Source organism: Mercenaria mercenaria, chromosome 18, assembly GCF_021730395.1.
Source record: "Mercenaria mercenaria strain notata chromosome 18, MADL_Memer_1, whole genome shotgun sequence".
In the NCBI taxonomy this organism is placed as follows: Eukaryota; Metazoa; Mollusca; class Bivalvia; order Venerida; family Veneridae; genus Mercenaria; species Mercenaria mercenaria.
In genome coordinates, this window is record NC_069378.1 from 45,224,775 (window position 1) to 45,275,971 (window position 51,197).

Consider the following 51,197-nt stretch of genomic DNA (forward strand, 5'->3'; position numbering starts at 1 on the left):
GATTTGAATTGAATCTGGACCTTAAGCAAGATTTGTAATTGGAGTTTAATAGGAAAAACGCATTCTATGGCACTACATTGCAGATTTTATTAAAAATTCTCCACAAGTTTTTGGGAAGACATTATTAAGGGGTGGGGGCTGGAAACATTGCGTAACAATGAATTTCATTGAAAAAAGATGGACATTGCCATTTAGTAAATACCTAAACTCATAGGTAGCTATAACTAAGTTTCAAAACAATGAGATACTTCATTACTTTCGGTTTATAAAATTGCGAAGAACTAAGAAATGAAAAACTATGCTTAAAATTGTTCATTTATCATATACAAGATGTAATATAAATTTCCAGTCAAACAACACAACTATAAGGGATGATGATGACCCTATAAGATACGACTCAGACCGTTCTGTACAAACTTCTGGCCAAATGACCCCCCATACACCAGTTTCGAACTGCCTAGAAAATAATCAAGAAAACATTCTACCAAAGTTCATGAAATTAAGGTCAAACAACACTGGCCCTAGGAGTGTTAAACAAGCTTTTCATTTGATTTGAGGGCATCGTGACCTAGTTTTTTGACCATACAAGGCTCATTGTCACACTTGGTCTAGAATCACAATATAAACCTTCTTAACATATTTACGATGAAAAAGGGTCATACTAAGAATTGGCCTCAGAGACAAGCATTCCCTTATGTGATTTTGACTGATGGCTAGTGTTTGACGCCCAGTATGATCCAGATTTATAAACTTTGGATCCACGAATGAAGCATAAGCCATTCTGACCAGTAAGACATGGACTTAGATGAGGCCTTTAGCTTTGATCAGGTCAGTTTTTCAAAGGAACCGCGAGATATTATGCACATACAAACGTGTGTGCAAGTTTGATTAAAGTTATATTAGCAAAAGGGTGGTCCCTATCGGTATACACAGAGGCGCAAAATACCATAGTATATGGACTTTAAGGGGCAATACCCCTTGCACCCATGATGGATCTGACGCAAAGATCCGAAAGGGGGAATCGAGATAATCATGCCAATGGCCACAATTAGTTGATGCAAATTAGATTAAATTGAATGCAAAGTGCGCGGTCTCGATGGTTTCACAAAGTAATTGTTGACAACGAACGAACGCAAGATGATCACAACAAAGCTCATCCCACAGATGAGCTAAAAACAAAATGCCTCTTTGCAGAGCTTACGATTGATTAGCAATGGATGTGATATCAGGCCAATGGTACACCAGTTCTGTGTACATGCTAACAAACTAAAACGATAAAAAAAAAAACAATGTAATGAATTATATACATCTTACAAATTTCTTCGTTCATCATTCATTCTGTTTCATCTTTGTTTTCGAAAGGGCCACGAAGAAGAATAACCTTTTTTAAATAAAACAGAGAAGAGTAAAACAATTAATCCTAAAATACTTAATTAACAGGTGATTTACCACATTAAAAGTAATCCACATAAAATATCCAAAAATATGCAGGCTTTTACCATCTTGCTTAGGACATTCGATCCACTCATGATAATAGACATAGCAACATCAACTTTGAAATTGCAAAAGTTTTTTTAACTTTCTTATAGTTCATATCATGAACATATATGGGTCCAAATATTAAATAATAACAAAAGCAGAACAGAATAGAATTAATTAAAGACCTGTCATGGTAGACTCGACATGCATAAATAAACCACATCTGTCCAATCCTGAAAATGGTTGCAATGACCAACGGCGGAAACCGTTATTTGAAGAGCAACATACCCGGAAGACAAACACAATCAATGAAAATGCAAATCATACATACATGAAATACGACTTTTTTCAGTTTTTCGCTAATTTGTAAAATTGGCCAGCTTCGGTAGTACCAAATATCATAGCGTAAAAAGAATCAATGAATTACAATAATATTTCAATTAATATTCAGACAGGACAAAAAGCCCTCAAACTGCCTAAAGACAGAGCCAAAACTGAAAATATAAAAAAGCGCGATTCGACTCGCCATAAAAACCAGAGAAAAAAAAATTTATACAAAAACTTTGAACCTGTTCCGTTGTGTCAATGTTCGTATCGCTATAAAAGTTGGAACCACATATATTCACGAATAAGAATAGGACCTATTGGAACGATTCTTCGAAATCAAAATATCGGATTGTATTACACACAAATCAAAACAATATTTATAAACAAATGACATTGTCAAACCAAAACGTCATCGCGTTTTTTATTTGTGGGGATGGGGTAAGGGAAAGCCGACTTTAGAGACTTTAATTATTTGTTTGCTATGGTCACACTTTAAACCTAAACAACACAATAAAAAATACGTGAAAAACATGCACACAAACCACACAAACTTAACGACATGAAACCGCATAACGTGCATTGTTATTCCCCGGCCAAATGTCATACAGATAAGCATTTAGCAATGACGTCATTTAAGTGCACAGATTACAGCTCAGAAAAGAAGATATTCAAACACAAATAAATGAAAAAAGAAATGAAAAAGTTTAATTAACTCAAGTTCTTTCAAAGCCTTAATCTTGCCGTTTGCGTCCTCCAAATGTTGACTTTTTCAATTATTATAACATAACCGTATATGACTACATTCGACGAACAATACTGAATTTACAGAAACGAAGTTTAGAAAATTAAAACATTCAGTAATACTTATAATAACAGTGCAGTTAAAATAAACATATCTGAACCGACGACCTAAAAACAGATTTCAAAAACATCTCCAACTAATGCAAATGCACTAGCAGGAAAACATTAGCTGAAACCTACATCTTGTTACAGTCAACGATGACATATCCAAGTAAAAGAAAGGTCCCCATTATATAAAGAATAACAGAAATTAAAAGACATAACTTCTTTCCGTTATGGATACTTGGCTATACTACAATCGTCTGAAATAGCAAGAAAGGAGGGGGGGGGGTTACGAAAAGATAATAACCCGTTAAGCAACTGTACCGTTCAGACATCTGACATTGACCTGCTGCTGATCTTAATCCTTTCACTCATAAAAAGATCATTTCTACTGTAAATATAGGCTAATTTAGGAACGTCGAGTACCCAGTATTCATACTAAAGAACAAAACAATTGAAAATAAACATCAAGTCACTGTTTGTAACCAGGCGACAAAAATTAGACAAACACGATTTCCTATGAAAATAAGTTTAACAATATAGATCTAAAGATAGGTATGTTCAGTTAAAAATCTTTTTTATAGATGAATATAACTTTCTACTGACCCATCTATGACACCAGTTTACGGACAATGAGAAGAGATTACGGGACATGATACATTTAGTATTATCACAATCACAGAAAAGTATTCAATTGTTTCTACTATACTGTCAGCAAAACGGTTCGAAAGTTAATGAAAACCTATCATAACAACTTATCTTGATTATAAAAAGTACGAAATTAAATGATCGAAGTAGATGCTTGAAAAACCAATACAACGTAAATTGATATATATAACAACCTTATTTGGACTAAATTTATTCCATTTCAATATAACATGACTTTTTATAGGTGATATCAGGAAATATCACTCCGGAAATGAGTTATTCCCTGCACACCGGACTGGCGATTTCCGGTGATTTACCCATCCGTCCGGCAAAACACCATCTGGCATCATACACCCAATGCAGATGACTCTCGTGCAGATACTGACAACAAAATGGTTCATGTCACTGTTAATATATTGTTATATGTAAACGAACAAATGCCGTGAACCAGTCATAGTATTTATCCTCCGTTCCTTATAGTAATTTCACGATTCAAAATACGTAGTATACCATAACAGTACCATAACGTTACGAGCTACAAAATGATAAAAACTAAGTAGAACTTTGTTATTAAGAGCGAAACGCAAACAACATCATGACGTCACTATCGCTTACCGCCGATAATTTCCCAGCGCTTTGTGTACAGATTCTCTACTATAAGAAATGTTCAACGTTAAGTATAACTTACCTTAAACTAGTAAAATAGTAATTCAAGAAAAAATAATCTTTGCCAGAATAAAATGCTAAACTAGTATCGATAATGCTAGAAAAAAATACACTCATGTGTATACGATCGGACTAGAAAATAAATCCTGTCCTCGGCCACTAACGCAAGGCGGCGGATAAATCGGCAAAGCCACCATATACCGCACCAATGCGCAGGTGCCCTCGTGACGATATTTGCTATCCGATTCGTAATCACATGACAAGATAATAATTAATCATTAACTCTTTCGAGTTGATAAAATCCGGATATCAACCTATGAAAAAGTCGATATTGAATAAAGTCTTGACCTTATAACAGTGCCAGAACTGTTTCAACCAGGCCATCAATAGCTGGCGTTGAGTTAGGTTACGTATATTAGCGACACAGTACTAATATAATCGCGCGTAAAACCACGTTTTAGATTCGAAAAATTCATATTCCTATAAGGATTGAACGTTCATTCGACATAAAAATGCAATGCTTTTGAAGGATTTTTACGAGCAGGGATTTCAACAGATTATAGAACGTGGTTTTAACAAAGGAGATTGTTGCGCGCACGTGCTGTTAAAACACCCATTTTAAATATGCGTGCCCCGTCACAAAGCGTGAACATAATACGGCCTCAACGATAACTTCAAAAGAAAATGACGTCCGAAGCTGAAAAATACGGACCCAAAAAACGATATTCTCAATACAAATGATCGACGACAATAAAACAACTCCCAGCGCATTTCATGAAAGAATTTAATGACTTTTAGAGATAATGAACGACATCTTTCCGATTATTTTTTTGCACAAGAAACATGAAGCGCGCAAACGTGTTATAAAAACATCTGAAAGAAGGATATGATTTAAGTAACCTCGCTGAAACGGGCCCGGTAACTCAAAATCACCTGTAGATTCTGCAGAATGTTATAACACTGAAGAAACAAATGTTATAACAATCAAGACACAATCCATGGTTATTACGTACAGCTAGATTATATGTTGTTTTGTTGTTGTTGTATTGACTGGGTCTTTAACGTCGAACCAGACAAAATACCGGTCATATGCTACTTTCCAGGACAGATTTTGATATGTGAAGGAAGAGCCCAGCTGCTTTTCAAAACGAAAGATTTCATTACTGTTGGGCACGTGAAGAACCGTCCGTCCTTACGTAAGATCACTGGATGGCTTCCACACATGCAGAATTCAATCGGCCCGAATAAGGCTCAGAACACAACATCGATGAGGGCAAAAAAATTGTGAAGTCAAACCGGAGCCCTCCAACAATATAATTAACTATTGTAATAAGTTAAAAATATCACTAATCTACCTATAAAAATAAGTTTTTAATAGACGTCCTTACAGCACGTCAGTCAAACCCATGGGAGTGGAGCGAAGGTAAAACAACACTAAACGCCAGTCCGGCGTACATAGATATTATACAATTTGTATAAAGGTTCTTCCAAATCTCTATTCAATCTGATTTGCAGATGTTGACAGGTCCTTTCATCAAATGAAATACCAATGCAGGACACATATCTTAGACACACTTCATCGTACTACCAGATCGCATTTGTAACACGATATCCTACGCCGAACAGCGATCGCATTCGTAACAGGTAAAAATGTGATTACGAATAGTGTTTGTTTCATGCATAGGGGGTTGTAGACATGAGAAGCACAAATAGTTCGTCATGTAGGTTTCAATACTGCAAATGTTTAATCCGCCCAGATTGTCATCGCAACATTAACAACTAAATTGCCAAAAAAACGCACCATCACAAGGTTAGCGTCGTCCGTCAATCGCGACGACACAAAAACAATATGAGCCGCATTCATGATAAAATGGGCCTTCGGAATCTTTGAGGCACTGTTGCGGCCAGTGGATCGGCCCAGAACATCCTACGCTAACCGCGCAGTTTGATCAGGGCCCAAACCGTTCGCTGTAAATTAAAGACGACAATTCTACCTGATTATGAATTATTCATGACCAAATACAGAAATGCAAAATGCACATTCAGCTTATATACACTTTCCGGAAATTCACATCCCGAAAATGTCCGAAAGCCAATTTTCCCATGAAGTATGACGAAACTTAAAATAATCAAATCTGCATCCGACTGCAACAACCACTATAAAACGGACTACAACATCACCACTTCTACTGTTACCTCGACAAGCGCAAATTTCGGAACGCCACATGTTCATGTTAGCAAGGTTTCGAACCCGTGGACGACATACATTTGTAGCTAAAACCTGAATTGAGAGTTTGTGGCTATACGAGCAGATAAATATAAGTTCTTGTCCTTGGTATAAACTTGCCCAAAACAAGTTCAAAGGACATATTTCATATTGATGCATCCGATGTTGACATATATGATAATATTGAAGTATATTAAAGCCATGCGAATAAGATCAACGATATAACAAAACGCAAACGAACATATCGGACCGCCGACGACAACCAGACCAGATTAGTAGCCATAAGCAGACATTCGAGTAGTCAAGCTAGCCACTATATAAAAAAACGAAAACAGTACATACATGTAAAAATCCCCGGTGTTCTATGAAACAAGCATTTATAAGACCCTTGTAGTTGAGACTGTCACTTGATGACTTGAATTAAGCTCTATATTAGTTGTTGAAGCGAACGATACAATCAAGTCATTTAGACTCGATACAGAAAATTTACCAGGGCAATGCGTGTGGTCGTGGCATCTTCCCCTTAAAACAGACAATACATAATAATACATGAATATAGAAAAAATGAAATCTACAAACCAAAACCGATAAGGAAATTACTATATAATAGACATGTACAAGAAGAACAATGCAATATTGAACCAGACCTGGCGAGATAACTTTATTATTGCCAAAATTAAGCGTAGAGCCATTATAACTCAAACTAATACCAAGATATTTTACCACCAGACCGAAATCTCCCCTCTAATCAACAAGAAGGGTCGTCCTGGCCCAAACAATCGCCAGTAAGACTAAAATTTACACTATAAGTCAATGATATCTACGGTTCCTTTCGAAAAACCACCATAACAACATATACGACTAGAAGTATGCGCCCAGAGTAGGCATAAAAACTGATATGTCCTTATTAAACGCGATAGAGACAATACTTTTGTTTATTTCTTGACTATACATGAACACAACTATATATCAATAAAACCCGGTCCTTTGAAAAAAAAAAAACGTATTTGCAACCATTGTCACTGGAGGGTTACGCCCCTAACAGTAACAACAGTCTGATTTATTCCTTGTCAAACACAATGGAGACTACATTAATAATTTGATATTTTTTTAGTATAACTAATATAGGAACTCAGCTTCTTTTTAAAAACCATATCTCGCCATGGGGGGAGGAGGACACTGAAATGGTCAAAATTAGCTATGTTAGTCATGTGAACACCATCATATCTCTCATTTAAATATGACAAAACTTGTATGGAAGTTATATATCTAAGACATCTTTGTTCCTTACAAAAAAAACCTTAACAACATCATTATACATCACTATTGTCCTTATTTATGCCTCTAAATGACCAATTAGTAGGCTGAAGTTAACATAATATGATGTAAGAAGTTTACGTGACGTAGAAACCCCTATTCAGCGTTGCGTAGATTGCAAAACCGACCACAGCATCAAAAGAAATTTAAATGAAATTATGCAAATGAAATTAACTGAGAAATCGGCGCAATACCATAACTCTAAATCTCCACTTCCCCATCTACCAGTGCTTATCAAATTGGTCAATCCAGCTTGGATAAAATCACATAAATCTCCATAGGCTAGCGTGGGTGCTGAAACCGACATCAAAATCATCACGGCTCAATAAATGCCATGTTAGCGACCTATTTGAATTACATTTTTTTTATGCGTATTTACCAAATCAAACGGAAACAGGATCCAGAACTTTATAAGAATTCTTAATTATGAAATGTTTATTTTTCTATTTTTAATATTATTTCCAGAATGCAAAAAAAATAAATTTGTTAAATATCTAAATGTGCATAAATATATATAAATTATGTATATATCAATTAAATTCTTAGTAACAAAATAGTATCGTGCTAAAACAATTGGTCAGATAATCAGTTATATTCGAGAAGGTATTTTAATTTTAAATTATTTCACACTAACACTCAGAAAATAAGTTTAAATTCTCTACCCGTTTCACCATAGGGTTTTATAGTCCTATCTTTTATACGAAACGGTACTTCTGTGTTACAGGAGCGCATACATAAGGTAAATTCAATTTATTCCCATGGATATCTTATTATGTGACTAAAACTTACGTTATCTGGCTTAAATGTCCGTCTAATAGGTTTAAGTTGTTTTAATAAGTGTACAAAAAAAAGATAAAGCAATGCAAGAACTTGTTTGATGAATCTTTCTATATTTTAGTATAATTAGAAAAAAACAACAACATCAGGTGAAAATGATGCAATTGAGTCTGGGGGCCCAGAAGGCATGAGAATGTAAGAAACTATATATCCCGAAATGACACTAAAAAGTATATGGTAAGGATATACAACTTGTATACAGATAGAAGGCCCGTAATTTAATTTTTGGCAATTTAGATGTGCTTTGTCGTGAGAAAAACTTTAATAAAACGACACTGGTAATAAATAGAAAACGGCATTCTTATGGAGATCAACGAAGAACTTTGTTAACAGATTGGTCACACGAACGGTCAAATTAAAATATTTCTGTGCAAAAATTATGAAATTTTTGAAAAGGTCATACGACAGAAAGTATTAATGCGTATGTAAAAAGCATAGGGGATTATTTAGAAGATAGTGACTATATCACCAATACATGCCTGAGTAGAACCATTTATATCCTACCCAAAAGGGACAGTGTTGAATGAACACCAAGCGTAGCAATTTTTTTTATCAAAACAATTTCGAAAGGGTTAGGAAACCAGCAGCCTAACATATTAACAATTTTAGACAGTAAGAATCATATCCCATGTCCCTATCCCGTTCAAATAGATTCGTGGTTACGAATACAATAATATCCGGTAATATCCATACACATTTTTATAGGTTTATGACGTCAAAATAGTGCCGAGAACTGGTTTGACGTCACCAAAGTGCAACACGCTGTTTTAGACAACATACGATATTAAAATCCCTATGGAAAGACAGAATAGTCATCCTGGCGCATGCTCAACAAATCTATACTTTCCCCTTTATGTAGGCAAGGAACACCACTATCGCAGAAAAAACTAAAGTAAAAAAAGCTTCCCGTGCGTCATAATCGCGTCATTAATGTTTTGGTTAAAGTTTGCGGAAAAGGCAGAGCTCGCATACTGCTGCAATGGTAATAACAACAGTGTGGAAAGTTCTACACAAGTCATATATGATCATAATGTTATGTCACTGCAAAGTTCTCAATAACTGTTACCTGTATAGAGTAATCAGAATAATGTTCTTATTTATACTTTGAAATTACATCAGTTAAAGATATGCGTGTGAGTACATATCTCTGTAAACTAATAACCGATATTAATTGAAACTTCACACATGATATTTACATCCATTAGATTTAAGTAAGGCCAACTGACTATGATTTTATAACACTGACCAAAGCATATTAGAGCAGATTTTGCCCTTTTATGTACTAAGGATAAATTCATGGAGAAAGTTTTTGATTGCAAGTACATATCTCAGTAACTACAAAGATACTTATAGTATCGCGATATTAACATACTGAAAGAAGAAAGTTCACAAAATCCACCAATTTTTGACAAGATTATTCTAAAGCAGCTTACAAAAGCAAAAACTTGAAAAGCAAATAATATCATCACCTCGGCTTTCTAACTTAGTGCCTAATCAAAATATATTGTAATGAACGCATACAAATGCAACGTAAGACAACAAGCTGTAGATATCTACTAAAACTATATACATCTTATCTTCATCCACTTTCCTTACAACATGCTATATGGTAGATCACAACTACAAAATAAACGGGAAAAGAACCTACCGATCCACTACGGTAACATGTGAAGTACAAGACTGAATATAAGCTTACTAAATCTAATTAAATAAATGTGTACATCCGCGCGAGCACAAAGCGTCAGACTCAGGACTTTTTTTGGAAGAAACGCCTTTTTCTAAGTGCCGAATAAGTGTCGCGCAAACTAGTACAAGAACCGTCAATTTCTTGCTCAATAATACAAATCAAGAGGGCAGTGTATTATATGTAAATTCCCAAAGATAGAGTAACACAATTTGGCGAACCCATACGTACAATCTAGGTAACAAAGCGGAAATCACCGAAGGAGACATTGACTATCGACTTGTACCAACGGTCCTTGCCATCTAGTCCAGGCTACAACTAGATAATCTTTGTGTTGGTATAGTATAAAAAACTCTGTAATAAGTTCTGGACTCAATACGTTCATCAGATCCAGGCTCTGATTAATTAAAGTCAGAATAATGTATTTGAGACGCCAAAAGGCGGACATCAAAAAACAGAAACATGAATAGTCACCAGATTTCTTCTCCTATGAACAAAACATTAGATCTGACACACAGACTACTTGCCAACATCAGACAGTTTCTTTCAAAAGTTACGGGGTGAGTAGCACGTCCAGATCGAATCCCGATAGAGGCGAGTGCTTAGTTCTCATATAATCGTACAATGGTAGTTTCTTATTTTAAAAGGACCAGTAACACAAATTGATAAACTTAACAAAAGATATAAAAATTATTATATGTTGCTTAATGAGACATATTAGTTTAATAAACTACTTTAAACTCTAAAACATTTACAATATTTTTTTGTGACATTAAGAGTTGTTCTATCACGAAAAAAAACAGTTAATGAAAGACATAACACTCTTTTTTTCTTTGCAATATCAATGAACAAAAATACAGATAATATTATCAGTTGTATAAATTACAACTTAAAAGCAACACTAGCAATTATTTTCTCGGCATATCGACGGAAAGATTAAACATTCTAGTTAAGAAAAAATGCTACTTGTGATTATATACATCCCCTCGAATTGCTACTGTTACTTTAAACAACTCTTAAGCAAATATACGACCAAAATAGACTGCCTAACTGTGTAGATTCACATGCTATACATAAAAATTCAAAGTTGTGTTTAAATTACTCTTAGCATATACATTCAAATACAATTTAAGTAATACATCAATTGTATCTTTTTCCCTAGGGCAATCTGTAATATCTCGTAGCAAAGAAACTTGACCTAATGTTCATTGACTCAATGTCAACAGCGACCAAGGAGAAGGGTTGTCTGGTAAAATGATAGGGCTAGTATCAGCCAATGCACGATGCCATCTGGATACTACTCTGGAAATTCCTTTCATGTTGTTATAAAAATCGCGCTCAGATCATAGAGATCTGTGAAAATTGAAAGGCATTCAGCAACATTTTATACGAGTAGTAGCCTGGCTCCCTGGCTGCATGTTATATTTATATATAAATACTGGGGTCAGACAGAAATAAGAAAATCTTAAAGCCTCTAAAAAAATAGCGCAATAGAATCATGAGGCAGAACCAAACCTACGTTTGAAGTCAGGGCAATAAAAAAGTCAATGTAGAAAACAACCTTCTGGGATCACTTCAACAAATTTATGTAAATAAGAACATACATAGAGGACGGGACCAGCTATAGAGTAGCTACATTTTAGAGCCGTCCTGGGAATAAAGTGAGCCTCTCACAACACGGTCATAAATCATGTCAATAACAAGTATTTAATGTAACACAACCTGGAAAAGACTGCAAGGTTGACTATAGCGTTGCTTTCTTTGGACAATATCGTGAAATATACAGGCTGGCATCCGGCGATGAGATAGTAACGAAAGTAACACACTAATAGAATACAAGATTAATGGAACATAAGTAACGCGCACTCAAACTTCAACGTAATAGTGTGAAATGAGAAATAATTTGGAATACAAGTTGAAGGATGAGGGGGGGGGCATAAAAATGTTAAAAAATACAGTAATTTTTCTAAATATTTGAGTTTGAAATGCTATTGTAATTAACAAACTAAAATCGTTTTAATTTTGTGTCGTGCAACAGTTATTAACGTCAATCAAATCATGGTTAGATTAAAAAAGTCAAATCAACAATAATTAAGTTGAACAGGTAATACGGGACATATTATTATATTCAGTAGTCAAGAATTTTCCCAGTAATGTAAGTCCATTGTATCACACTTATAATTAATACATGATTTTTGTAGAGACTTTGACGATACAGTATATTAAGAATGTCAAGGATAACAAATCAGGAAACGAAGCAAGAAGAAACTTTCTGAGGCTGAAGTTTTTTGGAGTTCAGTTGTGATTGTACATTCCTCAAGGATATGCTAAATGGATTGATGGAGAAGTATATTGAGATTCAGTTTCATGTAAAAACGCATTATTGTTTAAGAAAAGTTACCAATATTATCATTTTCTACAGATTTATATGACATGTATTTTGACGAGTAATTTTAGTAGTTCTGAACTTACATTCATTCCCACTTGGCTTGACATTTTTTCTTTATTTCTGGATTTTGAACATTATTATAACTTCTGAAGCGCTTACTTTAACTAAATTACACAAATTATAATAACTTATCAAAAAAAGACGCTCATTGGCGTTCCCATTTTACACTTGAGTTGAAAATTATATAATATTAACATGGCGTCATTTATTTTTTTCTGGGAAAAAATATTTTTTAAAATATTTTATTTAGCATCTGCAATGTAAATATGTTTGATATTTTTTATTACTTTGCCGTTTCTACATATGTCATAAAAGAAGAACTTCACATACATGTATAGTGAGTTTAATTTCATTTTTAAACTTTCCTAGATCAAGTCTTCAATTTGAAAAAAAAAATACTAGAAAGAAAAATTATGAAGCAAGACTATCGAAATCATTTACCCTCCCGCCACTTTTGGAGACATTGTTAAGTTATTCATATGGCTGCATTTTGTTCAAACATAGAAATTTGCGCAATGTCTGTTTTCCTCGTTTATTTTTTAAAAGGTTGCGCGTTTTGTTTTTCAGAACGTCGGATACAGATACAGAAATTTCAATGGCAGACATGTACTCATTTAAAGGCAAGTGAAAACCAAGAAAGTACGTAAAAATAAGTCTATAAATCTTTATATATCTTTATTTATGGAATATCTTTTAAAAATAGATTGACAAAAGGTAATATAAAAAACATAAACATTTGAACCTTGGCGTGTATAAACAATATTGCAATAAATGTACAAAAAATTCAAGATAAATCAATTATGTCTTAAAGACAACATCTGAACACTAACAGCTCTATCAAACCTTTTTTTTTATTTTTTTTTTCCTTTTTTTTATTATTTTGTTATTTGGGTGGGGGGGGGGTTGGAGGGGGGGTTTTGTGTAATTGTTGTTGCGTTTTGGTTGTATGTTTTGCTGATACAAAATGTATTTATCCGTCAATAATAGACGACTTAAACACTGTTAGAATGTATTTTCTATTATCAAGTTTGATATTTACATTTCTTTGTAGAGTATTAAATTAGTAGAAGTGCAGCCATATGATCATAAACGCTTTTTTTGATAATTCAGCAAAATATAGGCACAACTGACATACTTAATGATTTGTTTAAGAGGCAATAGACAACGTAAATTTAAAAAACGAAAACGTCAGTAGTTAAAATACGTATGTTTTAAATATGCACATCCTGCAGAATAGCTGATTCAATACTTTTGTATTTTGATATTGTTTTTTAGATACGACAACGAACAAAACCAAGAATAGGATACCAACATGGAAATTGACGTCAGTGAAACAAAATTAGTGTACTATTGAGATCGCAGGAATATTAATGACAAGTTAAAAGGTAATAGGTATAGAACGATAGAAGATTCTGTTCAATTATTACAACATTGTTACTACATAGGTTTTTCATAACATGAAACCCATGGGGGGGGGGGGGGGGGGGGGGGGGGGGGGGGGGGGGGGGGGGGGGGGGGGGGGGTTAAATTTTAACCCTATTCATAATGATATTGTATGAAGATATGATTAGATTGTCTATATACGAGAGAAAATGAAAGCAGTTTAAAAGATAAAAACAAGTTTAAATAAGTAGAGGTAAATTTTATGATTAGAAATTAAAAAAAAAAAAAGAAAAAAAAAAAAAGAAAAAAGAATGACTGAGAATGTTTAATTAAAATCTACAGATCTCACTCGCATGCGAACTTATTGCAACTTTAAGCGAAATCAAATGCCGTAAACTATTTAATATACATTTTTCTTTTAAATAAGATATTCTTCTTATCCATTAATTCACAACTGGAAATAATAGTTAATTTGTTTTTTCAATGTAATAGATAACAGGATTAGGTAACGCTTATTGGAAATGGACATTAAGATTGGTTGGCATTCCTTGTTGTATCCAGGTTATTAATATGAGAGTTATAAAGGCAAAAAAATAAGAGGTGATCAAAATAATAAACAATAATTAACATTAATTAGTGAAATGTAATATGTTAAACTGCATCGCAAGACACAACCCCAGTCCATCTTAAGACTTGAATCTAAATGTTTGCTGTTAGCTGGCTCTTATCAGTGGTAGAGCGCAGCGAAACAGGATAACAGGGTATTAAGACACGATACGAATCCCAAGGTGAGAGGTGAATATGTACAATAAAGCGGATAATTTGAAAAAAGACAGAAGGTTGGTAAAGTGAAATCTGTCTACCTGCAGCTCTATATAGAACGGGTACACTAAATCTTATAGTTGTACAAAAGAAACTTTAGAAACAAATGTTACATAAATGTATTTACAGACATTCAGTGATAGGGATTAATGGAGGCTTATCGATAAACAAAGAGTCCCCACAGTTCAGGAAATGGTAGGAGGATGGAATTAAGGGGGGGGTGGGGGGGGGGGAGGGGGCAGCGCTGAGAGTATTTTGAAAGTTAAGAAAGGTTGTAATTGTTATTGCATTCAATTCATTTCTTATTGCTTGAATTCTGTTAAATATCCGCATTTTAGCGTCAGCACTGTCACGAAGTGACAAAGGTGATCTATTTGTGGGTCGCCATGCGTCCGGGCTCAGTCATCCAGTCCGACCGAGCGTAAACTTTTGCTGTGACCACTACTAGAGGTTACATTTTTCAATGGATCTTCATTAAATCGATATATCAAATTTCCACTTAGGTGATATCAATGGTCAAGTGCTGAACTGGGTCACTGGTGTAAAAAACTAGGTCAGTAGGTCTAAAACAGGAAAGCGTTGTGACCTACTCTAGAGGCCAACTTTAAATGGATCACTCTCCATTAAAGTTAGTCAAAATGTTCTCCTTATAATACAAGGTCATGGGTTTGGAAACTGGAAACGGCCATCAATAAACTAGGTCAGTAGGTCAAATAATAGAAAAACCAAGTGACGCTTTCTAGAGGCAACAGTTTTCACGGGATCTGTAGGAAATAAAATTTGAATGAATGTAACATATTATGATAACTACGGTCAAGTTTGAAACAGGGTCTAACTGCGGACCAGAAGCTAGGGTCTCATAAGGTCTAAAAAAATAGAAAAACATTGTGACCCTCATCTTTTCAATGGATCTTTCATAAAAGTAAGTCCTGAATATTCATCTAAGATATCAAGGTCAAGTTCGAAACAGGGACAATCTCGGTCAAAACACGAAGTCAGACGTCTAATAGTAGAAAAAACCTTTGACCACTATAATGTCATATTTTTCATGGATCCTGTATAGAAAGAAATTTGGTTTGAATGTTCAACTAATGATATCTAAGACAAGTTATAGAAACATGGGTCAACAGCGGTCAAAAACTAGGTCAGTAGTCTACAAGAAGAAAAACTTTGACGCTACACACACTCATAGAGGCCAGCACAAAACAGATGGAAGCAATCAAGAAAATTGGTCAGAATGTATACCTAGCTGGATATCTAGGACAGCTTGAAACTACGGTTACAGCCTTCAAAAACTAGGTCATAAGGACAATAAAAAAAACAGAAACCAGTGAGCCTCACAGGGGGGAGGCCAAATTATATCATGGGAACTTATGAAAGTTGATCAAAAAGTGGTCATCGTAATAATCCTCTAAGTCAAATTAGAAACTGGGTCAGACTCCGGTCAAAAACTAGGTCCAAGGACTAAACTAGTAGAAAAACCTTTTGACCACTCCAAGTAGGCCATGAATTACAATGATCTACCTAAAAAATAGTCTGAATGATCACCTGAGGATATCCGGAAAAGTGTGAAAACTGGGGAGCACGTGTAGTCAAAACTAGGTCAGTAGGTATAAAAGTAGAAAAATATGAGACCTCGCTAGAGGCCAAACTTTCATGAGATCTTCACTGCAAGTAGGTGAGAATGTTCTCACTTGATAAAATCTAGGTCAGGTTCTCAAACTGGTTCATGTGCCTTCAAAAACTAGGTCAATAGGTTCAATAACTAAGAAAATCCTTGTTTAGAATAAAAATGCTGTGATAAATCCAGGATGACAGAAATGTGAAGTCTGCCTCGGTGTCGGCGAACCTGAGCGTATGGGGGGGGGGGGGGGGGGGGGGCGCCTGACACAGAACTCTCTTTAACCTGACTAAGTCCGTACATCGACCCGCCGCCCCCCATCCCCCCGCACCCCAGAAGAAATTGAAAATTCGTCCTCCGAATTCCATATGAAAAAAAAAAAAAAAAATTGCAAAAACATAGCTAAGACCTGTACAAGCAAACAAGATAAAGACCCACTTTCTAGGCAAATTGTCAAAAAGTATGACAATCATATAGGGACTCGAAAAAAAACTTTGGTGATTGGAGCCCTACCGACTGGGCTAACTGGCTACTTAAACACATATATCTCACTAAACGAAACGTAACGTAAGTAAATCCGTACCGGAAAACAAGATATATCGCCGAATTTTTATTAACAAAAAAGATAAAGTATAGAAATATTTTTAATCGTGTCAGTTTTTCAAGGAAACTACAAAGATTATTTTTTCATAAAGCTTGGTCCCTCACGATTGATAGAACCATACTCCTATAATCAAGCGATTCAGACCAGACTGTACTATATTAAAAACAAGAACTAAAACGAGTTTACTTTATTTAAATTGATTCTTGTGCTTATCATGATACGGAGAAAACAAACGCAGTTTTTGTTTAACACAAAATATTGAAAAAAAGTTTTTATACACAAAAACAAACAAACACGGTTGTCAAATTATTTTTATCTACAATCCTTTATATTTACAATAAAGCACATTGTTATTTCAGGTGAAATGTATAAAAAGAGATTACATGAAGATGGTTCCTAGAAGTCCGGATATGGCTCGAATTCGAAGAATAATTGTGATTGTTTGTAAAAGCAGTTTACAATTATTATAGTTTGAGCTTTAAAATCCAAAATGTTGATAACTTTTCATTATATTCAACGGATGATTTTTGTATGCAAGATAGCATAAACCTTAAAAAGAGAAGCATGTACACCTGTGTAATAAAGACCACCTCAGAAATCAGAGGCCACCAGACTCAAGACCACAAATTTGTTTCTTCGTCTAGTTTTAACATATTATTTAGCCTGTGACTACCTCCAAAAAAGCCCACGATTTTGCACACATAGTCTTTGTCTTTATAGACAGGTTTAGAAAGTAATTATAAAGTACACTCGAAGTTTTATCTAGGCAATAAGTGCAGTGACTGGAACCCTATAAATTTTGGTCTGGACCGTATTTGTCACTCTGTATGGATCACAAAGTTTAATGTGCTATCAAGAGAAACAGCAAAGTCGGATTCACCGCAGTTGTCATTTGTTGTTGTGATCAGAGTTTTATAATACATTATATTCTAAAGGGGCCCAGCTTTTACCAGAACTTTAACATGACGGGCCATGCCTATAATTTTCATTCGAGTTAATTGGCCCTTATTTGTCATAACATACACGGCCATATAGCAAGGCACCATTTTTAAGCGATATCTATATACAAGCACGGAGTATATACAAGCTGCGAAATCTCAAAATTCATGTAGTTATCATTACATGTATTCACTGACGAAGTAAATGAACATAAATAACACTTTTAAAATCACATTACACTAAAACATATATATATCCACAATCAAGTGTAGACCTGTACGCTTGAAAAAGCATTACTGAGGCAGTTACAATTCATACCATTTCCTTCATAATCTACAAAAACAGATATTATAATCAATGTAATTGTACCCTGGCAGTGCAGTGGATATAATAACATAATAAGAGTATGGTATACATACAATACACATTCCAGAATCGAAAACAATCGGTGTGATATTACTTTTGAAAAGTCAGAGTGGGCACGCGAATTCATACTCCACCAAAGAAGGCTGAAAATGCGCCATATATGAACTTAATTTCTGCGAAGTGAACCAAACAAAGAATTAAACTGGAAAAAAAAAGGAATAAATTGGCGTTTTATCGCGGCAAGAAAGTAGAAACAGTTAATAACTCTCCAAATATTCCCAATCAATTAAAATTCTTTCAAGGATGACCGTGAACAAACGTGTTTTATTTATTATAATTTTTTATTGCAGCGTTTCGCGAATTACGCTATTCTCAAACTTGAAAAAAATTATCCTCATTCCAGATGTTATACTTGTCCGATTCCGCTTTTCATTTGTTGGCGTAAGCGAATTATTTTAACATACAAAAAAACCCACTAGCAAACGTGTGCTATTCTAACACTTCAATCCAAGGTTTAATCCTATTCGCTCTATAGCAAAAATTCGTAAAGAGGAGGACGTATTTCCATCTGGCAATATACTCTTACTCAAATGCCTTGGCGGAAATACGCTATCTATAGATTGGATGAACAATAAACTTATAAATTGTTTGCGATGAACATTGTATAAACGTTGATGGTATTATTCTTGTCTAAGAATAAAGTAAGCGAATACCTTCGATAACTTACATACAATAGAACTCTCAAATGAAGAAGCAACTCGCAGTCTGATTATGGTTAAGTTCTGCATTTTTATGCAATTGATAAAACCGCTAAACGATGTTGTAAAAGTAAAGAAAACATTATTCCAAAATGTCAGGATAAAACGATTTGTATACCAAATTGGCATGTTTTTGACATAACTTGACAGTTTGGAAACTGTCAACTGCAAATGGAACGTGTTCCTAGGGGTTGTGCTTCCATTAAAAAAATGGAGGGTTTCCACCATTAATCAAAAATTCATCTTTGAGATACGTAAACCGAAACGGCCAATTTTGTTTTATGAAACCCGCACTATTGTTCTATTGTTAGGTGTTAAATATTCGAAGAAAAGTAAAAAAAAAAAAAAAAGGATCTTGAGTTTGCGAAAATTTCATATTTGCAAACTAAATCCGGAGACTGTTACATACGAAACGAATATATTCAATAAAGAAATATGTGGAATAAAATGGACGGGGTAAGATAACCTCGGTTATTTCACATCTTTTAATTGTTTAATCATTTCAATATTGTTATCACGTTGACAACAAATGAGAAACAAAGATAACATCATTAAATTTTGCTCTGCAGCTTTCGTTCATTATATGATATACAAAGTTATATTTTCAAATCTGGCGGCCAATTAAATGACGCCATAGTTCGGTCATGTCGTATAACTCGGACTGGCGACATTTCTATTTGTGACCTTAACACACTGTCTAACCGTCTGTTATATTCACCATTAATCTTTTTTTTTTTGCGTCGCACTGTCATCTAGACTATTTGAGAGCCTTTCTGAATAGGCAAAATTCGTATATATTACTCTAGAAAAAAAAACCCTGCTCTTTCAAGTGACTTCCCTTTCGACGTTATGTATTGTATGGTGAGTGATTATTGGATCCAGTTATCGCTGTAAATAATCTAAGAAACCTGAAAGTACACAGATCTTACTTTTTTCATTTAATGGTATAGCAGGGATAAATTATAAAGGGGTGCAAGCGTATATCAAGTTATTATTACATTCAAAATGCAACCTCGTGGCGTTGATATCTTCATGTGAGGAAGTCATCCAGTTGGCATACAGTAATCCGGTGGTTCTACCCAGGTGCCCGTCCGTGATAAAACGCTGGAAGGGCGCTTTTGGTCATCCTTCACGGTGAAAGACTGGAAAAGCGTAATATGACATTTAATTATGGCGGCGTTACGCTAACAACCACCGGAACAAAGATATGCTACTGGAAGAAAAAATGACAAACATGCTAGTGGCAAATTAGCAAATAATCGGATCGTACTTTGGTACTAAATAATTATAGGTGTCGTGTTCAAAATAGTACTTGTATATATCATTGTTATTATTTTTGAAGAGAAAGAAAGATGAACACCGTATTTTAGATACCTCCATTCGCTATTGCATGTTTCCAAGTCATGCTTAACCTTTTCTACTGTTATACTTGGAGATATTCTTCTGTACTTGTCAGTAACGTTGGCAAGGGAGGTGAAACGATACAATAATTATCCGACCGATGTGCTTGTAATTCTCTCCCTTTGTTTGAATCTTGAATTGAATCAACGTAGGAAACCCATTCACATTTATATCAGGTGTATATTATGTTTACGAACCAAAACGATTTATGCAAATTGTTTAATTAAATTTACTTGCGGTTTAATATTGGTCATGAACATAAATGTTCTTAGTTGTAGAAATGTTTTCTACTGAAATGAAGGATGAGTGCTTTATGACGGGAATACAACCGTAAACAACTTAGAGAATGCAAATACTTTACCAATTATATTATTTGCTAAACCCTGCTTTTATTTTATTTTTTTGTTGGATTTAACGTCGCACCGACACATGATAGGTCATATGGCGGCTTTCCAGCTTTTAATGGTGGAGGAAGACCCCAGGTTCCCCTCCGTGCATTATTTCATCACGAGCGGGCACCTTGGTAGAACCACCGACCTTCCGTAAGCCAGGTGGATGCTTTCCGCACATGAAGAATTCAACGCCCCGAGTGAGGCTCGAAACAACATCGATGACGGGTGATTTGAAGTCAGCGACCTTAACCACTCGGCCACGGAGGCCCCTTTCTTTTATATTCGTACGCATTTTTATTAAAACGTTGCCCTATGTCTTATGTTGGCAAGGGGAGTGAAACAATTTACTAATCATTTTATCGACGTGATTATATCTAAATCTTCAATTGAATCAACGTGTAAAACGTGATAAAACATCGTCCACTTACATTTATGTCAAGTGTATATATTTTGTTTACAAACCAAATAAATTTATATTTCTAGTTTAGTCAAATTTTCTTGTGGTTTATCATTGAATACGAACATCTGATGTTGTTAGTTTTAGAAATGCTATCTACCACAGGGAACGATGGGTGTCGTGTGTATGACAGAAATGCAATCGAAAACCACTCAAAGAAAGTAAATACTTTACCAATATAGTATGTGTTAAACCCTGTTGATATTTTGTAAAAGATATCATATCAGATAACTTAAAAAGGTTCTCTTCTCTGTCTAATGTGTAACCCCATTAACTAGATCTGGGCGATAACCGATATTTTTATCCGATTTCATATTTCCCGTATTAGTCCCCCTTTCACGCCTTAGCTTGACATAAATTTAATTACATACATGTCGTGACGAAGGTTCCCATACCATATGGATATTACCACTTTTTTCCAGGCGAACCCATCCCAGGTATCAAATTTACCTCGCAAGCACCCAGTTCAAGTAAACCACCCTGAACATTGTACACTAGTTGGAATATCAGCTATCACATGCCATTATTTTATGTCATTTAGATATTTTCCAATCTTTCATTGTAATTTGTACCAACGGCCTTTACCAATCTATCTAGGTATCTCCATGACTTAACATAATTACACATACAGCGTAGGGTTTCAAACCGGCCGACAACGTTTGCAAATGCGAAGAACGTCGGAAAACATCTGTTTATATTTAGGCCACTAATGTTTCGAAAGAATGTGTACAGCTTGCTAAATTTGTTTAGGACAAAAGATTTGAATACTGTAAACATTTAAAAGAAAAACTATATCAAAGAACCAAGTAAAAATTTAGTGTATTTTTTTTAATTACACATTTTGTTACTAGGAAGTAAAATGTTATATTGACATGAATGTTAAATCAGTTTCTCTATAATCTTAGTTTAGATATTGAATGGATGAAACTAAATATAATTAGATTACATAAAAAATGAATAAATATATTTAAATGATAATCAATAATTGGGACAGTTTGTTCAAAGCAACATTTATTGTTTGGTTCGATATATCAGATAATGTCAAATTATTACTTTTTATCAAAAATTCATTATCAAAAAGATTCGAATATTGGTTTCACATAAGCTTTTATCAGCTATTCAAGTAAAAATCGACACATAAACATTGATATATTTAACGGCAAAGGAAACATGATACTTTTAGATACTATTCACTTTAACATATAAAGCAGTATTTTAATGTACAGCATTTATATTCGTTGCATGATGGACTATTTCGGTTACAGTCCCACGATGTAAACACAATAAAGACTAAATCGTTACTCTAAGCAGTCTCACTGTTGATGATATTTTGGAAGGTATTTCGTAATCCTATATAAAGCAATATTGTTTAATGTACAACACTACCTTCGTTGCATGATGGACTATTTCGGTTACAGTTCCACGATGTAAAGAGAATAAAGACTAAATCCTTACTCTAAGCAGACTAGGTACTGATGATATATTGGAAGGTGTTTCGTGATCCTAGTAGGACTCGAGCCAACGATCTTCATGTCAGAACTTCCAGCCTAGAAACTGGACAATATCTTAGGAAAGACTAAAAAAGGAAACAGATAATTTATACTGGAAGTAATAAATGTTCTCAGGCCCTCTTTTTTTCTATTTTAGGGCCCCTTGTGGGTAACCCCGTTTATTTGGGATGTTTCTATAGTTCATAAATTCATCATACATAATTAATATGCAAGAAGTGTAGCAAGAACGAGATAAAACAATAAAAGTACGAGTATAGTCTATTATTATATTATAGTAAAGAATGTACTTAATTTCTATATACTAACGCTCTATCAAGGTAAATAATAAACTCTTTCTATCGAAATACCTACAATTTACTAGGTCATGTTCTACTTAGTCTTGAATAAAAGCTATTATATTACTGAATTATATTTTTACGCTGATCATAAATTTTTATATTAATATTTCCTTGCCATTTCGAAAAACGTAAAAAAATGGATAAGACAAGGAAATCAAAACAGTTGGTATTAAACTTTATAAGAAGAAATTAATTTTAAAATGGAAAGGAACTATACAATCTTGCAATAATGAGGCGGAAAACAACGAGATTTTGCAAGGGATAACTAGTATTTGGTACTCATATTCAAGAGAAGAAAATACGATAGTTTATTAACAGATACTGTCAGCAAGTATGTTTCTTGTAATGGATTTTAGCTAATAAGGGAAACAACTCATACGGACTTCTTACCGCTTGCAATGTAAATTACGTTTCCTGTGCTTTCACAGAGTGAGAACAAAAACGAATAAAGACAAAGAAACAAACAAAAAAAAACTGAGGGAAAAATATTATGGATGAAAAATGACCATATGATGTTCAGTCAGGCCAAGAAGAAAACAAGGAAAAAGAAAGAAGAAAAGGAAAACACAGAAGAATACGTTAAACTCCTACATGATGGAAATACAGTATTTCAACAAATGCTGAAGGGATTGGGCTTAGAGACACATCTTAAGATTGATCATTACACATTTTTAAGATTGTTCATTGCTTACTACTGACATGAATTCAAAACATTTAGATTCAAACTTAGTCTCTCTGTCCTTAACAGAAGCTTAAAACTATTTCTAAATATTTGCAGATTGGGAACTAAATTCTTCATTTTACACTGATATATGTTGACTTTAGCAATCATTATTACATTCATTAAATGCAATCCTTAAATACTTGTTCCTTAACAAGATGTCTGTTGTTGACCAGTCGTTAATGACATTTGGGCAAACATATTTAGTCAATTTCTTAATAACCTCTGAAACTTGACAATTAGCAAATAAATGTTTCTATCTCAGTATGACAAAAAAGCACATCTTTCTTTATCCCATTTTTTTTGTAACAGGAGGTTTGTATATTAAGCTTTATTTTGAACTGGGACAATTGTAGTTTTGGGTCATTTTTAACAACAAAGGGAAATTTGTATGCATATCTAAACTTTAAAAAACAAATCAAATTAAGTTCCCTTTTTTCCTGGTATTAACATGATTTATGACCTTCATTATAAACGGTTAAAGTGGGGTTTCTTCCTTAGTTTATTGCATAGTGTGGAAATCTGAAATATCTAAGGACCCTCTAATTCACCCAAATAAAGACTAAAAGTCTTGATAATGCAGGAAATAAGTGTGTATTACATTTCTCCATGAAATTGTTAAAAGACATTAAGTTGCCGTTCCTATCTAAAAGTCATTAAACAAGATCACTCCATTTTTATTTAAAATCTGGGGTAGTAGAAACGTGTTCTATCGATTTTAAAGCCACGCTGTTGATGCATAAAATATATCCATTTCTTTGGTCGCCGAGAGCTCAGCTGTATGTACCCATGTACAACATCATTCCAGAAACTCTTATACTGACCTTATTCAGTTTATTATATTATATATAATCACCTCCGTATTTTGTAAATGTTATTAAGAATGGATATTCTGCTTCATGAAAATTGAAGCACTTTGAATTACTGTTGAATCTTCTAATCCATGTAACTGTCAAAGCTAACATGAATGTTTCTAAATTAACCATTCTAATACCACCATATCCATATGTCTGCGTTATAACATTTCTCTTTATCTGGGCCAAAATCCCATAGGAAGTTTTAAAAAAGTTTCTGTACGGATTTGATTATGTCCAAATTAGGACTTGGTAGACACAATATATGTGATTAATTTTGGATAATTCTAAGGTCTTAATGACTACATTCTTGCGTAGTCCCTAACGTTTTGTTGAAAATCATTTCCTCATATTTCAAGTCTTGTTATGCTATTGGAAACATTTGTGTCATTTATCTCTCACAAAAATGTAAAAGAAATAAACAACAGCAAAATCCCAACAGGAACAGCCACAGTCAAAGAACGCAGTCACCAATACAGCACTCAATATGGAAATATGGATGTTCGAAAATGTACACACGTGCATTTTAGCTCAGCACATGTAAACCCAAACGCACAACAAAAAAGTAAAGATAACAAACGTCTTCATGTCAAAACTGAGATAATGAATATTGGCAAATAGAACATCAATACGACTATTCATGCGAATTAATGACATCCAGGGCCTTCCATCTAGATAGCACGTCCTTATCGATGTGGGGTGGAGTCTCACTCGGGGCGTTGAATTCTTCATGCGAGGAAGCAATCCAGTTGGCTTACGGAAGGTCGGTGCTTCTACCGAGGTGCCCACTCGTGATGAAATAATGCACGGAGGGGCACCTGGGGTCTTCCTCCACAATCAAAGCTGGAAAGTCGCCATATGACCTATAATTGTGTCGGTGCGACTTAAACCCAACAAAATAAAATAAAATTCTAAATTGCATGACTACTGAGTTTGTTGGACAATAGTTGTCGATAGTTACACAAAGCTCAATGCATTTACGTACAGTTGGTATCGTTTTTATCTTTTTAACCGATCTGATCATTAAAGAATTTGTTAAATATTCATTTCACATATATGCATCAATATAATCGTCTAATTTTTGTAACATCTTTTGATTGATGGCAAGGGCGAAGTCCAAATGCCTCCTTTTGTATATTTGTTATAATTTTTGTATATTTGTTCATGAAATTCATTCTTTTACATATATTACACATCGCTCTTTGATAAACTTTCAAATACCCAGGAGAATAGTACTGACTCTTCCTCTGTAGTAGGTGGGCATATTTGTCAACACTTAGGTGCTTCAGGAAGTTTCCAAGATCCTTTATAGTCTTGAAATCATCTGTTGCTATGTGTGTTCCTTTGGGGAAAAGTTGCCTTGCTTCGCCATGACTCCCACCACGTATCAACATAATTGAATCAAAACTGAAATTTTCGTAAAATTTTTCTGTAAAATATTGATGGCATAAGGAATTTTCAAATGCTAGATAAAATTTGAAAGTATTTAAAAGCTGAAAGCAGTTATCACCATGTCTTAAGCGCTGTCCACAGCTCCAGTTTTTACCACACAGTCCCAAAACCTCAACATCAATACATTTTTGCAACACTTTGACGTATTCTAGTCTTTTTGAACGCGTTTGGCAATGTGACGTTACCAACAATAGTGTTCTATTTTTATTTTGAGCAATGGATTTAAAGTCCCTTATTACGTTACGTTTGTGTCTTAGAATTTCTCCATAAGGTAGAAATATGTCTGCAATATCCTTGTTATAGGTCATCGTCCAGTTAAATAAGTCAATTTTGTTCCACCATTCACTTGCACGATATGCACGTGGGGGTTCATGATGTGCAAAAATCCAAATTTGACCATTTGGACGTGTAAAGGTAAGATTCTGTGGCATACGATATCCGTCAAATATAACTGCTTGGCTAATATTTGCCTCTAGTTTGCTAAATGTCATATCACAATTGCTGTACTTGCATTTTGCAAATCCACAATGCATCGTATCCGTGCGAAATACTCTTAAAAAAGGAGGAGGATTATACCAGAGAATTTGAAACTTCCGATTGCTTGAAGAGGTTTTTTCCCTCATTTGAAACGTCCAGTTGTTTGAAAATGTTTTTTCTCTCATCTTTATATTGACCTAAAATATAATTCAGAGAAAATCGTTTGACATTACAAGTTTCAACTGGTCTTCTCGATTATATGCAGCTGTCGTTGAGTAGAATCTAAACAGAGGTTACCAAATGAGTGCACTTTAAATACTGACTTTATTGACGTTGTCATGTGATCATAATCATTTTCAGCGGGTACAATAAATTAAGTACTGCAACTACGTTAATCACATGTACAAGAAACAATAGCAAAAAAAAAAAACATGTAATCTTGGCATTGATTCTATTAGCAATTTATCTGTCAGCTTAATCTAAAGCTTTAAAAAGGGTTCCGTTATAAATGATGTGAATATAAAAAACGCTAATAAGACCGCACATGTTTTTTTAGAAGCTAGTCTTACTCCGGACTTTTATTTTAACTTTCATCTTCAAAATAATTTGCTTTGTAATAAATAATTTAGCTACAAATTAATAATTTATAAACAGAAAAATGTTTTATATTGCAGTGAAACTGTTACGTAAGAACTTCGTACATTTAAAATCTCTTCACAAAACCGACGTTCAAGTAAAACAAACTAAGAAGCCATTTCAAACGAAATATTAAACTACTTATCAATATAAAAAAACACCATTTATATGACTTAATATTATAGATGAGGGGCCTCCGTGGCTGAGTGGTTAAGGTCGCTGACTTCAAATCACTTGCCCCTCAGCAATGTTGGTTCGAGCCTCACCCGGGACGTTGAATTCTTCATGTGAGGAAGTCATCCAGCTGGCTTACGGAAGGCCGGTGGTTCTACCAAGGTACCCGCCTGAGATTAAATAAAGCACGGTAAATAAACCCTACAAAATCCAACAAAAAAAAAATCAAAACAATATGTAAAGAGATTTCAGTAAAAAATCTAAATCACTTTGTGCGACAACGCTTCTGTTTATAGCCCTCAGTCGGACTGCTGTTGTCACTGGCACAAGGTATGCATGTTTTGCTGGAATTTTGTATCGTCGTTCAGGGATACTTCTAAGACTGCATTAAAAGAAATTATCTGACACCAAAATCATCAAAAGAGTGAAGCTCAAAATCAGATTTTCAAATAAAAGCAAAGTCTTTTACTCTGAAAGTCATGTTCTTTGCTTTTAAAGTGACTTCAGATTTAACAGTTGATAGTGACATATTATGAGTTGAAGATATAATATTAAACACTGCTGAAGAAGATGCAAGATTAAATTGAAAGTATTAAAGCTGTTTGGTATAATTTTGTCTTTGTTAAGTTATAATAATAATTTCAACATATGAACATCAACCTCAACAATAAGCATAGGTGAGGTCAAAAACCTAAGAATTTTACTATTTTTTTCTTTTTTTTTTTTTTGATTAACCTTGAACTTGTAAGTGATTTTTGTATTATTTCTATACAGCCCGATCCTACACACATAATATAAAGACTTTTGCCGGATGTAACATGACATATGCGTATTTGGTAAATTACATAATTATTCTTCAAGGGTTTGTGCATATAGATTTTCCTTATATTTTATTTTTCGAACCATAGATAACCCTAGCATTTTGCTTACACATTTTCGTTTTCGAGCGATCAGTTTTTAACTCTATATCCAGTAAATTTCTGGCTAACAGAAAAAAAAAAACTCTCATTTAGTATGAAGGGACGTAATTTATGAAAGGTATCAAATATTTAATTAAAAATAAGTATTAAATTTGTTCCATGTAATTCAATCAAAGTTAATTAGATAGCGGAATTGCGTCTAAGATTAGTTTATACTAATTTGTTTTAGCTCGATTGTTATGAAAGCTTAAAGCTTATTTGAACCACTCTCAGTCCGCTTCCTGGAAAAAAACAGTACTGGTGTCATATGAGAAGTCATGGTCGTGACCCCAGTGGGGCTCGAACCCACACCCCCTTGTTGAGCGGCCGACACCTTAACCATTAGACCACCGCCTCCGTCTAAGATTAACAAAACAACTCGTCACCTAAGCTCAAAAGTGAATAAGTCCTTCTTTAAGTCAATGGAGGTATCCACTTTTTGCATTGAGATGACGAACTGTTGTTGTAAAAACTGGTTTCCGACCATTAAATTTTCTGACAGCCCGGAGCTAATCTTCATACATGTATTAGATAATAGTTCATTTATAGTATAATTCTTGGCTCTGATTATCTGTTTTGAGAAGAAAAGGGACACAATTATACAAAATTTAAATAGCTTCAGGAGTTATCTCATGTGAACAAAATATAGGGTCTGAACACCGGCAACAAGATGAGGTTGATACAGAAAATGACATCATAAGGAACTACATAAATGTGTAAATTTATACGTTACTTTGAGAAAATATATTTACTGAAAAACAATATCGTCGGCCTCAGTCGAAAAGGACGTACCTGCAAAATGCCAATTTTTCAGGAGACACAAAAACCGAAATTCAAAAACAGCGTATATGCAAATACAGGTATACAATTTGAAAAAAAAATCAGCATCAAAAAGACGTATGTGCAAACACTATCTTAAAAACAACACCATTCCGCTGCATGAATATGATTTAAAAGAATTCCAAAAAGCTTCATTTATTGCATTTTATTTTAACAAACACTCAAAACTATGTAATTTGTGCAAAATGGCGTTTTTATTACAAATACGTCTTTTTCGCACGCCGATGAAATTTATTATACGTCCTTTCCTCACGTGACTTGTTTCTACGTTTGCGATTGGCTATAGTATCCGGACGCGGGAACACTTTACCTTCTCGAAAATGACTTACATTTTTTGGGGTAAAATACAGGTTCGTCCTTTTCAAATGAGGTAAATTTTAAAAGATGCAACTGATAGCTCTTAGTGTTTGAAGGACTCACAAAGGATTGGTCAACGTGAATACCACTTACCTCTGCTGATTCGGATCTGTATGTTTATCTATACATTAACAATAACATGCCGATGAGCACACAAATCGACACCTGTATTTAGAAAAATATTGAGTCATACTTTTGTTAATTGATAATATGTCTGCTCATTGAATAATCTTAAATTAATCGATTAAATTATTAAATATAAAACTTGAAAATTGCTTATAGAATTAGTATTATGCCATATTTACTGGAACACTACATCATGTACTTTTGTCTATACAGCATACTGCTATATAGTATATACAGTCAAGCCTGTCTGCAAAGACCACACTATAATGAGGTGTGCACTATTATAACAATTTATGATTAAATAGAGAAATGTAAAATATGGTCTCGTAAAGCATCCGTAATTCGTGTCCGCTCTTTATCTTCTAAACCTCTGAGTATATCTTTCTAAAATAAAACTGGCAACGACGATGTGTTGAATTCACTAGGACTAAGGTAAAGGTCATCATTTGAGGACAAAGGTCAAGAATCTTAACATCATGTCTGATCCATTTGAAAGATTTTATGTAAAACTAGTATCTATTGTTTACCTCACCAAGTCGAGTAGCAGAGTGCAATACCCAGGCTACTAGGTTAATGTCATACTTGGATGTCAATCGTCAAATAGCTTGATTTCGTGTCCACTATATATCTTCTAACCCGCTATGAAGGTTTTCAAAAAAACTACCAATTAATTATTTACCTAATCAAGACGATGTACAAAGCGCACAACCCTATCACTGTGTCCAAGGTCATGAGGTCTTTTTACAGATTTTATTGATTAAATTCGTTTCCGTTCGATGTCCAAGGTCAAGTTTGTTTGTTTGTTTGTTTGTTTGTTTGGGGTTTAACGCCATTTTTCAACAGTTTTTCAGTTATGTAACGGCGGGCAGTCGACTTAACCAGCGTTTCTGGATTCTGTACCAAAACAAACCTGTTCTCCGCAAGTAACTGCCAACTTCCCCACATGAATCAGAGGTAGAGGACGAATGATTTCAGACACAATGTCTTTTATCAAATCGTCACAAAGAACATACGCCTCGCCCAGGGCTCGGACTCACGACCCCGAGATCCATAGATCTGCGCTCTCCCTATTGAGCTAAGCGGGTGGGCTTCCAAGGTCAAGAGCACACTTGAATGTCAATGGTTAAATTGCTTAATTTTACGGCCGCTCAATTAACCGCTGGGAAGGTTTTCGACAAGTTAGCTTTACTTGTTAACCTCATCAATGCAACGTACATAGCACATGGCCCGTTTCTCTCAGTGCAAAGTCAAGGTCGCACTATCAAAAAGGCCAAATATTTCAGACTTGAATCCACTCCATATCTTCCTCACTGTTAGAATAAATTGCATAAAAGTAGCATCAACTGTTAACCCTGCTTAGATGATATGCAGAGTGCACAACCAATATCACATTGTGCATGGTCAAAGTCACTGTAAGAGGACAAAAATCCAATAGCTTAACATTGTGTCCGCGTAAGGATAGTGTAAAGGAGAATTTTACATTTCAACTTTAAAAAAGCCTTATGAATCCGTGTTAGACCCTTCAAGAACTCAAAAAGTCGTCGGCGAGCAGACATATCCTTAAAACGAAATGCAACTGCGTTTGTGCTTGAGAAGCCTGGTTTAGGTTGCTGAATTCGAATTACTGTAGATCTGAACCCTCGCTTGCAGTGTAGAATTCTTTTGTGTCAGGAAGTCAACTGGCTGGTTTATTATTCTACCAAGTGCCTGAAATAATATATGGATGGCAGACTGTGATAGTCCTCCACAAAATGTTCTTCTTTTAAATTGCATAACGAAGCTCTATATGATCTGATTTTATTCCTTTTCCTTTGTCAACTGCGCTAAATTAAACTAGACTGTCCCAGTGGGCACATAGTTATCTCGTTTTATGTATTAAGATATAAATTACCGCATAAATATTCTAAATCAATGTAATTTTTATACGTCAATTACAGCACGAATTTCATCTTACGACCCGGGGTAAATATTACGTAAAATCTACCGAAACCCCAGTCTACTATGCAAACGAAAAATGTATTTAATATGATCTTTTAAAAGTTCAGGATTGTTATAACTTTAGACAAGATAGATCTATGACATAAAGTAAGAACTGAATTCTTTGTTAATATACTATGAACGAGGTTTCATATGGATAAACGGATTTCACAGCGCTAAAAGCAGTACTGTCACGACTTTCCCGCGATTGCTTTTCATAGCTATCATATCTACCTTTTCTTTTGCTTCATTATAAAATTTATCATAATGTTATCTCAAACCTTGAACATGTTAGGTAAATGGTAGGGAACACTTGAATATTACTTGTATACATTTCGAGATAGCAATATCGAAATAAAAGATACAAAATGTCGTTAATAAAAGCACATTTTTACTTAATAACCGTACTTTATCATCAGCTGTTTTGTAAGATTGGCTATTTACTATACAAAAATGAAACATTTCCCCTTCTCGAGCACAAACATCTGGTTAAAGTAAAGACTCCCCAAGATGCGATACTCAAAACGTGTTAACGTTTGTGTTATTCAATCTTTTAATACTTCATTTTATTGACACACAAAAGTTCGTTTTACTCATTAACTTTTTCATCTATTTTTCTGGTAATTTATTATCTCGTACATTGGATTTCAGTTTATACCATATTTGTTGTTTTAATACAATGAGTAGGGCCTATATAGGTAGGTATATATCAAAACGTACTGAAAATCTTTCTGCTTAAAGAGCTCGACGCCTTCAAAACTGTATTTGCATGTACAATGTAAAAATGTGTTATATCACGAACTTTAAACTACATACTTTCCTTTTCAATACAGAATTTATTAATCTATTTCTGAAAACAAATTGATCGGAAATAATTTTCTGTATAATGACAACATATTAAAAATTATTACCGTGATACATGTATCCAGCCCAGTGATAACAGTTGTTAAACTGTTCTTTATTCCTAAGACACAGTATTTATTCACCGTTAATCATAAACTTTCCAGTTTTAAAGTGTTTAATAATAATATGGTTTGTAGTCGTACGTTAAAGAATGGCGCAATATATTTTATTTAACATAATTTTAATATAATTATCTATTTTGCAAGAGTGAAACAAAAACAAGTATTTGTTTTCAAAAATAGGCACAAACACACTGAAAGAATTTCTTTCCAACAATAAAAATATATATTGAAGAAGCATGAATAAACCACTCTTTGCTATAATTACCATAACTGTAATTTGATACGATTACACGCCGTTTATTTATAGTCAACTTATTTATAAATTGTTAAGATTTTGAGGTTAAATTTGCCAATATTGTAATGGGTATTCGTATTGATCAAACAGAGGGTACACAATTGGATTGATTTTAATGCGTATATCTATCCACCACCCTAATCTAAATCTGTGACTATAGTCACTTCCATTGACGCTCCGTCAACGGATCTGTTACTTTAGTTACCTCCCTTGACTCTCCGTCAAAAGACACACAAGAAATGACTATTAAAATCGGCGTAATATAAGCATTTCAAGAATGAAAATCAACTACTATAAGACTAAATTGCAATTTTACATCTGTTTTTTTTTTCTATTGTTGTTGATATCACGTGACCTATGACCAGACGGTGCACTGTCTGAATTCCCATCTAAGTCGTCCGCCACTAAATATTTACGACCGTTAATCGCTATTCGTCAGTGGTGCCTCATAGTTACATGAAAACTGCTCGTATATAAAAACGTCAGTGCACATTATATATTAATGTACCTTATTTTGCAGAATGAGTGACACCTTATTCAATCAGACACGAACTGAACGGACTTTTTTCCAACATTGAAAATGCATTAACTGAGCATGATAAATAAACAAATTACCATTACAGTAAACAAGAGTTTCTCATATACTCAATGACATGGGGCATATAGAATTTGTATTTTTGAGGCACTACATGGAAGTTCATTTACTTGTAATGTATTTTTGCATATTTCTGTTACTGCATTTTCGTGTGAGAAAACAGAAATGATCTCGACAATGTCCTGGGAGTTACATTAATGTATTTGTTAAACCAGTGAATACATTTCACATCAGCTTATAACCATTTCTTACTGTAGGTGAAACAAATTCTCCTAACTTGCAAAATTTTGGCGAGAAACATTTATATCTATGCGGGCCTCAAAATGTGACACAGTTAAAACTATGTCTTCTGTAAATTAAATATTGTTAAGTGCCAAGATGTTTCATATCATAACATGCTTACTGATCATGAAGAGTGGTGGAAAGACGGCAATGCCTAGGCTTTATTGGAGAATGATTTCATCCAAAGTTGCATCTATATTTGATTGTGCATATTCAAGTTGTTTTTTAACACTGAAATTAACATAATTAACACTTTTTATAATGTTAAGATTTAATTAAACTTCTCTTCTCACATACCGTCGTGGCAATGGATTCAATTAGGAATGAGGTGTCGAGAGTGATTAAGATAAGTTGAAGACCTTGGTTCACATTAAACTTTAAGTAAATTAGTATAAATTAATCTCACAGCAGAGTAAATCATTCATGTTCCTCTATTTTGAAAAATACAATAAAGGTTGCAGTTGTATGTAATATTATAGTATCAGCTAAAAATTCTGTTCTAATGCACAAAGAAACATTTTTTTCCCAACATTACAATCCAATTATTGTGCACGCCTATATCTGTAGCTACAAAATAATTACCAATCTGACGTGACTGTTTTTATTAAGTATCATAAACATAAATTATTCTCTAGAATAATCAGCACGAATAATTAGAAAACAAGTATGCACCAAAATGCGGTGCATTATGTGTTTAACAAATGCGACAACAGTGCTTACATTTGTATAATAGATGAGATTCATGCTTCCATTCCACACCACAATTAAAAACAATTAAAAGGACTATATCTAATGTTGATCACTGCCACGTTAAACGTAAGCCTATGTAGAGTACAAGTATAACCTTGTTTCATTGTTATTTATTTACATGTGCACTGCTTTGCTTGAGTATGTATTTGTTGTAGTCTATCTTAATCTGCATGACCCTATCGCATACTGGAATATAAGTCTTTGAGGATCTTTAATTCTAGAAAATGACAAAATATCATTATCAACGTAGATGACTTTATATCAAATTAAGAATATCCTGATTTAGTGGCATACAACCTTACGGGTAACTGTTGTTACTGACTGCTTGATAAATAATTAATTTCATTATGTCGCATGGAGAAAGATGCATACACTACGATTACTCCGCAGAGACAATTCTATTTTTCTGACTAGACAGATCTGTAATATAAAGACAAACATCATGACCTTTCATCAGTACCAAATGAAAAAGTTATAGATTTTTGTCTCATAGTATGTGCATACTCCTTTTTTCTTTTCGTTTGCCAATGTCAGAATACATATAAAACATACGATAGATCGTATAATTATATAAACATCCATTCTAATTTTACCCCATTGTCATTGTATAATTTATTTTTGCCATTGACAGAGTAATAATACGTTTTGAGATAATCATAATATATGTAACTTGAGATTTTTCTGTATTCACACTTTTCATTTAATTGTTTTCTTAAACAAAAACTGAATTTTAGTTTGGTTTATTTGATTTATTTACAGAAGAGACGAACTCGTTATAGTTTAATTTAAGTTTATTGAATGAATAAAAAGAAAACTCTCAAAAATCGAGGGGTAAGTGCCAGAAGGTGCTATGTACCACATTTAACGATTTTCACTTTTTGGCATTTTCAGGTAAAGCTTTTCAAGGCGCACATTTTGCACACATCTGCGTCATTATATCTTAATTATTTCTTAATTAAATCAATCAATATCAAACCAGTCATGTCAGGATCTCCATTAATGAGTTATGCCAAAAACAGCTTTCATTACATAGCATGTTACCAAGGTAAGTTTAGCTTATTTGAAATTGACCAAAACATTCTATACACTTATAGCTGCTCTTGGCAGGCTGCATTTTAAGTTTTTAGAAGGTTAAAAAAAATTTCCAAAACATGATATGTGAAGATAGCTCGTTTTAGTAGAGCAGTTTACTACATGTAACAAATTAACCCATCTTTGCCAGTACAGGCTATATAAAGATAGAACCTAAATCTTACTAATAAAATACAATAGTGCAACCGCCATATTATGCTATGTCAAGATAGAAGATTCTGGTTGATGCCCCGGTAGTAAGATCGTATGTCATTTGCGTATCAAGAAGCAGACATTCCATAATAGGTTGTTTAGGCGGTGTCAATTTCCACTGTTGTTTCAATAACTAGGTGTTGATAACAGGCTATTAAATTTAAAGTGTGTGGCAGATTTTGTATTTTGCACTGGAATGTTGAACATTATGGTCTAGGAATTCCTTCTGTCTGAATGTTTTAGTAAAAAAAGGTGGAAGTTATTAAAGGTAAGGTTTAAATTACTACTTAAACATACAAAAGTTTATAAAAGTAAAACTGATATTTATTTGAGTCTTAGTTTGACCATTGAACATTCATTGTTATCAATTTTCAGCAATATTTATTTAATTCTAAATACACAAATATGTAAAATAAATCATGTTAAAATATATGATTTAAGCTTACCTACCTTGATAATTAAAGTTTAATAATAACTAAGAACTGATAATAAACAGACAATTATAACCTTTTTTCAGATGGAAAACGAATGGAGTGATTGGTCAGATGAGGCCACAATGACACAATCTGATAGTGAGCTAATAACACAATATGATATAGAGAACGAAAACAGTATTAAACAGAGTAAAACACAAAATGATGAAACAGAAGAAAGAAGTGATAAACACAGTGAAACACAAATTGATGAAAAGGATAAAAGCAGTAACAGACAGAGTGCAACACAAAATGACAAAGTGGATGAATTAAGTGTCACACAAGATATAATGCAAAATGATGAAATGGACAATATAAGACCTGTTGATCTGAGTGCAACAAAAAGTGAAAACCAGGGCGAAAGCAGTCTTATACCGTGTGGACCGCAAAACGAGAAAACAGACAAAAGTAGTGTTAAACTGAGTGCAACACAATGTGAGAAAAAAGATGAAAGCTGTGTTAAACAGTGTGCAACACAAAGTGAGAAAATTGATGTAAGCAGTGTTGAACAGAGTGAAACACAAAATGAAGAAGTGACTGAAAGCAGTGATCAACAGGGAGCAACACAACATGAAATAATTCATGATAACAGTGTTGAACAGAGAGCAACACAAAATGCAGAACCGAATGAAAGCAGTGATAAACAGGGTGCAACACAAAATGAGATAACAAATGAAAGCAGTGTTAAACCAAGAGCTACACAAAACGAGAAAATTGATGACAACAGTGTTGAACAGAGTGCAAAACAAAATGAAGAACTGAGTGAAAGCAGTGATAAACAGGGTTCAACACAACATGAAATTATGCATGAAAGCAGTGTTAAAAAGACTGCAACACAAAATGATGATGTTAATGAAACCATTGCTACAGAGAATGCAACAAAAAAATGAAAAAGAACACAAAGAAACTGAGCAAATTAGCAAAAACGAAAACACAGCTTGGTTCAGAGAGTATAGAATTACCTTAGACAAAGATAATCAATCAGATGCAAATGACAGAAAAGAATCAGATTTTCATCTAAGTGATTTGTCACATGAAAGTGATTGTGAAGACAATGCAATACCTGAACAACAAAACACAAAAAGCAAAACTAAGAAACAACGCCTTAGGAAGCGCAGAACTATACAGAAATTGAGATATTTAAGTATCAGTGATGAAGATGTCCCTCTGAGTGTTCTTGCTAAGCGTGCATGGACCACATGCTTTGATGAATCAGATACAGATTATACCTATAACCCTGATAAAGAGGAAGACGTGAATTCCACCGACAGTGAATTTCTGGAAAATCTGAGCAAAAAAGGTCTTAAAAAACATAAACAGGACAAGTATTTACAAAAAGAATGGGGTGAAACAATAAAAAAGTTACAAAAAAGAAATCTAATACCAACAAGCAGAAATCGTCACCAAGAAAAATCAAGAAGAACAAAGATAAGAAAACCACTCCATCATTGCATAAGGAAAATAATTCATCTATATCTATGGATGTTCTAGAGCAGGTGATAGAACAGTCGGTCCAGACCGCTAATCTGCAAAAACAGTTCATTGAAAGCCAGACAGCACAAGTAGATTTGCTACTGTCAGCCAATAATCTTGTAAGAGACAAAATCAAACCATATGGTAACTGCTTTTTTGAAGCAAATTGGCACAGAACCCTCTCATTTAAGGCAGGAACTGTGTAAGTGTCTTGAAGAGAATATAGAAGAATACATTTCATTTATGTTAAACCGTCATCACCAAGATGATGAGGAAACATTTGTGGCTGATTACTTGTCAGAAATGGAAAAACTGAAAGTTGATGGGTATTGGACAAGTGCTGTGACAGACCTTTTTCCATTAGTACTGGCAAATTACTCAAAGTGCAATGTTATCATCTACACAAATAATGTTGAACAGCCAGTCATTACAATTAAACCAACCAAAAATGACTAACTTGCCATTCCAGATAACAAAAACAGTGTAAAATTGGTTTATACATCAATTCGGAGAATTTTGGAACACTACGATGGATGCCTTGAAATTCAAGACTCTGATATATACTTTGCCTCTCCATTATCAGGTGGACATTCCGACAAACAGGAACAGAACAAGAATACACCCACCACCAATGATAAAACAACTCCACCGAAAGGACCTACACCAAGAAAAAAGGCAGTTTTTATAACGCCTGAGAAGAAGTTCCATACTAGAAAGAGAAAAGCAACACCAGAAACATGGGAAAAAATATTAGGAAAAAGTTACGGCTGTCAGGTGCAGAGTATACATCAGCAGATGGAAAGCCAAAGGCCGCTAGGTCGGTAGAGCCAGTAGACTGTAGCAAGTGCAGACAGAAATGTGACACAAAAATAACAACAGAACAAAGGCAACAGCTCTTTGAATCATTTTGGTTATTGTCAAGTTATGAGAGACAGAAAAATTATGTTTGTAAACAGGTAGAAGAGACAGACACTAAAACATATCTAGACAAAGATGGAAAGCCAAATAAAAAACGAAAGCAGGTGTCAAGAAAGTTTTATTTTGAAATTGAAAGTAAAAAGTGTTCTGTCTGCAAGACGTTCTTTATGAAAACGTTGTCAATCGGTAAGGCATATATTGATCATGCGTTGAAAAACAAAAAGGACGGACATTTTACAGGCAGTGATTTAAGAGGAAAACACGAGCCTCATAACAAACTTTCCCCAAGCAGAATAGATGCAGTGAAAAAGCATATTGAATCTTTCCCACGTATAGATGCTCATTATGTTCGAAATGAGACAAAGAGACAATTCCTTGGGCCACATCTTACACTGCCAAGAATGTATGACCTTTATCTGGAGGAGTGCAAGAAAAATAAAACAAAGCCAGTTTTATTGGAAAGATACAGAAATGTTTTTAATACAAATTACAACCTTTCTTTTCATGTACCAAAGAAGGACCAGTGCAACACATGTAATCAGTATTACACAGCACAGCGAGAAGGTAAAATGACAAATGAACAACAGAATGTTTTCGACAAACATCAGCAAAGGAAAAAGCGATCTAGAGAAGAGAAAGCTAAAGATAAACAGAAATGTGAATCCCAAAGTAACATTCATGTAGCTTGTTTTGATCTCCAGTCAGTGTTGTATGTTCCATGCTCATTGGTTAGCCTAATGTACTACATGCGTGAACTCTGCTGTTATAACCTAACATTTTACAGTTATGGAGACAAACAAGGCACATGCTTTGTCTGGTCTGAGGTACATGCAAAAAGGGGAGCATCAGAAGTGGCTACCTGTCTAAAGCTACATCTCCAATCACTTCCAGCAGAATCAGACCATGTAGTTTTGTACTCGGATGCTTGTGATGGACAAAATAGAAATAAAATCATAGCAAGTTGCTTACTGCATTTCGTGAATACCATTCCAAACATAAAAATAATAGACCATAAATTTCTAGAAAGCGGCCACACACAGATGGAGGTGGATTCAATGCACGCAGCTGTCGAATTTGCTAAAAAGAAAACCATGATTTTTGTTCTGTCACAGTGGGACACAGTTATTCATATGGCTAGAAGAAAAAAGCCCTATAAGGTTTTGCCACTAAAGTACACTGATATCATAGACTTTAAACAATTTCAGAGTAACAGTACAAAGGTACAGAAAAAATCGGAAACAGGAACCAAGGTACTCTGGTCAAAAATGAAGTGGCTTAGATATACTAAGGAAGAGCCTGATGTCTGTTTTTTCAAATACGATTTTGATGATGAATTTGAAAAATTGAAAATGTTTGGCTATAGAAGTATCATTCAAAGATACCCATATCTGCCGCAAAGAAAAAGGATCTATTGCAGCTATGCAAGAGTGGTACTATTCCTGAAGAATTCCATGAATATTACAAGGCTTTACCAGCAAAAAACAGTATCAGAGATTGTTTGCCAGAGCCAGATGCCCTTGAAGATTCAAGTAACGATTCGGATAGTAACTAACTAAAAGTGTCAGATTTACTACTACATTTCAAATGTGACTGACAATGTGACAGTGTGTGATTTCAGACAAATTCTAAACATGCTAAATATGTGTATTAAGCTTTATTCAAGTGCTTATATTGCATAATATTACATAAAATGTATTATGAAATTCACTAAATTGTTATAGATGATTCTTGTTACTTGATGAAAAGACAGTCTGAGAAGAGCCAAATGGAGGCATTTACATATAGGCCATTGGTGACTTGAAAAGTCTTAATCTAAGACAAAGAATGCATCCTGCCATAATAATCTATATTTCTATAGAATATTTTTGTTTCCCACAAAACTTACATTTATGTCAACATTGCATATGCCAGAGGATTCTATTGCTTTATAGAATGTTTTTGACACTTACAAAAACTGTGATATGCAACATCTTCACCAGCTATCAGTTTATAGCACTTTCTGGCTCAGTACTGTTTCGAAAGTTATAATGGAATCATACATGCCAAAACCAGATATCTTTCAATGGAATATTTTGGTTATTTAGATTTTTGCAAAAAAATGGACTTTAAGTTGTGACAAAACAATTTTTTCGAATTTGACCTAATTAACTAAAGACATGTACAAAATACATATATCATGTATTAAATAATACTATCGTAAATAATACTATAGTTTTTATATCTCAAAAACCCTTACTATAAAAGAGAAGCAGGTTCTGGCACTTACCCCTCGAAATTACTTTTGATCGAGGATAAAGCACGTGAAGACTGGTCTGTGGATAAAGGTCATCCTAAGTTATCTGATTAGTTATATATGGAATAGTATATAAATGATAATCGTAGGGTAAACTCTCAATTCTTTTGAACAGGACTTTGATTTTACGAATACAATTTCTATGTCTGAAGTAATTACTACTTTAAACGGTGATTGTCGTATAATGATTAGCTGCGAATATGAATAGTTCAACCGTATTATACTACAGCTCTAGTTGTCACCATTTTATCAGTATTTCAGTTTATCCAACCGAAAAATGATAAGAAGCTACAATACTTTTGGAATATCGTATATGTATAGCTCAATTAGAATTACGGAAAATTAATATGAAAACAATACCAGTATTCTTATACTTACGTTTTCTTCTAGAAAAATGTCAGCATATCTTTTTAAATCTTCCCTAGGGGTTGTGCTCCTATCAAAAATTGGGAGGGTTTCCACCGGCAGGACTTACTATATTTTTCATATTTCGCATAGTAATAGTTCTTTAATTTAGAAAATAATTAATGTTGAGAAAATCAAATTAAGGAATATAATGAGAGTAGTTTTAAGATTAATCAAATCTCCCACAGGAAATTTGCTCCTGTAACTGATTTGGGATGTTTTTAAGAGCGAAATAATGTCAGAATAGTTTGTTATTACAAATATGCATACATTGTTCATATGAGCATGATGAGTAAAATATCTTAAATTTGAAAAAGTTAGAAAAAGAAATACTGGGTTTCACTCCCGTGACTGATAAAGTGGGAGAAATACTCCCGTGGATGTCCGGCGGAATTCGCAACAACAAAAAAATAGAAGATGCTCTTTCAATTGATTGGTTCCCTTTCAACATTATGTAATGCAAAGCGAGAGATTCTTGGATCCAGTTATTGCTGTAAATAATCTAAGGAACCTGAAAGTACACAGGTCTTAAAATTTTCATTTCATGGTATAGCAAGAATAAATGATAAAGGGGTGAAAGAGTACATCAATTTAGTAATACATCCATAATTTTTTTCTGATATGATCATCATCAGTAAATATAAGCTAATACTTATTCGGAATATTCGTGTCATTAGCCATTCTTTGATACCATTCAAGACCATTTTAATTGCTGTTAGTGTTTTGTATGTGTGTGTGTCGGCGGGTAGGTGGATGTGGTGGAGAGGGGTTGCGATACACAAAGAAAATAAATGCTTCAGCAAAAATAAGACGTTATTTAGGATTTAATATGGAATGGGGGTCTTTGTAACTGGGTGGTTAAAGTCACTGACCTTGTATTACTTGTTCTCAGCGAAATGGGTTCGAGCCTCGGGTCATCCTTCACGATGATAGACTGGACTAGAGAAGGGTAGTATGACCTTTAATTTTGTCGGTACGCTAACAAACCCCCAACGTACACACCCACAACCGAACACGGGTAGAAAATTGACAAACATGCTAGTAGATTTTCATTAGCAAATCATCGGATCATAAAAAGGACTTTGGTATTAAATAGTTATAAGTTTTGTGTTCGTTAGTACTTGTATATCCTTGTTATCATTATTGAATAGAAAGAAAGATGAACGCCATATTTAAGATACCTGTATTTGTAATTAGTTTCAAAGTCATGATTACCTTTTCTACTGTTATTCTTGAAGATATTTTTTTTGCTTTAGTCAGTAACTTTGGCAAGGGGGTGAAACGATACAATATTGATCCGACTGCTTGGTTATAATTATCTCCCTTTGTTTGAATCTTGAATTGAATCCATGTAGAAAAAAGCATTCACTTTTATAGCAGCTGTATAATATATTTTACGGATCAAGAAGATCTATTCAACCTGTTTAATTAAATTTTCTTGCAGCTTAATATTGGTTAGGAACGTAGATGTTCTTAGCTTTATGACAGGAATACTTAGAGAATGCAAACAATTTACTAATATTATCATTGTTAAACCCTGGTTTTATACTCGCAACAGATATTTATCGATTGGTAGCCCTCTGTCTTATGTTAGCAAGGGGAGAGAAACGATACACTAATCATTTTGATTAATGTGGTTAGATTTATCTCCCTTCCATTTTTCTACAATCTACATAATTGCCAGTTGACAGGGCTATTGAATTATCGTGGAAAACGGTAGTAAACGTTGTCCAGTTGCATTTATGTAAAGTGTATACTATTGTTTTAAAACCCAAAAGATTTATGTTACTAGTTTAGTCAAATTTTCTCGTGGCTTATTATTGATTATGAACATTGATGTTCTTAGATTTAGAAATATTATCTATCAGAGGGAAGGATGGATGTTGTGTGCCTAACAGGAGTGCAACCAAAAATCACTCAGAGGAAGCAAATACTTTGCCAATTATATTATGTGTTAAACCCTACTGGTATTTCGTAAATGAAATATGATATCATATCAGATAAGGCCATCAATTTACAAGATCTGGAAGATAACCTATAATTTCGTCGGATTTAACATTTTACATTTTAGTTTCCCTTTTTTCCGCCATAGCACGGCATGTATTTCATTATATACATGTAGTGATTATTGTAAAATGTTGAGTATTTGAAAATGAAGAAAAAATCTATTATAGAACAAAATAAATATTCATTCCCTTATAGTAGAGATGGTACCTAAGGCTACGTATTCAATGACAACAACAACAAATCAAGTGCAAAACTGAAGCGCATATCGCTTTTCGCACACTAGCAATATTTTAACATAGCACCGCGCAGTAAATACGGGAACTTTTGACAGCGACATCGGCTTCGTTGTTTTTTGTGGATTAGCTAAAGAAAGGTGATTGTCATTTCTTTTTAACTAACACAACCATTTTATTTATACTAAAGAACGTCTGCATTATATTAACAGAAGTTTCTGTAACGGTAGATTCCGCAAGGTAAATGCTGTTCCGCACGCTTCGGTCAATATGCAAATTAGGTACATTTGTAAACACAAGGTGCGTGTCATAAAAAGTGAAATAACTTCTTTCGGCACTGTTTTTGGTATGGTTTTGGTGTGGCCATCAGATAGAATATACATTTTTATATCGCTCTGTTTTAACTCGTACATTTTAAGGCTTTGATTATTCTTGGCAAACGAATTTTGTAAAATGTTGAGGGATTCGATGTCGTAAAATTCATATAGTCTGTTTATATTTTTTCTCACGAATAATGCTTTCTTTCATATGATCATACCACACCTGTAAATTATCGGCATTAATAAATAAAATAAATTGTCTTTGAATAAATTCGTTTGAAAATGAAAGATAACGCTCAATTTTTCTGTTTGAATGATTGTTCATAGATCTTGATGTAAACTATATTTTTGGGAAATACATCCGAATCTATGCATACTTTGTTCACATAACTAAATAGTCCCAGAAGAGTTGTCTGTCACTGGCTTCACTTTTCCAAGTAGGACCAAATTTTTCGGATTAAATATTACCTTTCAGCATGAAAAATGAAGTATGAAAGGGAAACCATTATATAATTGAGGTTCTCCAGTATTAAGTTTTCAACAGAAAGTAATATGAGATGCAATTTGATTTTTAGGTACTATCTCTACTTATAGACTACACCTATGATAGTTTACATAGGATGGTTCAGTAACACTACACCGTATAGCGTTAACGGACGTTCAACGTATAGAAAAATTGCGGCAGAAAATTATCCGGTGACGAAAGGCATTCCCCGCTGCTGCTCGATGCTCTCTCGATCGGTGTATGGGACGCATAAAACGCACAATGACCGCAAGATTAACGCACATATATAGGACGAGTAACGTTCAATTAACGGATATCATCATACTAGTAACGGACTTGTACCGCGTAAAACGTAAGCGCAACGCTTGTGAATCTGACAAAACGTTCTTGTCAGTTATCGTCCGTTGAACATCCGTTATATCTGTTGCATGTCCGGTATCTGTCCGGGCGTGAATCAGGTCGACTGGACAAGAACGGAAGCAAACTGGTCAAGGACAGAATAAAACACGCACGAGTAACGAACAAAACGCATACCAGCACACTGCTACCGTACATCTAACGGACGCCTTTGTCCGATGGTGTACGTTCCAAATTTTGAGCATGCTCAAAACCTTCCACCGGATGGAACGAACATCGCCAGATAATGAGCGCAGGCGCCCCACGAGAAACGGAAAAGAAACGCATGTGAACGGACACGAACGGATTGAGAATTTTGTTATACGTTAGACGTCCGTTAACGCTATACGGTGTAGTGTGACTGAGACTGGAACTAGAAAACAAGAAACACTCGTTTTTTTTTGTATAAGCCGTAGGGAACCGAAAGACAGACTGTTTTAATTTTACTAGCACAATATATCATTCACTTCTCCCATATCTTTTCAAGATAAACATAAAGCATTACGTATACATGGCAATGCTCAACAAAATCACGAAATTATGACAAGGAGTTAATATCAAATGTATCAAATTCATATTGAAGTTAACACATCTTTCAGTCCTTAATGACTTACAAAAATATAAACGTCTATCGTGTTCCAAGGCAGAATGGAATAAAACCTCTCACTCTTACAGGCGCGAAATCTTCGTGCAGAAAAAAAAAAGACGACGTCTATTGGAGATACAGGACAAAGGGAAATGCATTTTCGCCTGATTCATCATTTAAGGAGGTAGGATACCTTGTTACAAGGGTAAATTCAAATTAGTTGAACCGCAGCATGTTTTTGTATTTCGTGTAATATGAAGTTTTAACTGCTACAATCTCAATTTCGTTTGTCTCTGTCCCTTCAAGTTAAATTTTTATCCAGGTTTGAAGAACATGTCCCTCCAAAGGTATTTCATATTGAAAGAAGAAGGAAAATACGGATATTTAACACTTTTCAGTGTATTTTAGTTTCATTGATATCCGTAGAAGTCTGCATAATTGATAATTTTACTGGTATGCACGTTATCTTTCTAATATAAGCTTAAAATGTGTATGTCGCGGGGCTCGTGTTTCCATGGTAACGCATTTTCTCTCATTTTTAAACAACTATGTATAAAAACAGGGGTTTTCGACGGCTTCAGTGCCATTCTGTTAATGACCAACATGAAATATTTGGGTAATATTATTAGCAAAATACCAAGCACTTTACATGGTACCCTATTTTTCTTAAATTTTAAAGTAACCATGGCAACAGAGATGTTTAAAATAGCTTATATCTTGCTGTTTGTCGTAATTTCTTTTAAAAAAATATTGAATAAGATTATCTTTCTAGTTGATGTAGCTTTAAAACATATTATTTCTAACGTAGGTTACATTTTCGTGTTATTTGCATTTATTTAAACAAATTTCACAGCTTAGACTACTTACAGCAGTACTCCTCGTCTGTCATTTTTCATGGAAAAATCGTTCAACGTGCTGCTATTATTCTCATGGATATTGTTGAAATGAAAATAAAAAGCCGAAGCTGTGTTTCTTAAATAGACCAGTGTCAACGCTTTTGAATTTTACATTTAGATACATAGGTCACGGGCTTCGTTTCCATGGTAACATTAATTCAATTCAAGAAACCACAATTTTCTACTGAAATTTGAACAATTTTAGATCTTAGGTTTAGTATGTTAGTAACAAATTATCAATGGAACCTGAAAAATAGGTATTACAAATCAATCTGCTAGACTTTTTATTTGAAAATGGCCGTAACAAGTAACCTTTCACCCAACTATATTCCAAATAACATTGGTTGCCATCATCCATTTTCTTACATTCCGCATAACATTTCAATATAACTACATAAAAGAAGCAAAATATTGATTATTATTCAGAGCAAAAGACTCATAAAAAATATTTCAGCAAATAATGGTTATTTGAAAATAGTTAAAATAAAGAAAGTGTACAGAATTACGTACTTTCAAGATAAAAACTATTAATTTTGCGCGGTAACTGACACGTAACGTCATGACGTCAATGACGTCATTTTAAGGCAACATTGTTTTGAAGCGTTTCTGCGGCAATTTATTCATTATTTCTGCATTATTAAACCATAAAGCATCAGATCGAAGACAAGTTCATGATTTGTTTTCAGAAGAATGAATATACAAACACATTTAGTTTGTCGTAAACGTCGTCGTAAATCGTCACATTAGCTTCCGGTTGGACATGCGCACATACAAATATGAAGGTAACCTACCTCCTTAAAACGACGAAAATTACACATCTATTTTTACAAGAAGAAACAAAGTTTCTCACACATTTTGTTACTAGGACTTAAAATGTCGGCATGAATGTTAAATCAGTTCCTCTATAATCTCATTTAAGATAATGAATGGATAGCACAAAATATAATTCAGTAAAATAAATAAATAAATAAACTGAAATACATTGTAATTAAATAATTAACTGTTTAATAATTGAGATAGTTTGTTAAAAGCAACATTGTTTCATTCGGTACATTAGATCATATCAAATTACTACTTCATTTTTCTCAATGGTTCTCGCCGCATAAGATTTAATGCATTTAACGGCAAATGAAAGATAATAGATTTTAAATGATTCATTATGATTATATATAAAGCAGAATATTTAATGAATGACAATAATTTCGATGCGTGATTAACCATTTCGTTCACATTTCCACGAAGTAAACAAAATAAATCTGTACTTTCAGCAGTCTCAGTACAGATGATATATGAGGAGGTATTTCGTGATCCTGGCGGGACTCGAGCAAACGACTTTCGCATTGAGCGGCCAACACCTTAACCACTAGCCCGCCGCTCCGCATATATTTTTGAGCTTATTAAATATTTGTCTGGTATTCTCATTCAAAATGTATTATGTAGAGCCCGTACTAAATGTTCTTCCTGTACATTAATTTTTGAAATTTGCTGCTATACACGAAACGGTAACGAATAAATATAAACAATGAATGTTGAATAAAGGATTGAGTGAATGATAGGCTGTCTCAGTGAAGAAACTGGCTGATAGCTTTAAGGCAGGGAAGTATTTAAATTGTAACTCTATATTCCTAACGTTTGACATCATGAACTACTGCATTTTTTGTATAGAAATTTGCCAAAGTAGGCTGATGAAGTATTAGTAGCTATATATATATAGTAAATTTATTTTTGAGAAATATTGCAAACCTTGTTAACATTGTATTTAAGTTTTGTGAATCTAAAGTTTTGTCTTATAAGTGTATTAGAAACGTCCCACCTAGACACTGAACAGCAATTTAGGAAATACAAAAAGGAAAACAGATAAATCATACAGACAGCAATAAATGCTCTTAGTCATATCTTTTCTTACGTTGTCATGGAAAGTGTCAAATAATGATACAAGTTTGTTTGTTTGTTTTTTTTTTGTTTTTTTTTTTTTTTTTCAATATCTGAACCCGTTATGATACAAACTAAAGATTAAAACGAATTTTATCTAAATATCGGTTAATTACGGAGTAACATTAGTGACAGATACATTTCATTTAGTGTCTCGAAATTTCGGGTTATTTACTTAAAATTTCGAGATATTAAACTCGAAATTTCGAGATGCTAATATATAAGTCGAAATTTCGTGTTAAGTAACTCGAAAGTTCCGGTTGGTAACAATTAATTTCGATTTTGTGCCTTGCCCTTTTATCCGCAAAATTTGAACGTCTGTCCGTTTGTCAAAGGCCACAAAAGTAATGGAATGACTCTTCGAAGTGGAATCATCCATCTACATATCCATATACTGTGCCTAACATGTAGCAATTTGAACATATACTACCATTCATCAATGTTTGACCTACCATAGCCTCTAGAGCTACTCCAGATTTCAAATTGCATCTAGGATATATACCTTCATTTGCATGTACAATATGTTCAGATGGTAGGGTCTCAAACTACGTCGAAAGCCTTCCTGATATGCACAAAATAGTAAAATATTCTAAGTTTGAATACTTGCTGGTCACCTTCTATGACCTCTCCTCAGTATCTTGAACTATCCTGGTACCCAACCTTGGTCAGACTTACTACTATATGTTCAGCTAATGTATGTTTAATATTCCTTGCCATATGGGCTCATACTAGGTCGAAAACCTTCCAGACTTAAACATGGTTTCAATAGAGATATTTTAGCAAACGCTTCCAGGTCATCTAAAATATATGACAATGTAGGGCTACCAGGTGCCTAATCTTGTCCAGGACCTATACGTCAATGTCAAGTTAGTAAAACTCGAAATTTTAAGGTTCGAAATGCAAACGTTATATTTCGGAATTTCGACATAGTAACTCGATAATTCGACTTAGAAACTTTGAATTTCGAGCGAGTAACTCTAAATTTCGAGTTAATAGATAAAAATACAGCTGTCACTAATGCTCGTCCGTAGTTAATGTATTTCGCATCTACATGTCGGTCGAGTTTATTAACCGTGAAATCTTGAATGATTTGTTTCACATCAATAAGATTGCTTACAATGAATTTCCTGGAAGAAATATTGATAACATCATTTCTTTTCGGAGTGTAGTGTACGTGACTTATGGCAAATACCTGATTCATCCATTTCCAGTAATTTAAACACATTTAAATTATCGTCTATTTATGAAAGAGATTTCCCACAGATAATTAACGCTCCTATACATCAACCGATCGGTCAGACGATATGCTTTTTTGTTTGTTTCATGCTTTAGGATGGGTATTGTAGATCATGTGATAACCTTGTAAATGACATTGGCAAACAACTAGGAGTTGTCATATCAGCGAATTAGGCGAATGATCATATACGGTAGTTGCGAAAATCCATATGATGTCAACATTATTTTTTTATTGTAGTTTCGAAGTTTAGGTTTCTAAAGGTTCATAAAAAATAGAATGAGCAACTATTCTTGAGATAGTCAAAAAATATCTATAAACGTTTTTTTTTATATAGATACGCAAACATATTTCAAACGTAGCAACCGACACAAAAGTATTCTGCTTCAGTTCCATATTGCTTTTGTTTCCTTATTCTAAATTGTTGATCTTAACATATGTTAGCCTTACACTTTTGACCATATAATCAATGTTCATAAATGATAAATATAGATTTTACAAAATATGAAACAAAAAGGCAACAGAACAAAATGATTGGACTACTCAGTCATCAAACTTTCAATGTCATATCTGTCACAGATACGTGTATTATAGTAAACATATTATTAAGTTTAAAATACAGCAAATATCAGACCAAAATATTTTGAACAACATAATGGAGCCAAATGCATTATAACAATTTCGTGAATTAGTATGGATAACAAGTGACGTTTAAAGATGAATATACTGCAATATTTCAATAATGACAATACCGTGGTCGAACCATAGCTCTCAATTTGAACACAGGACGAACAATGACTGTCACAATGGGTGTATCTAATGACCAAAATTTTCCTTGTGTCTTAATTGCTTTCAATGGTGCGCTCTCAGTTGTTATTTTCAATTTTTGTTATCTAAATGGGCCAAGTGTTTGCAAAGTCATTACTGTTTTGATTAAGCCGTATAACAATCGGTAATGTCCGTCCATTTACATTTTTTCCATTGGTTGTTTCAGTGTTTTACGGAAACTATTGTTTTAATATATTCATGACGGAAGAATGCCAAATGGACACACGAGAATATGAAATAGTCCTGATATTGCCAAAATATTGCAAGGGATCTCCACCGCATTTTAGTTCAGCGTGATCTTTAGTATGACTGATTTCTATGAACGATTAGGAGTGTCAATAGGTAGTGTAAAATTACGGAAGCTTTAAAACTATTGGATGTTTTATTATAATTTGAGTCGTCTCTAATCCTTTGTATACAAAAGGTTCAATTATAAATTTAGTCTTAGATTGATAAAAATCAAAATACTTTGTTTGACATTTCAAAGGTCATGACGCTGTAGGCTTTTAGAATGTGTGTTCTATGTTATTTTCATATCTGATGTCGGTTACTTTGTAATAAAATCTTATAACTATAAATTATTGATAAAAACATAATGTTATCTTTTCAACTACAAATGTGTTTTGTCAAAAAATCAAGGAGTAGTTACATGTATAAGACTTTACTTAATGTTTTATTACAACTGAAAAAGTTATATCAAATAATTTGTACTTCTTTCAGTTTTCCTGAACAACGTAAATGTGGCAGTCAAATGCTTGATCTCATGACTAAATATGTCGACTGTGTCATTTTTTCCAGTAATTGAAACCCTTTATAGCGACATTATCAATCACGATCCAGTTTATTCAATATTAGAGAGTCACTGAAATTATACTGGAGAGGCTG

The 51,197-nt window shown here is 34.0% G+C and overlaps 2 protein-coding genes across 3 annotated transcripts; one reads left to right on the forward strand and one right to left on the reverse strand.

Moving 5' to 3' along the window:
- Positions 1 to 22,177: 22,177 nt before the first annotated feature.
- On the reverse strand, positions 22,178 to 32,856 carry LOC128550450 (glycoprotein 3-alpha-L-fucosyltransferase A-like). Of its 2 annotated transcripts, XM_053529525.1 has the most exons (3): positions 32,554 to 32,856; positions 29,633 to 31,372; positions 22,178 to 26,770 (listed from the first exon to the last, which is right to left on the reverse strand). In XM_053529525.1, the coding sequence occupies exon 3, from the start codon at positions 26,756 to 26,758 to the stop codon at positions 25,706 to 25,708; it is 1,053 nt and encodes a 350-aa protein (XP_053385500.1). In that variant the 5' UTR covers positions 26,759 to 26,770; positions 29,633 to 31,372; positions 32,554 to 32,856; the 3' UTR covers positions 22,178 to 25,705. The 2 variants fall into 2 exon arrangements, with proteins under 2 accessions (XP_053385500.1, XP_053385501.1); XM_053529526.1 differs by lacking the exon at positions 29,633 to 31,372.
- A 5,056-nt stretch (positions 32,857 to 37,912) lies between these two features.
- Positions 37,913 to 40,691, forward strand: LOC128550688 (uncharacterized). Its single transcript, XM_053530231.1, has one exon. It carries the CDS (start codon positions 38,497 to 38,499, stop codon positions 40,231 to 40,233), a length of 1,737 nt encoding a protein of 578 aa, XP_053386206.1. The 5' UTR covers positions 37,913 to 38,496; the 3' UTR covers positions 40,234 to 40,691.
- The last annotated feature ends 10,506 nt before the right edge of the window (positions 40,692 to 51,197 follow it).

Coding starts and splice junctions, on each gene's coding strand:
- LOC128550688 (XM_053530231.1), top strand. CDS start 38,497: ATGGGAAAAAATATTAGGAAAAAGTTACGGCTGTCAGGTGCAGAGTAT.
- LOC128550450 (XM_053529526.1), bottom strand. CDS start 26,758: ATGAGAGAAAAAACATTTTCAAACAACTGGACGTTTCAAATGAGGGAA.